Source organism: Rutidosis leptorrhynchoides, chromosome 11 (assembly GCF_046630445.1).
Source record: "Rutidosis leptorrhynchoides isolate AG116_Rl617_1_P2 chromosome 11, CSIRO_AGI_Rlap_v1, whole genome shotgun sequence".
Taxonomy (NCBI): domain Eukaryota; kingdom Viridiplantae; phylum Streptophyta; class Magnoliopsida; order Asterales; family Asteraceae; genus Rutidosis; species Rutidosis leptorrhynchoides.
In genome coordinates, this window is record NC_092343.1 from 9,471,729 (window position 1) to 9,543,817 (window position 72,089).

The 72,089-nt window shown below is 33.6% G+C and overlaps 2 non-coding genes across 2 annotated transcripts; one reads left to right on the forward strand and one right to left on the reverse strand.

Annotated features, from left to right (window-relative positions):
* Positions 1-6,598: 6,598 nt before the first annotated feature.
* Positions 6,599-6,705, forward strand: LOC139879168 (small nucleolar RNA R71). The gene has a single exon (XR_011770019.1). It is a non-coding gene; the product is annotated as a small nucleolar RNA R71 (small nucleolar RNA).
* A 20,214-nt stretch (positions 6,706-26,919) lies between these two features.
* On the reverse strand, positions 26,920-27,026 carry LOC139879181 (small nucleolar RNA R71). Its single transcript, XR_011770034.1, has one exon. It is a non-coding gene; the product is annotated as a small nucleolar RNA R71 (small nucleolar RNA).
* Positions 27,027-72,089: the final 45,063 nt, after the last annotated feature.

A 72,089-nucleotide genomic window follows, 5' to 3' on the forward strand; every position in this document is an offset into this window, starting at 1 on the left:
ATTCCTTGATAGCATCCTTCACAACATGATTTTAGTAAAAAATGTGATGATTTTTGGTGAAAAATTTCGATTTTGTGTGTGTTTTTCGCTGTGTTTTCGCAGTATTTTGGTTTGGGGGTTTGCAAACTGATCTGTTCCAGCGTTTTATTTTTTTTCTGGATTTTAGACCCTCCGCGAGTCACGGTGTTTACTTCTTTCAAACTCCGCGAGTCGCGACTCTCTCTCTTTTTTTTATAATCTTTAACTTATAAAACAAATTTAAAATTTTGCTTCCCTTGTTATTTAGGACGAGGTCGTTTCAGAACGATGTCCTAGTCCGTCCCTCGATAAATTTTAAAATTTGTCAATTTAAAGCGCGGTTTTAAAAGCAAAGATTTTTGGGTTTTTTTTAATGTTTTTGGCATACTTTAATTCAATAAGATTAAAAATAATGATAATAAAAGTTCTCGTCCCTCCCTCGGGTAAGGCAATTTCGGTTCAACGACCTAGTCTTCAACTTACGACGAATTTTAAAAATCATATTTTTAACTTAATGAAATAAAGTAAATTTTTGTTTTTAAATTCACACCAAACTTAAATTTAAAATGCATAAAATTAAAAATTCATATTAAAAATCCACACCAAACTTAAATTTAAAATGCATAAAATTCAAAATTAATATTAAAAATTCACACCAAACTTAATTAAAAATTCATATTATAAATTCACACAAAACTTATATTATTTTTTTGTTTTTATACATACAAACTTATATTAAAAATATTAATTTTCCAAATATTTACAATTTTAAATATATTGATTTAAAAAGTTTACAATATTATTTTAATATTAATTTATTAATTTTAAAAACATGGTAAAAATAAAATTAAAAATCTTTTTGGCTTTTATCCCACTTTAATCAATCAAATATTATCAAAAATATACGCCCCTCTTTCGGTAAAGTAATTTCGGTTCCATGACCTAATTTAACTCATGACAAATTTTTGAAATATTTTGGGTTGATTGATTAAAGATATTTATACCTTAAGAATAAACGTTAAATTTCGCAGTGATGTAATAAATTTTTGTATGGTATCAATAATTTCGGTCTCCAAACCTAATTTTATTGAATACCAATTTAATACTTTATAGCGAACAAATTAGCGTTTATTATCAAAAGGTTAAAAATAAAAATAAAAAATAAAAACTATACAGACTTATCTGTAAAATAGATTTCTTAGTGATATGATCTAGCCCACTCATAAGATACTCGGTTTAATTGGTTTTCCATGGCTATATAGGCGTAACCTCGAGCATTCATTGAATTTTCTTCTAAACATATGAACGGTCCATCTCTGCATAAAGTAACAAATTCGGTATTTGAATAGGTTTGATTATTTGAACATTTACCTCCATGTGACCATTTTCCGCATTTGTGACATCTTTCAAGGTGTCGTGCTCTTCTTTTCGCTGCGGATTTTGATTTTCCTTTACCAAATTGTAACTTATTATCTTCGCATCTGGATTCTTTTCTTACTCCTTCCAATCTTTCTCTGATTACTGATACCAGTTCACTCGGAAGTGTGTCATTATTACATTTAGTGATCAAAGCGTGTAGCATTAGACCATGGTTTAGTTCACAGGAAGTCTTCATTTCGTAAAAACCTAAAAAAAATAAAAATTCAGAATGGGGGGAGAAGACTAGTTCTTTAGGGTCTGCTAGGGAAAGACCATTCGGGTTCCATTTTTGAGAACTACACGAAAACAGGCAATCTAACTCTAACAGAAATACATTTTATCCTTTAAAGACTTGATTCTCCCCACACTTAGTTAGCTGTGGTATCGAAATTGTGATTAACTTCATTGTCGACTTCCATCGGACTATCTATGTAGTGTTTAACTCTGTGACCATTAATCTTAAATTCAATCCCATTTGAATTTATTAATTCTATCGTTCCGTATGGGAAAACTCTTTTGACTATGAATGGTCCAGACCATCTTGATTTCAATTTTCCAGGAAATAGCTTGAATTGTGAATTGAAAAGAAGAACTCTGTCTCCTTCTTTAAATTCTTTTGAACTTCTGATTCTTTTATCATGCCATTTCTTCGTTCTTTCCTTATAGATTAACGAATTTTCGTATGCTTCATGTCTTAATTTTTCTAATTCGTTTAATTGACTTAACCGTAGACGTCCAGCTTCATGTAAATCAAGATTACATGTCTTCAAAGCCCAAAATACTTTGTGTTCAATTTCTACTGGAAGATGACATGTTTTTCCGTAAACGAGTTTAAAAGGTGTGGTTACAATTGGAGTTTTGTAGGCTGTTCTAAAAGCCCAGAGTGCATCCTCCAATTTAATGGACCATTCCTTCGGATTTGATCCTACGGTTTTCTCTAGAATACGTTTTAAAGCTCGGTTGGTATTTTCAACTTGTCCACTTGTTTGTGGATGATAAGCAGTGGAGATTTTATGAGTTACTCCATATCTTTTAAGAACTTTCTCAAGTTGATTATTACAAAAATGAGTTCCCCGATCACTTATTAAAGCTTTCGGGGTTCCAAACCTTGCAAAAAGATGTTTTAAAAAGTTGACTACAACTCGTGCATCGTTAGTTGGGAGAACTTGTGCTTCCGCCCATTTAGATACATAATCAATGGCTACGAGAATGTAGAGATTATTATGAGATTTTGGAAATGGACCCATAAAGTCAATACCCCAAATGTCAAATACTTCACATACTTGAATGATATTTTGTGGCATTTCATCACGTTGACTTATTTTTCCGGCCCTTTGACAAGCATCACAGGATTTGCAAAGAAGGTGTGCGTCTTTGTAAATTGTAGGCCAATAGAATCCAATATCGTAAACTTTTCTTGCTGTTAATTGAGGCCCATAATGGCCTCCTGTTGGTCCTGTGTGACAATGGTTTAAGATTTTACTAGCTTCATCTCCGAATACACATCAGTGTATTATTCCATCGGGACAGCTTTTAAACAAATGTGGATCTTCCCAGAAATAGTGTTTTATATCACTGAAGAATTTCTTTCGTTTTTGGAACGATAATCCTTTTTCAAGGAATCCACATACTAAGTAGTTTGCATAGTCTGCAAACCATGGAATTTCATTATAATCTATCTTCAATAGATATTCATCAGGAAAGTTGTCTTGTATAGCCGATTCATTTAGAACTTCTAATTCGAGATTTTCAAGACGAGAAAGATGATCAGCGGCGAGATTTTCTGCTCCTCTTTTATCTCGAATTTCAATATCAAACTCTTGTAAGAGTAAGATCCAACGGATTAATCTTGGTTTAGCATCTTGTTTCGAAAATAAGTATCTAAGGGCAGAATGGTCGGTATAGACCACCGTTTTAGCTAGAACGAGATATGAACGAAATTTATCAAAAGCAAAGACAATAGCAAGGAGTTCTTTTTCAGTAGTTGTGTAATTTGTTTGTGCTCCTTGTAACATCTTACTAGCATAATATATAGGTTGAAATCGCTTTTCAATCCTTTGTCCTAAAACGGCTCCCATTGCAAAATCACTTGCATCGCACATTAGTTCAAATGGTAAATTCTAATTTGGAGTTATCATGATCGGCGCATTAGTGAGTTTCTCTTTAAGAATATTAAAAGATTTGATGCATTCATCTGAAAAGATGAATGGAGCATCCTTTTCTAGGAGTTTATTCATAGGAGTGGCAATTTTAGAAAAATCTTTAATGAAACGTCGGTAAAAAACCGGCATGCCCTAGAAAACTCCTAACTCCTCTAACATTGGTGGGATGTGGAAGTTTAGCAATTACATCTACTTTAGCTCTATCCACTTCAATTCCTTCCTTTGAAATTTTATGTCCAAGAACGATGCCTTCTTTAACCATGAAATGGCATTTCTCCCAATTAAGCACTAGATTTGATTGTTCGCATCTAATAAGCATTCGTCCAAGATTAGCTAGACATGATTCAAAAGTATCACCGAAGACTGAAAAGTCATCCATGAAAACTTCCATGCATTCTTCTATCATGTCGTGAAAAATCGCCATCATGCACCTTTGAAAGGTTGCATGGGCGTTGCAAAGTCCAAATGGCATGCGTTTGTAGGCAAAAGTACCATAAGGGCACATGAACGTGGTTTTCTCTTGGTCCTCGGGTGCTATTGGAATTTGAAAATATCCGGAAAATCCATCAAGAAAACAATAGTAACTGTTTCCGGCTAATCTTTCCAACATTTGATCAATAAAAGGTAAGGGAAAGTGATCTTTTCTGGTGGCGTCATTTAATTTTCTATAATCAATACATACACGCCATCCTGTTACAGTCCTAGTAGGAATAAGCTCATTTTTCTCATTTGTAATGACAGTCATGCCACCCTTCTTAGGCACTCATTGAACATGGCTTACCCATGGACTATCAGAAATTGGATAAATTAAACCTGCGTCTAGCAGTTTAATAATTTCTTTTTTAACAACATCTTGCATATTAGGATTTAGTCTTTGTTGGCGTTGCACATACGTTTTATGACATTCTTCCATAAGGATTTTATGTGTGCAATACGAAGGACTTATTCCTTTAATATCATGAATCTTCCATGCAATGGCTGGTTTATGAGCTTTCAACACAGAAATGAGTTGTGATTTCTCATTTTCAGTAAGAGAAGACGATATTATTACAGGTAATTCAGATTCACCGTGTAAATAAGCATATTCCAAATGGTTTGGAAGTGGCTTTAACTCTAATGTCGGAGGTTCTTCTATCGATGATTTATATCGATATCTGTCTTCTTCTTTTAGCATTTGAATTTCTTCTGTTGTTGGTTCATATCCATTAGCTATTAGTGTAGCTAACATTTCAGTTTCATCAATTGGTTCAGTACCTTCTCCTAAAGAACATTCTCCTGTTCCTTGTAATTCTGGAAATTCTTCTAACAATTCTGCATGTGATTCTATAGTTTGAATATAATAACATGTATCATCTGTAGATTGCGGTTGTTGCATTACTCTATCAACTGAAAAGGTAACACTCTCATCCTCTATACTTAGGGTCAGTTTTTTACCGAACACGTCTATCATTGCTTTAGCCGTGTTTAAGAATGGTCTTCCTAATATGAGAGGAACTTGAGAATCTTCTTCCATGTCCAGAACAACAAAATCTACTGGAAATACTAAAGTACCAACTTTAACTAGCATGTTCTCCATTATCCCTCTAGGATATTTTATTGATCGATCGGCTAGTTGTATGCTTATTCGTGTTGATTTCAATTCTCCAAGGTCTAGTTTAGTGTATAGTGAATACGGCATTAAATTTATACTAGCACCTAAGTCTGCCAATGCTTCTATTGAACTAAGACTACCCAGAAAACATGGAATTCTGAAACTTCCTGGATCAGATAATTTTTCTGGTATCTTATTCAACAGCACTGCAGAACAATTAGCATTTATAGTAACGGCCGAGAGTTCTTCTATTTTCTTTCTATTTGTTATTAGATCTTTCAAGAATTTAGCATATCTAGGCATTCCTGAAATCACATCAATGAAAGGAAGATTTACATTTATTTGTTTAAACATATCCAAGAATTTGGATTGCTCGGCTTCAAGTCTTTCTTTTTTCATTTTACTCGGGTAAGGAAGTGGTGGTTGGAATGGTTTAACATAAGGTTTAGCCTTAACTGTGTTATCTTCATTAACCTTTTCAACTACCGGTTCTGTTTCCTTATCTTGTTCAGGTTGTAGTTCTTGTGGAGTAGGAATAGCTTCATCAGAATTTACAGGTATTTCAGGTGGTTTAAGTGTTGTACCACTTCTTGTGGTAATGGCTTTAGCTGTTTCATTCCGGGGGTTAGCATTTGTATCACTAGGTAAACTTCCCGATTTTCTTTCACCTATTAACCTTGCTAGGTTACTTACTTCTTGTTCCAAATTTTGAATAGAAGCTTGTTGATTTCTAAATGCTTGAGCATTTTGTTCATTGGTTTGTTTTTGAGATGTGAAAAACTGTGTTTGAGTTTCAACTAGCTTCGTCATCATATCTTCTAAATTTGGCTTTTTATCATCGGTTTGTTGTGGTTTGTTTTGAAAATTAGGTCTTTGCTGGTTGTAAGTATTGTTGGATACTTGTTGATTACTAGGACCTTGTTGGTTGTTGTATAGAACATTTCGATTATAATTCTGGTTTTGATTGTAAATCGGTCTTGGCAGTTGATAATTATTCTGATAATTATTTCTAGGCCTTTGGTTTAGATATGAAACATTCTCTCTTTGTTCCATTGTTAGTTCAATACTGAGACAATCTTTTGTTAAATGTGGTCCTCCACACGGCTCACAACTAATTCGTATTGAGTGTATATCCTTAGTCATCTTTTCCATTCGTCTCTCGACAGCATCTATCTTTGCTGAAATGGAATCTAAGTCATGGCTAGAATCGGCTCTAGCTGCTTTAGATGATCTAACGATATCTTTTTCTTGGTGCCACTCATGTGAGTGGGAAGCAGTGTTATCAATAATTTTATAAGCATCAGTTTCGGTTTTCTTCATAATAGAACCACCAGCTGCTATATCTATCTCTTTCCTTGTAGTGATGTCGCATCCTTGGTAGAATATTTGTACTATTTGACAGGTGTCTAAACCATGTTGCGGACATCCTCTTAATAATTTTCCAAATCTTGTCCACGCTTCATATAGAGTTTCATTTGGTTTCTGTGTGAACGTAATAATTTCTCCTTGAAGTCTTACGGCTTTAGATGCCGGAAAGAATTGTTTAAGAAATTTTTCAACTAAAACATCCCATGTATCAATCGCCCCTTCAGGTAACGATTCCAACCAATCTTTGGTTTCTCCCTTTAAAGTCCAGGGAAATAACATGAGATATATCTGTTCATCCTCAACTTCTCTTATTTTAAATAGTGTGCAGATCCTATTAAAGGTACGAAAATGTTCGTATGGATCTTCCTTCGACGCACCACTAAATTGGCATTGGTTAGTCACCATGTGTAGAATTTGTCCTTTGATTTCATAATCTGGTGCATTAATGTCTGGATGAGTAATTGCGTGACCTTGGCCAGTGCGTTTAGCTCTCATTCGGTCTTCCATACTTAAAGGTTCCAGATTCTCCATAATTGAATTTGTTGAATCTGAATCACTAGAGGATTCTGATTTAATGGTTCGTTCCTCAACAATCTCTGTTCGAATGATTGGTGGTTCTGGAGGAAAAATTAATGGTTCAGGATCTATGAATTGTCCCTGAATATTCTCCGGATTCTCAATTGTGAGATTGGGTTCAAAAAATGGATTATCGGAAATTTGAATTGGAGTACTTGGTTGACTGGATGACGATTCTAAAGAAAAATCAACGGCGACAATATTTGCTAGATGTCTTGATCGAGTTACAGGTGATGAACGTACAAAAGGTGGTGAACGTCTTGCTCGGTGCATTCACTGAATATCCTATTAATTTTTAAAAGGAAAGAAAAATTATATAAGTTATCCAATTAATAGAATTTTCTGATTTTGCCCACGTTTTGAATAGCCAAAAGATGCAGCAGAGGGGCAGGATTCGTTTGGTCTCAATATAATTGAGTACTGTTTGGCTCCAATAACCCGGTCCACGTACAAATCCAACTATTACTACGAACCAGAAAATTTTGATGTCTATCAATTTAACCACTTAAAATAAATTTTCGTAATTTTAAGAAATTTAGATAAGAAGTAGAATAAAAATCTATGTCCTAAAAACTAGAATGACGAGAAATAAGAAAGAAAAAGAGCGCGTCGAAAAAGAAAAGGGTTGAAAAATAAAAGGCGTCGAAAAATTAGAAAGAAAAAAAAAGTGACTTATAAAACTTTAAAACACTCGACTAACCCAACCTTATTACTATCACTAACTTAAAATTAAAGTTACAAATTGAGATTACTAATTGGATTGATAATTGATACATAAGTAAAAGGCGTCGAAAAATGAAAGTAATAAAGTAGCGCGTTGAAACTTAAAAAGGAACTAAAAACTTAAAACTAAAAGTTGCGTCTAAAAATATTAAAACTTAAAAGTAAAACTATATCCCAAATGGCAATAGCTTAAAAAGGTACTAAAACTTAGATAGGCGTCGCAAAATTCTAAAGCAAATAAATCTTAGTCTAAAGAAAAAGCATTTAAGGGATTTTACGGCAAGGCCTAAAAATATAAAAATAAAAATAATTATGGCAAAAACTAAATTTAACACTAACTACGAACAAAAAAAATACAAATATTACGCTAAAACAAATAAAAAGAGACAAAAAATAAAAATATACTAAAAGTTGTAAAAAGCACAATTTTTATAAAAATATTATTTTTATATTATTTATTTTATAAAACTATTAATTTTAAAATTTAATTAAACTAATTAAACTAAATATATAAATTAAATCTAAAAAACTAAACTAAATAATAAATTAATTTACCCTAAATACAAATTAATTAATAATAATAATAAATACTCCGTAATAAATGCAAGATTAGGGCTTCCTGTGGCCTGTCAGAGAGAACTCCGCAAGTCGCGGTTGGCCCGGTTCAATATCTCCGCGAGTCGCGGAGATTGCAGGTTCAACGTATACCAGGTAAAGTTTCGACAGGTCAGTTTTTATTATATATTTTTTTTTTCTGTTTTAATAATTAAATAAAATATTTATATAAAGTAAATAAAAAAAAACTTATGTTTTAAAAACTAAAATAAAAATAGAAATACTTTATAATTTTATAAAAATCTTAAAAATAGATTTATATATATTTTTTTCGGTTTTTAAATTTTTTTTATAAAAACAAAATATTTAAATAAAACTTATATTTTTATAAAATAAAAATAAAGAAACTTTATAAAACTTAAATATTTAACAAACTCTTAAAAATATTTATATTTTTGTTTTCTTTTTATGTTTTCGAATATTTAAAACGTAATTTTACAAAAGCTAAATAAAACTTAATAAAAATCCTTTTTTTTTTTTCGTGTGTGGCGTTTCGCTTCGGCGTTCCCCGGCAGCGGTGCCAAAAATACTTGATGTTATGCGATGTGTATATGAAATAGCTTTATTTTTACTAGGAAAAACTATTAAATATGATACAATTTTACACAAGATATTTATTTATTTATAGAATGGATATACCTAAACCTTGCTACAACACTTATAGGCAGTGTACCTAATCGTACAGTAGTGTAGTTTTTAGTAAGTCCGGTTCGTCCACATGGAATCTTTTAAACAAAGCTTAACGCTATATTAGTTTTATTTTATAAAAATACAAATATATATATATAAGTACTATTATTATTATTATAAATGAGGGTTTTTACCGTTTAATGACAGGTTTGTCGATTTTAAAACTTTTAGTCGCAGTTAAAACCTAATGTAAAATATTAAATAAATAAAAGACTTAATTTAAAGCGTAAAGTAAATAACGATAATGAAATTGCGAATAATAAAAGTGCGATAAAATAAACTTGCGATAATTAAAAAGTACGATAATTAAAAGTGCAATTAAATACAATAACAATAAATAAAAGTGCGATAATTAAAAGTGCAATTAAATATAAAATAAAGGAAATTAAATATGAAATAAAAGAATTATGCTTATATAAACTTCCGTAATCATGATGTTTGATGTGTTGATTTTAGTTTTATACCCATGGGTTAATTGTCCTTTGTCCTGGATTATTTAATATGTCCGTCTAGTTTTTGTCCATAACAGTCCATCAGTCATAAATATAAAGTGCGAGTGTCCTCATCAAATTATCCTTATACCCGAAGTTAAATATTACAACTAATTGGGGACTTAAACTGTAACAAGATTTTAATACTTTGTTTAATAGTTACACCAGGTTATCGACTGCGTGTAACTCAAGGTTTTAATACTTTGTTAACAATTATGCCAAGTGTCCTTGTACATAATTTCACCCATGTTTTAATAATTCTAGTGACTATTAATCCATTCCCGTGTCCGATTAAATGAACGATTATTCGTACATATAAATACCCCGCCCATCGTGTCCGATCGAGTGTATATGGTTATTTATAAGGACGTCCAATTGTAAATCTTTATATTAAAATTAACAAACTATCATTTAGTTAAACAAATATAAAGCCCATTAATAGCCCATAGTCTAATTTCCACAAGTGCCGTTCTTTTGTCCAAACCCCAATTATGGTACAAAGCCCAATTACCCAATTTTAGTAATTAGCCCAACATTATGGTTACTTCATTTTAAATAAGCATAATAATAACTTAGCTACGAGACATTAATGTAAAAAGGTTGAACATAACTTATAATGATTAAAAATAGCGTAGCGTTACACGGACAGAATTTCAACTTACACCCTTACAACATTCGCTAACATACCCTTATTATTAGGATTTAAAATTAAAATTAAAATTAAAATATATATATATATATATATATATATATATATATATATATATATATATATATATATATATATATATACGTTTACATATAGAGAGATAGATAGAATTTTTGGATATTAAAAACAGAAAACTGCGTTGCCTTTTATAGGGATTTTCAGAATTTGGGGCTCCGCGAGTCGCGGCCTTTTTCTTCTTCAAACTCCGCGACTCGCGGAGTTTGTTTTTCTAGCTCACTCCAATTTGGATCTTTGTTTACCGACGGATTTTAATAATATAAATATAATATAAATATATAATTTATATAATTAATTATATATTATATTATATTTATATACATAGTTAACTTGTAATTTTTAGTCCGGATTTTCGAACGTCCTTGCGTACAATTTAATATCTTGTACTTTGCGTTTTGAATCTTGTACTCTTGTAATTTCGAGACGTTTCTTATCCATAATTGGAACCTCTTTGATTGTATTTTGTACTTTTGAGCTTTTTGGTCGTTAGCGTCTTCAATTCGTCGAATTTATCTTTTGTCTTCACCTTTTATTATTTAACCGAATATCACTTGTAAATAGGACAATTGCAACTAAAAGCTTGTCTTTCTTGAGGAATAATGCTATGAAATATATGTTCGTTTTTAGCATTATCAATAGTTTTAATGATAGCAAAAATGATAATTTTTGTAAAAATGATAATAATGATAATACTTTTTAATAATAACAATAGTAATAATCATACTAATAATAATAGTGATAATATTAATAATAGTATTTATGATAATAATAATAATAATCTTAATATTTAGGAAATGATACTAATACTAATATTTATGAAAATAATAATAAGTTATTTTGTTTTCATAATAATAATAATAATAATAATTCTAATCCTAATAATGAAAATAATATTTAAAATGATAATAATGATAACTCCTTTTAATAATAAACATAATACTTAAATACTTGTAATAATAATAATAATAATAATAATAATAATAATAATAATAATAATAATAATATCAATAATAATAATAATAATAATAATAATAATAATAATAATAATAATAATAATAATAATAATAATAATAATAATAATAATAATAATAATAGAAATGGAAACTACCTTAGAAAAGCCTTTTCTAAAAAAAAGTGCCCAAGACGGGACTCGAACCCGAGACCTCACGCTCACACACAAACTCCCTTAACCACTCCTCCCTTTCAGCATTACTATTATAATTCCAGACCCATTTATATTTATCCCATATTTATTTTCTATTTATGTTCATCTTCTTATTCTCAAAAACTCAAACGACCCAATCCATGATTAAAAGACTTCAAAAATCCAAAATAATTAATTCGGGGTTTAATTTAGGACTTGTAAATGACATAGAATTAAAAAAAGATGTTTTTAAATAAATAAAAAATTAAAAAAATGGATACAGCCCCAAGCTGCTGTTCGTAAGTTTTTTTTAAAAAAAAATTCGCTTTTCGATTTTAAGCTTGTTTTAGGACTTGCTTTCTTCACGAAATAGTTTGCAAATCATATATATAAACTATTGGAATCGTCAATTGCACTTGAAACATCAAAACAATTACGAATTTTGCGATGAACAAATTCTTTGACTTTTGGTTTTTAAACTTTGACTCAAAAATTAAGATTCAATTTGAGAATTTGGAAGCTATAATTTTGCAGAAAGATTCACGAGATGAATATCAATGTTTCTGCATTTTTAGCTTTTGAAAACCAAAATCGAAATCGAGCTATTGCTATTCGTGGTCAAGAACAGAGGTGTTTAGTGAGTTTTATGGTATTTTCTGTTTTAATTCCCTCAAATGCAGTAGATAATTTATAATGTGATTGGAGTAGATTAATAATTGATCATAGTTGGTTTGTATTGACTTGAATTCGTGATTTCAAATTGAGCAGGCGAAAAAAAAAAAAAAACAAAAAGCTTTATCATAATCTATAAAAATTTAAAAGCAGATAAATAAAATAAAAAAATATCACGATGGCAAAAAAACAGATTGCAGATCATGATTTGTAATTAATAAATATGTACACTCTTTTTGACTTTTTAATTTATTTTTTAATTTTAATTAATAATTAATAGATATATTAATAATGATAATACTATTAATAACAAAAATACTAATAATAATAGAATTTATAATAATATTAATAATAATAATACTATTAATAATAATTATATTAATAATAATAATAATAATAATTTTAATTATAATGGTAATAATAATTATCAAAATAATAATAATACTAATAATCCTTAAATAACAATACTAATTATAATGATAATAATATAAATTATGTTAATGATATTAATAATCATATTAATCATAATAAATTATAAATAATAATAATAAAAATAATTTTTATAATAATAGTAATGTTAATAATAATATTTTTAATCATAATGACAATAATGATAATGATAATTATAAAAGATAATAATTAATGATAATTTTGTTATATATTATATTATTAATAATAATAATATTAATATAATAAAATTAATACTGGTGCATTATTATTTATAAATAATTGTTCGTGAATTGTCGGAATTTGTCGAAAGATAATTGAATTCATGAAGACAGTTTAAAATTTTGATACGCAGGATAACAGACTATGCTTAATGTGTCGAATTCATATAAAGATTAGGTTTAAATTTAGTCAGAAATTTTCGGGTTGTCATAGTACCTACCCGTTAAAAGAAATTTCGTCCCGAAATTTAGTTGTTGCCATCAGTTGGCATTGTTTGTAAATAGGTGAGGATATTTTCGTTTTATTTGGTTTTCACGTTCCTAGGTATACTCGGGGCCTTGTGTGAATTCCAACGGATAATATATTGTTTTGTTTATAGCGTTTAAATCTTATGATCCATAAATTCTACGAAGTGCATTTTATTATTAATGCGTAGGTTATCTAAAGGATTTGACAAGAGTATCATTGATTAGGTTTTCTCAGAAAGAGATGATGACGCTATACAAGCATTTCAATACACATGAAATATTTTATGAATAATAGTGACCTTATTTAAACCTTAAGCGTTTATGCCACAATATTAGGGTAGTCAAAATAGAGAGGAGTTCGTGTAAATCACGGTCATGAAATTTGATAGAGATCGTCATTGTTTACAATAAGAATGATGAATATTAGTTGAAAAATAGAGTTTTATCAACATTGGGTAATATGGATGAAACGATTCGATTACAAGAAGAGTATAAATGAAGCTATCGTAAAAGATTGAAATGAGGAAATTAAATGTTCGCCTTAACTTTTGATATGGTTAAAGTTGATATCCGGAATTCAAGGGATTTAAAGAAATCTTCGAAATCTTTATAAGATTTGATTCTCCGATAATTAAGGAAATTAGGATTTTATTTGATTAAATGCGGTGAATTGCCTTGATTGTCGTGTCTAGAATTTCGCTATAAATTAGCTTCTTCCGTTTCATTATCTTCACCACTTCTATACTTTCTTCCTCAATTCATACTTCCAAAAGATTTGTTAAAATGCTTCATCCAGTTCTAGTTCTGGATATAGTCCTGACTTTTATATCTATCGTGCTTCTTTTTCATCTGTCGCCGGAAGAGTCAGTTTACTTCTACTATGCTCTTGGATTTATTGTGTTTTAGTTCTCCTGTGTCTTTATATTGCTATACGCATTGATATACACGGTTTGTAATTTCGGTGTCGTTACCGGGCTTTATATTTTCCCTTATATGTCGAAGCTTCATGCTTTTGTAAAGCAAGTAATGGTCCAGAATTTGTAGGTATGAAGTTTCAAAAGAACTTAATGTTCTAAGCAGGAAGGAACGTAATATCATGATTTGATTTGTTAAATTACCAGAATTACTGAGGATGGAACTATCAAGAATATATGTTCTTGATATGTTCAGAGGTTAAGTAGAATGTAAGAGTCATGTAACATGACAAATGATGATTATAAAGTCTATGAATCATCATCTTCCATTAAAAATTTAGCATGACTTACTGTAATATAATCACGTTGGCCTGACGTCATTATATTATACTAACTCATGCTTCAATTCCCAACACTTCTCCAGAAATCATTCATAATTTAAACTTGAATTTTACAGAATATAGAAACTTAAACAGTTTCCTTTATGATGTAATACAGATAGCACGAAGAGATAAGTAATCTCGGAGAAGAATAGTTATGAAGATATATTCAGAAATATCGAAGATATTTATACTTAAAGATACGATGATATCTTAGAATTTTCTAAGATCAGATGATAATGAGGAAAATTCTTCTGTAAGGATTTAAGATAAGTAAGGAGCAGGGTAATTGCTAATGATTTCAGCAGATATTGAATCATCTTGATTATTTGAATACAGGTTTAGTCTTTGTATTTATTCACAGCTTCCTTTATAGTTTGCTCAATCCGTTTTTCAATACCAGATTTTCTTTTGAGCTTTTCCAACACACAATTCTTTATTATCAAGCTTTTGGATATTAAGACCATCTATAGCTTTTGCTGCTTCATCAGCATTCATAAGGTTAACGAATCTGAATCATTGGTTATAGTTCTAAGGTGTATTCAAAAATTTTGATTTTGAGAGTTGAACGCAGGATGTAACCGTCAACGGATCTAACGGTTGTCGAAGATATGTCGTAAATGATAATTTCGGTGGTTTGATGTGATAATTCATCACACAATGCAAATGAATATAATTCAGGAATGTAGTGATCTTTAGGAAGATAACACCTGCTAAAGCTTTACTTGGATTCTGATATGTCAAAATCAGAATATGTAATTGAATTTTGAATGAAAACGGTTGTTCTTCATATATCTGTGGATGTAAGTAGAATAGTTACTGACTATTGAATCAGAATTGAAGAATGTACAATGTAACATATTAATGTGAGATATAAATATTTCTCGGGTATTACCTACTCGTTAAAATATTTTCACTATTAATAGTTTGTACAAAAGAATTTTTAATTATAATCTTCATGAAGATATACGTTCATATATATATTCTTCAGATATAATATAGATTTATTGAGTTAATATAATATTAAACTCATTTGATTTGCGGTTGGAACGAGAATAAATAATCTTTAAAACTTGAGAGATTACATAATCGTCGCGGAATATTTCTCCAATGAAGTTATGAATCAATACTTCATCATTTGTTGTTATTGATATACCTCGGTATATGATGTTGATGCTCGTGAATTTCTTGTAAAATTCACAAGGCACGAATAATGTTTTCTAGAAAGTTTTGAGTACATCGAAAATAGAAGTGTAAAATCAAACATGTATTTGAATAATACACTTGGTTTATTATGAAATGGAGTTTATTGTGTTGAAGTAGTGATTAACGATTGTTAAGTCATTAACGAAGGATGTACATTATAGCATATTAGTGATATGAATGAACCAAGTAGTACATACTAGTTAAGATTCACACGTAATAGCTTAGTACGAAAAGATTTATTATTGTTTCAAATCATATATATATATATATATATATATATATATATATATATATATATATATATATATATATATATATATATATATATATATATATATATATATATATATATATATATATATATATATATATATAAAGTATACATATATAATTCTTCAGGAAGAGTGAGTCAATATATCTTAACTCATTATTACTAATATTCCTTGGTATCTATGGGGCATATGATGTTGATGTTTGAGGTACCGAGTGTGATGTTGAGGCGTGAGATGCGGATGTTGTTGGTGGTACTGGTGCCGTTGGTGGTGATGCTGATGGTGCTTACAGTGCTTGCGGTGTTGGCGATGTTGGCGGTACTGCTGGTACTGGTGGTGCTGTCGGTGTTGGTTATGCTGTTGGTGCTGCTGATGCTCTTAGATTTTGCACCATATTCTCCAGAGCCACTATTCAGGTGCGAAGCTCGTTAATTTCTTCTACTAATCCGGGATGATTGGCGGTTAGGACAATGGGATGAATAAGATCTAGAATTCTAGATATTATATACTCGTGGCGGGATATTCTGGAAATGAGGGTGAAAATGATGTTCCGGATTGGTTCGCCGGTAAGTGCTTCTGGTTCTTCGCCAATAGGGCAATGAGGTGGGTGAAAAGGATCACCTTCTTCACTTCTTCATTGATTAAGTCGACTACGAACCCATCCCCAATTCATCCAGAATAGTTGATGGCTGGTTGGTTCGTTTGTTTCGGTTACACTGCCATTGGAGCTCGAGGAGTTCGAAGAATCCATATTATGTGTTTGGAATAAGGTTTGGTATGAAATAAGTGTTGGACACTGATTGATATATTCGTCTCCTTGAATACGTATATATAGCAAAAAGATTTCCTTAATTTACGGTGAAAATTTAGGAAAAGTGTTAGACAAAGTTTATTGAGATAGATATGATAAAATGTGATAAGATATGATGTGTCTATACTCCATTTATGCAATAATTGCAGTATGACGTGTCGAGATAAAAATGATAAGTATGTAATCAGATAATCATTCGATTAAAGACTTTCAATTCGTAATGGCCTATTCAGGTCTAGGGGCTTGAGCTATAGGATCCTTTAAATCGGTAATCCAAACCCTTCCATTCTTAGAGTTTCGTAGACGCCACTCGTCAAGAAAATTCAATGATCAAAAATAACGAGATAGCAAAGATTTTGAAAGTAATGAATATGAATAGTAGAGATTTCAAGAATCATGGATAACATTTCATGTAATACATATGTAATACACAAAACCATGATAGATGACAAAGGAATGTCGAGAATTTCAGAAATCATGGTGTCGCATTTAAATGTGGTGGCGTAATTGAAGAGTTCTTAGGAGAGTGACCAGAGTTCTTAGATTGGCTCGACATTCTAAGATAAGTAAAGTTTCTAAAGTATAGTGTAGTATTTAACAATTAAAGGCAACAATTAAAGGCACTACGGTCAAGGAAAGTTGTAGTCATACATTGCTAAGGTACCAAATTGTTTAAGGCTAACATAAAATGCAAACCTGGTTCTCTACAACAAACTGCTCTGATACCAATCTATCACAACCCCAAATAGGGCCTGGGATATTTGTGACTAATTATATCAAATCACAGTTTTATAAACAAGAACGACTCTATATGAGACGTTTTATTGAGTTTTGCAGCGGAAGATAAATAGATTACATTGTATTTAGAGCATTAAATGTTTTTAAATGAATTGGTAAGTAATGCATGAAGACTCAAGCATGGCAAGAAATCATCATCAAACCAGCAGATATACAGCGGAAGCAATATTTAAGTACCTGAGAATAAACATGCTTAAAAAGTCAACACGAAGTTGAGTGAGTTCATAGGTTTGTCATAAATAATGATTTCAGTAATAGATATAGACCACAAGATTTTTATTTATAAAAGTAGATCTCGCAGGGATCTAAAAGTAGTGCCAAGTTTGTGATATTTAGACTAAACAGTTTCGAAGTTTACCCCGTGACAAGTTGTACTGTCCTTGTCGGTTTGAATCATTATTAAGTAATACAATGACTTGGTCTAATGTATCTGGGACGTTACTCCCGAGAGGCCTACCCCTAATAATTAAGAATGCATTATGTAAAAGCAATTAAAAATATCACAGTGGAGACTTGCAGGACATAGCCAGGTATAGCACAGTTTAATAGTTGGTACTTGTGTGTAACGTATAAAACAGTTATAAAAGTTGCGCAAGTATTCTCAGCCCAAAAATATATATAAAAAGGGTGCTATGAAAACTCACGATACGATACGATAGTTTGTAGTAAATATGCATAGGATGGCACTGAACAAGTACAGAGTTGACCTCGGATTCATGAACCTATATCAAGTATATATATTAACACATATACTTGTAATTGAATAAGTTTATATATTATATCTTAAATTATATATCTTATATTTTAAATTTGTGTATACAAAATGATTAATATTTATATGGTTATGTTAATATATATATATATATATATATATATATATATATATATATATATATATATATATATATATATATATATATATATATATATATATATATATATATATATATATATATATATATATACATATATATACATATATATATATATTTGATTAGTATTTTATTAAAATATCTAACTTGTTATATTTGAATATTTATAAAAAAATTGTTAATGTGATTATTACATACTTTTATGTAATATTTTATGAATATATATAAAATATTTATTTAGTAAAATAATATTAAAAATAGTAGTTAAAAGTTGTATTTGATTATAATGATAATATTAATAATAACAATACTGATATAATAGTCATAATAAAAATAATAATAATAATAATAATAATAATAATAATAATAATAATAATACTAGTAGTAAAAATAATAATAATAATAATAATAATAATAATAATAATAATAATAATAATAATAATAATAATAATAATAATAATAATAATAATAATAATAATAATAATAATAATAATAATAATAATAATAATATAGTTTTAATGATAGCAAAAATGATAATTTTTGTAAAAATGATAATAATGATAATACTTTTTAATAATAACAATAGTAATAATCATACTGATAATAATAGTGATAATATTAATAATAGTATTTATGATAATAATAATAATAATAATCTTAATATTTAGGAAATGATACTAATACTAATATTTATGAAAATAATAATAAGTTGTTTTGTTTTCATAAAAATAATAATAATAATAATTCTAATCCTAATAATGAAAATAATATTTAAAATGATAATAATGATAACTCCTTTTAATAATAAACATAATACTTAAATACTTGTAATAATAATAATAATAATAATAATAATAATAATAATAATAATAATAATAATAATAATAATAATAATAATAATAATAATAATAATAATAATAATAATAATAATAATAATAGAAGTAGTAGTAGTAGTAGTAGAAATGGAAACTACCTTAGAAAAGCCTTTTTTAAAAAAAGTGCCCAAGACGGGACTCGAACCCGAGACCTCACGCTCACACACAAACTCCCTTAACCACTCCTCCCTTTCTACATTACTATTATAATTCCAGCCCATTTATATTTATCCTATATTTATTTTCTGTGTATGTTCATCTTCTTATTCTCAAAAACTCAAACGACCAAATCTATGATCCGAAGACTTCAAAAATCCAAAATAATTAATTCGGGGTTTAATTTAGGACTTGTAAACAACATAGAATTAAAAGGAGATGTTTTTAAATAAATAAAAAATTTTAAAAAAATGGATACAGCCCCAAGCTGCTGTTCGTAAGTTTTTTTTTTTTTAAAATTCGCTTTTCGATTTTAAGCTTGTTTTAGGACTTGCTTTCTTCACGAAAAAGTTTGCAAATCATATATATAAACTATTGGAATCGTCAATTGCACTTGAAACATCAAAACGATTACGAATTTTACGATGAACAAATTCTTTGACTTTTGGTTTTTAAACTTTGACTCGAAAATTAAGATTCGATTTGAGGAATTGGAAGCTATAATTTTGATGAAAGATTCACGAGATGAATATCAATGTTTCTGCATTTTTAGCTTTTGAAAAACAAAATCGAAATCGAGCTATTACTATTCGTGGTCAAGAACAGAGGTGTTTAGTGGGTTTTATGGTATTTTCTGTTTTAATTCCCTCAAATGCAGTAGATAATTTATAATGTGATTGGAGTAGATTAATAATTGATCACAGTTGGTTTGTATTGACTATTGAATTCGTGATTTCAAATTGAGCAGGTGAAAAAATAAAAAGCTTTATCACAATCTATAAAAATTTAAAAGCAGATAAATAAAATAAAAAAATATCACAATGGCAAAAAAATAGATTGCAAATCATGATTTGTAATTAATAAATATGTACACTCTTTTTGACTTTTTAATTTATTTTTTATTTTTAATTAATAATTAATAGATATATTAATAATGATAATACTATTAATAATAAAAATACTAATAATAATAGAATTTATAATAATATAAATAATAATAAAACTATTAATAATAATTATATTAATAATAATAATAATAATAATAATAATTTTAAATATAATGGTAATAATAATTATCAAAGTAATAATAATACTAATAATCCTTAAATAACAATATTAAATATAATGATAATAATGTAAATTATGTTAATGATATTAATAATCATATTAATCATAATAAATTATAAATAATAATAATAATAATAATAATAATAATTTTGATAATAATAGTAATGTTAATAATAATATTTTTAATCATAATGCCAATACTGATAATGATAATTATAAAAGATAATAATTAATGACAATTTTGTTATATATTATATTATTAATAATAACAATATTAATATAATAAATTAATACTGATGCATTATTATTTACAAATAATTGTTCGTGAATCGTCGGAATTTGTCGAAAGGTAATTGAATTCATGAAGACAGTTTAAAATTTTGATACGCAGGATAACAGACTATGCTTAATGTGTCGAATTCATATAAAGATTAGGTTTAAATTTAGTCAGAAATTTCCGGGTTGTCATAGTCACCATCCAATCCCTCGTAATCACCATAAATTGCATGAATGACGATGGACCATTTAGTATTCTTACATGTCCAAAAGTGCTACACCTATTTGAGAAGAAGAGCGTAGTTAAACGCACGAATACTACCAACATTCAAACCTCCATTATCTTTCGACGCCAACACTTGATCCCATTTTATCCAATGCATTTTTCTTTTGTCTTTCGAACTACCTCAAAAAAATGAAGCTCAAATATTTTCGATCTCGTAAATCACCGTTTTCGGGCGTTTAAACAATGACAAGTAATAAATACCCAATGATCCAAGAACCGATTTTATAACAGTAGCGCGACCACCTATCTAAAGAAGATTTGCTTGCCATCTGTAACACCCTGTTTTTTTTTTAATCGCAGCGGAAGACTGAATTCACATAATTACCCTTAGTTAATTACAAACATGATTATCACAAATTATCTATTTAATTACTTAATTACAAACTACATGTGTTACGTTAAACGACTAACTACATATATTAGAAAAGTTAAGACATCAGAGTTCGTCTTGTCAAATATATCGTCAGCCCGACTCCCGTCCCTACCAGCACTAAGATCCAAAACCTGCAAGGGAGGATGTGAGGGGTTAGCACAATGCTAAGTGAATGGAACTATCAAAAGGTCTAGCATACAGTACCAACTTGTACTCCTACAGCAACAACTATATGCAACCACATACAACACACAACAACTAGCAACTAGCAACTTTGCTCCAACTAGAGGATCGGCGGCTTGTACGGGCACACAACCACTAGCTGATCAGTCTAGCGTCTACCGATAGTCTTTACTACCGAATCCCCAGTATAGTCATCCACACGCAGGCGATGCGTCATTCAACACTATACTCAACAAACAGTAGCCAACTAGACCCAACCACAACTAGGTTGACCTCTCTGAGCTGAACCTAACAGATCAAGGTTCCAACTGCAACAACTTGTGCACATACAACCAGTCAACTACTACTACTACAGGCAACTAATACTACTGAAAGCATGGCAACCTTAAATGCGATCAACTGTACAACATAACTACTAATCATGGCAATTATCAACAATATAAATATAGTAGCGCAACTTGCTACTCTATACTACACCAAGAGATAATCTCACTCATCGAATACCAGCAACTAGCTCAGATAATCTATCATTGAGCTTCTTCCTTATCCTTATCACCTGAACATAAGGCAAATCAAGTTAGTTTCTGTCCATTATCACAAAATAGCACAATACATCAAATTAGTAACAAAAGTGTCACTAAAAGTCCACCTAACACTTATGCATTTTCAGAATTTACATTCTGATTATCATAAGTCACACAGGCAGCATAACGACTAGAAAACAGCCAATTAAACATCATAAGTCTGCACTGATCTGTATCCGTACGGTTGCACATGCTTTCGTACGGTTGCAAGTCCATCCGTACGGTTGCACATGCATCTGTACGGTTTCACACTCACTGCCCGATTGCACCAACACCACGGCATCTGTACAATTGCACATGCATCCGTACGGTTGCACCGTGTACCTGTGAGGTTGCAATCTGCAAACGTACGGTCGTAAGTAGCAGCTGAAACTGACGGTTTTCGAGCCAAAATCACCCAAATCTCGATTTCTAAACGTTTTGACACCAAAATCCGTTAGGAAACACTTATAGCACTAATAGAAACATCAACCCCAACCAATTTCATCAAAACAACACCCAAATCACTTGATTTTGACCAAAAATGCACTTTTAACAAAACCTGATAATGCTAAAAACGAACATATATTTCATAGCAATATTCCTCAAGAAAGACAAGCTTTTAGTTGCAATTGTCCTATTTACAAGTGATATTCGTTTAAATAATAAAAGGTGAAGACAAAAGACAGATTCGACGAATTAAAGACGCAAACGACCAAAAAGCTCAAAAGTACAAAATACAATCAAAGAGGTTCCAATTATTGATAAGAAACGTCTCAAAATTACAAGAGTACAAGATTCAAAACGAAAAGTACAAGATATTAAATTGTACGCAAGGACGTTCGAAAATCCGGAACCGGGACCAGAGTCAACTCTCAACGCTCGACGCAACGGACTAAAAATTACAAGTCAACTATGCACATAAATATAATATAATATATAATTAATTCTTAAAATTAATATATATATTATATTATATTATAAAACCGTCGGCAGAAGAAAACAACCAAATGTGAGCCTCCCCAGTTGGCCATGCGATCGCATGGCCTGGAAGGAATAAATCCATGCGATCGCATGAGCCCCAGTTCCAGCCCACATGCCTATAAAAATCGAGCTTTGGTGCACCACAAAAACACATCTTTTTCTTCTTCACTCAAACGTAGTATATGTATATATAATTTATATTTTAATTTTAATTTTAAATCCTAATAATAAGGGTGTGTTAGCAAATGTTGTAAGGGTGTAAGTCGAAATTCTGTCCGTGTAACGCTACGCTATTTTTAATCATTGTAAGTTATGTTCAACCTTTTTAATTTAATGTCTCATAGCTAAGTTATTATTATGCTTATTTAAAACGAAGTAATCATGATGTTGGGCTAATTACTAAAATTGGGTAATTGGGCTTTGTACCATAATTGGGGTTTGGACAAAAGAACGACACTTGTGGAAATTAGACTATGGGCTATTAATGGGTTTTATATTTGTTTAACTAAATGATAGTTTGTTAATGTTAATATAAAGATTTACAATTGGACGTCCCTATAAATAACCATATATACTCGATCGGACACGATGGGCGGGGTATTTATATGTACGAATAATCGTTCATTTAACCGGACACGGGAATGGATGAATAGCCACTAGAATTATTAAAACAGGGGTGAAATTATGTACAAGGACACTTGGCATAATTGTTAACAAAGTATTAAAACCTTGGGTTACACTCAGTCGACATCCTGGTGTAATTATTAAACAAAGTATTAAAATCTTGTTACAGTTTAAGTCCCCAATTAGTTGGAATATTTGACTTCGGGTATAAGGATAATTTGACGAGGACACTCGCACTTTATATTTATAACTGATGGACTTTTATGGATAAAAACCAGACGGACATATTAAATAATCCAGGACAAAGGACAATTAACCCATGGGTATAAAACTAAAATCAACACGTCAAACATAATGATTACGGAAGTTTAAATAAGCATAATTCTTTTATTTCATATTTAATTTCCTTTATTTTATATTTAATTGCACTTCTAATTATCGCATTTTTATTTATTGTTATTGTATTTAATTGCACTTTTAATTATCGTACTTTTTAATTATCGCAAGTTTATTTTATCGCACTTTTATTATTCGCAATTTCATTATCGTTATTTACTTTACGCTTTAAATTAAGTCTGTTATTTATTTAATATTTTACATTTGGTTTTAACTGCGACTAAAGTTTTAAAATCGACAAACCGGTCATTAAACGGTAAAAACCCCCCTTTATAATAATAATATTACTTATATATATATTTATATTTTTATAAATTTAAACTAATATAGCGTTAAGCTTTGTGAAAAAGATTCTTCGTGGAACGAACCGGACTTACTAAAAACTACACTACTGTACGATTAGGTACACTGCCTATAAGTGTTGTAGCAAGGTTTAAGTATATCCATTCAATAAATAAATAAATATTTTGTGTAAAATTGTATCGTATTTAATAGTATTTCCTTGTAAAATTTAATAGTATTTTATACCCCTTAGCTTTAACTATCAAGTATTTTTGGCGCCGCTGCCGGGGAACATCTAGCTTAAAAGCCGGAAGCGCAACGCTAATATAAAAAAAAATATTTTTATTTTTAGTTTACTTTTATAAAAAAAAATACACTTTTGTAAAAATACGTTTTAAATATTCGAAAATATAAAAAGAAAAAAAATATATATATAAATATTTTTAAGAGTTTGTAAGTTATATAAAAATTTTCTTTATCTTTATTTTATAAAAATATAAGTTTTATTTAATTTATATAAATATATTACATAAATATATAAAACAGAAAATTCAAAAAAAAAATATATATATATAAAAAAAACATACTCTGCCCGATCACTGTTGCAGCCCAGAGCCTGGCCCAATTTCGCAAGCCATGCGATCGCATGGAAAATCAACTAACACCTCATGCGATCGCATGAGGTGATTTGACAGGCCTGGTAACCTCAGCCGCCTGTTTAGGGTTTTAATTAATATATAATTATTATTATAATAACTCTAATTAGGGTTTAATTTTTAATTATTAATTTAGTTTTTATTATTAATTTGTATTATTTAGTTACATTAGTTTAATTAAATTATAAAATTAATAGTTTTATTAAATAAATAATATAAAAATAATATTTTTATAAAAATTGTACTTTTTACAACTTTTAGTATATTTTTATATTTTGTCCCTTTTTAATTGTTTTAGCGTAACTTTTGTATTTTTCGCTCGTATTTAGTTTTAAGACATAGTTTTTGCCATAGTTATTTTTAGATTTTTAGGCTCTACCGTAAAATCCCTTAAGTGCTTTTTCTTTAAACTAAGATATAGGTGCTTTAGAATTTTGCGACGCCTTTTTAAGTTTTAGTACCTTTTTAAGTTATTTCCATTTGGGATATAGTTTTACTTGTAAGCTTTAATATTTTTAGAAGCAACTTTTAATTTTTATTTTTTAGTGCCTTTTTAAGTTTCAACGCGCTACTTTCTTATTTTTATTTTTCGACGCCTTTTACCTATGTATCAATTATCATTCCAATTAGTAATCTCAATTTGCGATTATAATTTTAAGTTAGTGATAGTAATAAGGTTGGGTTAGTCGAGTGTTTTTAAGTTCTATAAGTCATTTCTTTTTATTTCTTATTTTCCGACGCCTTTTATTTTTCAACCCTTTTATTTTTCAACCCTTTTATTTTTCTTTTTCGACGCGCTCTTTTTCTTTCTTATTTCTCGCTATTCTAGTTTTTAGGACATAGATTTTTATTCTACTTCTTATCTAAATTTCTTAAAATTACGAAAATTTATTTTAAGTGGTTAAATTGATAGACATCAAAATTTTCTGGTTCGTAGTAATAGTTGAATTTGTACGTAGACCGGGTTATTGGAGCCAAACAGTCCTCAATTATATTTTGACCAAACGAATCCTACTCCTCTGCTGCATCTTTTGGCTATTCGAAACGTGGGCAAAATCAGAAAAGTCTATTAATTGAATAACTTATATAATTTTTCTTTCCTTTTAAAAATTAATAGGATATTCAGTGAATGCACCGAGCAAGACGTTCACCACCTTTTGTACGTTCACCACCTGTAACTAGATCAAGACATTTAGCAAATATTACCGCCATTGATTTTTCTTTAGAATCGTCATCCAGTCAACCAAGTACTCCAATTCAAATTTCCGATAATCCATTTTTTGAACCCGACCTCACAATTGAGAATCCGGAGAATATTCAGGGACAATTAATAGATCCTGAACCATTAATTTTTTCTCCGGAACCACCAATCATTCAAACAGAGATTGTTGAGGAACGAACCATTAAATCAGAATCCTCTAGTGATTCGGATTCAACAAATTCAATTATGGAGAATCTGGAACCTTTAAGTATGGAAGACCGAATGAGAGCTAAACGTACTGGCCAAGGTCACGCAATTACTCATCCAGGCATAAATGCGCCAGATTATGAAATCAAAGGACAAATTCTACACATGGTGACTAATCAATGCCAATTTAGTGGTGCGCCGAAGGAAGATCCAAATGAACATCTTCGTACCTTTAATAGGATCTGCACACTATTTGAAATCCGAGAAGTGGAGGATGAACAGATATATCTCATGTTATTTCCCTGGACTTTAAAGGGAGAAGCCAAAGATTGGTTGGAATTGTTACCTGAAGGGGCGATTGATACATGGGACGTTTTAGTTGAAAAATTTCTTAAACAATTCTTTCCGGCATCTAAAGCCGTAAGACTTCAAGGAGAAATTGTTACGTTCACACAGAAGCCAAATGAAACTCTATATGAGGCGTGGACAAGATTTGAAAAGTTATTAAGAGGATGTCCGCAACATGGTTTAGATACTTGTCAAATAGTACAAATATTCTACCAAGGATGCGACATCACTACAAGGAAAGACATAGATATAGCAGCTGGTGGTTCCATTATGAAGAAAACTGAAACTGATGCTTATAAAATTATTGATAACACTGCTTCCCACTCACATAAGTGGCACCAAGAAAAAGATATCGTTAGATCACCTAAAGCAGCTGGAGCCGATTCTAGCCATGACTTAGATTCCATTTCCTCAAAGATAGATGCTGTCGAGAGACGAATGGAAAAGATGACTAAAGATATCCACTTAATACGAATTAGTTGTGAGCAGTGTGGAGGACCACATTTGACAAAAGATTGTCTCAGTATTGAATTAACAATGGAACAAAGAGAGAATGTTTCATATCTAAACCAAAGGCCTGGAAATAATTATCAGAATAATTATCAACCGCCAAGACCGATTTGCAATCAAAATCAGAATTATAACCGAAATATTCCATACAACAACGAACAAGGTCCTAGTAATCAACAAGTATCTAACAATACTTACAACCAGCAAAGACCTAATTTTCAAAATAAACCACCACAACCCGATGATAAAAAGCCGAATTTAGAAGATATGATGACGAAGCTAGTTGAAACTCAAACGCAGTTTTTCACATCTCAGAAACAAACTAATGAACAAAATGCTCAAGCATTTAGAAATCAACAAGCTTCTATTCAAAATTTGGAACAAGAAGTAAGTAACCTAGCAAGGTTAATAGGTGAAAGAAAACCGGGAAGTTTACCTAGTGATACAAATGCTAACTCCCGGAATGAAATAGCTAAAGCCATTACCACAAGAAGTGGTACAACACTTAAACCACCTAAAATACCTGTAACTTCTGATGAAGCTATTCCTACTCCACAAGAACCACAACCTGAACAAGATAAGGAAAAAGAACTGGTAGTTGAAAAGGTTAATGAAGATAACACAGTTAAGGATAAACCTTATGTTAAACCATACCAACCACCACTTCCTTACCCGAGTAAAATGAAAAAAGAGAAACTTGAAGCCGAGCAATCCAAATTCTTGGATATGTTTAAACAGATAAATGTAAATCTTCCTTTCATTGATGTGATTTCAGGAATGCCTAGATATGCTAAATTCTTGAAAGATCTAATCTCAAATAGAAAGAAAATGGAAGAACTCTCGGCTGTTACTATGAATGCTAATTGTTCAGCAGTGCTGTTGAATAAGATACTAGAAAAACTATCTGATCCAGGAAGTTTCACAATTCCATGTTTTCTGGGTAGTCTTAGTTCAATAGAAGCATTGGCAGACTTAGGTGCTAGTATAATTTAATGCCGTATTCACTCTACGCTAAACTAGACCTTGGAGAATTGAAACCAACAAGAATAAGCATATAACTAGCCGATCGATCAATAAAATATCCTAGAGGGATAATGGAGAACATGCTAGTTAAAGTTGGTACTTTAGTATTTCCAGTAGATTTTGTTGTTCTGGACATGGAAGAAGATTCTCAAGTTCCTCTCATATTAGGAAGACCATTCTTAAACACGGCTAAAGCAATGATAGACGTGTTCGGTAAGAAATTGACCCTAAGTATAGAGGACGAAAGTGTTACCTTTTCAGTTGATAGAGCAATGCAACAGCCGCAATCTGCAGATGATACATGTTATTATATTCAAACTATAGATTCACATGCAGAATTGTTAGAAGAATTTCCAGAATTACAAGGAACAGGAGAATGTTCTTTAGGAGAAGGTAATGAACCAATTGATGAAAATAATGAACCAATGAACCAATTTTATTAATTATATGTTTTATTTAGTTTAAGGTTTTATATAAAAAAAAAAAAAAAAAAAAGCTGAAACACTGTTCCCGGATACCCATGCGATCGCATGGGTATTGCACTCCAACTCCATGCGATCGCATGGAGCTGGAAAACAGACCTAATACAAAACTCTCAGCGGTTCTGTCTCAACACAAACACACACATACATTCACGAAACTCTCTCAAATCTTCACCAAATTTCGCCAATTTTCCACCGTAATTCGTCATTTTTCTTGCTCTAATCATGCCTAGATTCTCACTCTTCAGCAAAATGGTAAAAATTACACCCCTAAACTCTATAAATTCTTAGTTTTTGTGATAATTACCAATTTTTTACCTAATGCAATTTTGTTAATTTCTAGTGTAATTAGTGTTAAATTGATAGTATTTTGTGCATGTATAACCTAGATTGATGCTATTTAACATGATTTGAAGCCAAAAACTTCAAAAATTTTAGAAATCTAGGGTTTGTGTTCTTGAGCAATTTAGGGCTTTTTGATATAAACAGGTTATGGCCGATTTTTGTCATGAATTATTGCTAAATTGAGTAGTGTAACATGTTTAGATAGTTAAATGATCCAAACATTGATCCTAAACATGATTTTTAGAGATTAAAGTGGACTTTTTAAGTCCAAAATTCATGAACTTGATTAATTTGATATATTTGCCATTTGTGACTTGTTTAATTATTAGTAATGACTATTTTGACATGTTATTTGAGTTAAATGCTTATGAATTTTGTATATATTTTCATATGTGCTTATTTGAAAAATTGTGAAAATGTGTATAAGTTTAATTTTGATTTAACATGTTATAGTGATTGTTTTAAGTTGTTATTTTGCTAACACTAATACATATTTGGATGCACAAATTTTGTGTTTAATGTGTTTTGCAGAAAGCCGATACTGGGGGTTCAGGAGCATCATCATCTAGACGACCAGCACCAGAACCAGAACCAGAAATGCAACACGAACAAGAACCACAACAGGAACAACAACAACAGCCTGATCAGCACGTACCTTATTATGATCCGGTACAGTTTGTTGATGAATTCATAGTATTCCCAATGAGGCTGCCAGTAGAATTCCCAACGATTCCTGAGCACACACTGCATCCTAATCTGAGATTTGATATGAGATGGAGAGATTACGAGACATATCAAAGGAACAAATTCAAATTGGTAACAAAAAATGTAGAGGTTCCAAGGGTAATCGATTGGGCCCCTTTGGAAACGGTCCATCTAGCTGACCGTGTTAGACAGCTTTTAGTTCAAAGGTATGGCAGTTCTTCTTTTACAGATTGGGAACGTCTTTTCACCATTCGTAGACCTGTATATAAGGAATGGTGTGTTGTAAATAATGAGTACTGTATCACTTGATACAAATATAGTTAGAATAGATGATAGAAGATTTCTTAGGTTTATCCTTGGCGGTAGGATGTACAGAATGTCCATGCTGGACATGGTCAGGGCCTTACAGATATATACTCCTGGTAAGTTGCTATTACCCGATTGTACAAATTTGATTCATTATGGTGAAAGGGTAGATAGTAACTTTGACGCTGACGCCATTTGGAGGCGTATGTCACATTTTGATGTTTTTACACGTGCAGGAGGACACTCCTATACACATATTGACAGAGCCGAGCTTCGTATTATTCATAGATTTTTGGCTAACTCGATTACACAGAGAGGTCATAATAAAGAAAAAATTACCTTACATGATTTATTCTACCTAAAGTGTATTTGGGATCCTAGAAGCTTTGTCAATATCCCTTACTGTGTTGCTTTTTATTTATCTAAAATGGTAGAGGAAATGCAGAACGGGAGTATAATAGGAGGAGGTATTTTTGTTACTCTCATTGGAGAGCATTTAGGTGTTGATAGGAATCAAGGGGGTCCATTACAGCTTTGTAGAGAACAGGTTGAGCCCTTAGGATTGAAAGTTTATGTGGGTGCTAAGGTATTGAAAAGTAGATGTAACCAGGCAGTACCCTATGAGGGATCTCATCCTCAGGTAGAGAGAGACTCAGACGAGGAAATGGAGGAGGCGGAAGACATTAGGGATGTCTTTCGAGATGCTATTCTTGACGTCCACGTTCGTATAGATGAGGAAGCAATGACGAACGCGGCCAGACATAGTATGTATGAGCAGTGGAACTCCGAGCGAGTATACGAGGATTATAGGCGACGCCAACACGATAGCTGGTTAGTTCATCAGCACCAAATCATGAGCCAGCTATCATATCAGGTACCAAATAACTATGTACCTACTCGACCTGCTCATTTTCCGCCACACAGCCCCGATATCCGACCACCCTTTAACCAGTATGACTATAACCAAGCCAATCAGAACACCTATAACCAACAATGGAACCCACCTGATGAGATGAACTGGAACCCCTATCCAGACTGATTTGGTTCCATTTGGTTATTTATATGATTTTTATGTTTTTATCTTTTTACATATTCATGTTTAAACTTATGTTATTGAATATACTTATGTAATCTTTATCATTTTTATTATTATTGTGTAATAATATTTCACATTTAGGATTTGAAAATGGGATATTAAGTCCCATTTCAAATTGCCATGCATGTTTATATTTGTATGTATGTATATTGTAAATTGTACAAAACAGGGTAAAACAGCGCATTTTCAAAGACTGGCATTAAGTTCAGCAAAAGCTACTAATTTTGACGACAAGATGACAAATAAATGTGATGTAACAACAGACGAAATGAACAAATGATATGCACCATTTATCATTCAGCAACCAAACGCCAATATGTTTGGAAACTTTGGTAAAATTTAATCATTTTAATGCTAATCACCCTCAATAATTTAAATTGTTACTGATTTCTTGCAAATGAGGGCATTGCAAGATCTTAAGTGTGGGAAGGGGTTAAATTCTTTCGGATTTTTAAAATTTTTATCTTAAACACTTGGTTACCATTAAAAATACAAGTAACGTAGTAGTTGTATTAGAATCTAGTGCTCTCTGATGATAAAGAACAGCCCTAGTCTTATATACTGACTACCCAATTCTAGTAAAATTTTCAATTAAATGAACTCAAAATCATGTTTATACATATTTATGAACGATAAAACTAGGTGTTAACACCGAAATTATTGTTACCTCAGAAAGGACATAAATTGAGAAACAAACCAAAATGTTAAAATTCATTTAAAATGGAATAGAGGACAATAAAAAGGAAAATAAAAGCCAAGTGTGGGAAAAATTACCAAGTTATCTTAAACATATGTCACATATTTCTGTAACAAATAATTGAAGATAATTTTGCTTTGGACTAAACTAAACTGTTTTACCCGATGAAAGAAAATAAGAGATGGATCTACACGATGAATCAATTCCATCGTTAAAAGGAAGTAAAATCTTTCGAAAAAGAAACGCGCTTCTTGATTTAGGTCATGAAGTTGTCGTCCAGACCAGCTGTAGGTTGATGAAAAATCTAGAAAATTCATCTCTAAAATCAGCAGGAAATCCACGGACCTCAGCATCAAACAGGGTCACCAAGTGGTCAGATTTATCCCAACCATGAGAAGGATTTGTCTCGTACAATGGGGGGCACCGTGCAAATTAGCTTGATAAGACTAATAAATCAAATCCCCAGAAAGGATAATCTCCTTAAAAGATCAAAAATCAGCTTTTAAGCCTGATATTACTCAATCCTAGAGATTGACCTTAAAGATTGAGAATTCAAACTCATGAAATTCAATGATATCTAAACTCGAGCTTGAACGAGAAAATATTTTGATCAAATTATAAACCGATTTGTTTTCTGAAAACCCATTTTCAATGCGTTCATTACCATTGAACGTAAAATCCTAGGAATTTACCTGGAACTCATTAGGTCATCTGAACCAAATCGGGTGTCAACCGTAAGAACGGTGGTTGCATAGCATGGTTAAAGACAGGACCTTGTGCCAGACCGACAAATTATAAGGGTGAGCTTTACTATTGCTCCTACAAAGGATAGTAATTGCGTCCGACACGTTATATACCATAATTAAAATCATGTCAGGGGACATTGCCTTAACAGTTGCTTGTTCAACGTTTTCCTTTACAACCGGACGGTAGTTTACCGAAAGGTAATATACGGAGCAAGTATACTGGATGTGTTGCTTTCCTAATACAAGGTTAGCAAGTGGGTGACACAAAACCACAAGTTTTGAGCTAAAATTTTCAAATCTGAAACCCACCAAGCCCACAAAAAATATTTTGCAAACACCGGTGAAGGGTTATTCCGGAAAACTTATCTAGGGTAAAAACTAGATTTAATTTTCAAAAGATCAAATGTTTTCATAAAGATCCAATTTCCTTAATGGATCTAAATTTTATAGTCATGTGGGACTGTAAACCACATCGTTACTATCATTGTTTATACCGCCGTAAAGAAATCACTGATGTACAAAGTGTGAAGAATAAAGAAGTGATTCTAGTATTTCAAAACTATATTGCTTGGGGACAAGCAACGCTCAAGTGTGGGAATATTTGATAATGCTAAAAACGAACATATATTTCATAGCAATATTCCTCAAGAAAGACAAGCTTTTAGTTGCAATTGTCCTATTTACAAGTGATATTCGTTTAAATAATAAAAGGTGAAGACAAAAGACAGATTCGACAAATTGAAGACGCAAACGACCAAAAAGCTCAAAAGTACAAAATACAATCAAAGAGGTTCCAATTATTGATAAGAAACGTCTCAAAATTACAAGAGTACAAGATTCAAAACGAAAAGTACAAGATATTAAATTGTACGCAAGGACGTTCGAAAATCCGGAACCGGGACCAGAGTCAACTCTCAACGCTCGATGCAACGGACTAAAAATTACAAGTCAACTATGCACATAAATATAATATAATATATAATTAATTCTTAAAATTAATATATATATTATATTATATTATAAAACCGTCGGCAGAAGAAAACAACCAAATGTGAGCCTCCCCAGCTGGCCATACGATCGCATGGCCTGGAAGGCATAAATCCATGCGATCGCATGAGCCCCAGTTCCAGCCCACATGCCTATAAAAATCGAGCTTTGGTGCACCACAAAAACACATCTTTTTCTTCTTCACTCAAACGTAGTATATGTATATATAATTTATATTTTAATTTAAATTTAAATTTTAAATCCTAATAATAAGGGTGTGTTAGCGAATGTTGTAAGGGTGTAAGTCGAAATTCTGTCCGTGTAACGCTACGCTATTTTTAATCATTGTAAGTTATGTTCAACCTTTTTAATTTAATGTCTCATAGCTAAGTTATTATTATGCTTATTTAAAACGAAGTAATCATGATGTTGGGCTAATTACTAAAATTGGGTAATTGGGCTTTGTACCATAATTGGGGTTTGGACAAAAGAACGACACTTGTGGAAATTAGACTATGGGCTATTAATGGGCTTTATATTTGTTTAACTAAATGATAGTTTGTTAATGTTAATATAAAGATTTACAATTGGACGTCCCTATAAATAATCATATACACTCGATCGGACACGATGGGCGGGGTATTTATATGTACGAATAATCGTTCATTTAACCGGACACGGGAATGGATTAATAGCCACTAGAATTATTAAAACAGGGGTGAAATTATGTACAAGGACACTTGGCATAATTGTTAACAAAGTATTAAACCTTGGGTTACACTCAGTCGACATCCTGGTGTAATTATTAAACAAAGTATTAAAATCTTGTTACAGTTTATGTCCCCAATTAGTTGGAATATTTAACTTCGGGTATAAGGATAATTAGACGAGGACACTCGCACTTTATATTTATGACTGATGGACTGTTATGGACAAAAACCAGACGGATATATTAAATAATCCAGGACAAAGGACAATTAACCCATGGGTATAAAACTAAAATCAACACGTCAAACATCATGATTACGGAAGTTTAAATAAGCATAATTCTTTTATTTCATATTTAATTTCCTTTATTTTATATTTAATTGCACTTCTAATTATCGCATTTTTATTTATTGTTATTGTATTTAATTGCACTTTTAATTATCGTACTTTTTAATTATCGTACTTTTTAATTATCGCAAGTTTATTTTATCGCACTTTTATTATTCGCAATTTCATTATCGTTATTTACTTTACGCTTTAAATTAAGTCTGTTATTTATTTAATATTTTACATTTGGTTTTAACTGCGACTAAAGCTTTAAAATCGACAAACCGGTCATTAAACGGTAAAAACTCCCCTTTATAATAATAATATTACTTATATATATATTTGTATTTTTATAAATTTAAACTAATATAGCGTTAAGCTTTGTGAAAAAGATTCCCTGTGGAACGAACCGGACTTACTAAAAACTACACTACTGTACGATTAGGTACACTGCCTATAAGTGTTGTAGCAAGGTTTAAGTATATCCATTCAATAAATAAATAAATATCTTGTGTAAAATTGTATCGTATTTAATAGTATTTCCTTGTAAAATTTAATAGTATTTTATACCCCTTAGCTTTAACTATCAAAACCTAACCAAAAACTCCATTTAAACTCAGATTACAACACGAAAATGAATGATTCTTACCTTGTTATAACCACAAAATCAGTAGCAACTGATTACATAACACAATTTAGACTCAAAATCGAGATTCAAGAGATTAGGGTTTGTAAGAGAGAAAGAGTTAGGTACGGGGTATTATTTTGGAAGCTTCAAGAAAATGAGAGAAAGAAGCTGGTACTTGCTTATATACTTAGGTTAAATACAATAACCCATCACACAAGGGTATTTACCAGTTATCTAATATCTTTCGTACTTAATTTGACTACCCTAACGGAGTCCAAATTAAACAAACAAACATGTTATGTGACCCTTGTCACGAACTGGTCTCAACTAAACAACTAAATAATTATAAACATATAATTATTATAATAACATACAAACACACCCAAGGTCAAAAAGGTTATTTCAGCTAGGCCCGGTAACAGGATGTTACAAATCTACCCCCTTAAAGAGATTCCGTCCTCGAAATCGGGTCAACTACGGTCAACAAACCGTAAACTCAACTAAGTCTTTCACAATAATCAACCCAAAATAGAAAATCTTCCTTCCAATACCCACCGTCTTTCTTCAAACAAGTGCACGCATATGGAATTTCTAACTTTTGCTCACATCCGATACAATACAATTTACCACCATGTCCACTGGTCAACAACTTGAATTCACAAATCTCTACTGTCAATCCAATTATCCAAATCAAATTTCACGTTTATAAGTAATTTGTATCGAAAATTTCACAATCTGTCATCAAATTCAACTCTTAACATAGTCAACATTTCGCAATTATTCCAAGTTAAGGCAACATCATTAGTCATCAGTCTAAGTCATGAGTTTATGTCCATAAAATTGTCCTTAAGTCAAGATAATATCCCATATAACTCGTCTTATTTCCAATCATATATAAAAGTCCCAATGTTCAACTCACAGTCCACGAATAGCACAGGCCACCTACTTTTTCCTTCTGCTTCCCAGAAACTCTGTATGACTCACCATAATACACTTCTGTTGGCCAGACACAAGTATATTATCCTGAATCACACCTTTATTCTGAGTCGCTCGAAACGGAAAAATACTGCTGGTTCCATCCACTAACTTAAGTCCAACGAGTCTCCTCAAACGCTTTGGCAATAACTAAGCTACTTTATAATTAATCATTCACACCATCTGTCCAAACATAGTTACTTAAACATTGTCCATCAAATGTTCAAATATAATCTACCTACATTACCACACATCCAACAAGCATAGGAAAATATATGGTCAATAAATTCCACTTCTGACATATCACTCATACTCATGTCACTATCTAACAACTTCCTGTCGTACAAAAGTCCACTGCATAAAGATACCCAACACATCTCTATCCAAGTCAAGGTCTTTAATCCCAAAAATAAACCTAAGGTTCAGCTTTACCCCACAAGGCACACAAGGGTCGCAACCAAACATACAACAACATAACTCATCAAAGTAAATCTTACACTACAAGCAAGATCTACCAATCTACACACTTAAATAGTACAAGGATTTTAAAGCATACCTGTTTTCGCATCATAATCATTATTTGTATCAGCAACCATCTGATAAGCTCTTGCTATTTTCGTAGGTGGATTCTTTCTTTTCTGCCCTACTGGAGAACTAGAAGATCCACCTACCGATCCCGACTGCGCTCCTGGCCCCGCCCAGAACCTGATCCTCTTACATACTGACACTGAGCTGACCTATGCCCCACTTGATGACATTTCCAACATACATCCTCTTAAAACGAACACATCCGAATCTCGTGCCCCACAATTCCACATCTTAAACATCTTTTGGTCGAATCTGAACAAGGACCACTATGAGATGATCTGCAACTATAACACCAAGAATTCTGACTTGATGATGACCCACTCTGTTCTGACCTACTTTTCTATTTCAACTTAACAGACTTCTTTGACCTAGAATCCGACTGACTAATCACCTGATCTTGTTATGGCATCACATAACCTTCCATTCTATTTCTTGCTGCTCTAACATCATCTTCTACCATCTTAGCCATAACAAACACTTGAGATAACGTCGTCGCCATCCTGACCATTGTTATGTACTCTAATAAAATTATATTAATAAAATGCTAAATTCTGGACTGTTCATCTGGAACTCACTGCTGCACGAACCTTAATTTATCCATATACTGCTCAATCACCTCATCTATCATCATCTGAGGTGTCATATTCATTGCCAGAAATTCTGTCTTAATTCGATTGAGGTCATAAGACGAACAATACTGCTCACAAACTTTACTATAAAATTGTTCCCAAGTAATCATGCTCACTTGCTCTTTTGGTATATTAGAAATAACAGTATCCCACCAAACCATTGCCCTATTCTTCAGCATACGACTAGCATAAATAACTTGTAATTCCGGTTCGTACTGATAGGCCTCAAAAACATTTTCTATCTCTCTTAACCAGTTAAGGGTTACCGTTGGGTTAGAACTTCCTGAATACTCTGGCGGATTACAATTCAAAAACTGTTTGAAAGTACATTTCTTCGGTTGTTGAAACATCGGCATCTGATACTGACCCCACATCTGATTTGGGAACTTTTGATTAAACTGAGGTGGTATCTGATACTGTTGAGGTAACTGATACTGAGGTGGTAACCATTGCTGTTGTTGGAAAGCACTTCCAGTTTGCTGATACATATTTGACTGCACCAGATATCCACTAAACATCTGATTCGGTACACTACCACTTGGATTCATTGTTATCTGACATTGTTCTAATTCTCTTATTCGCTCACGTGCTTCCTTTAACTTACTTTCTAAATCTAGAATGTGCTCATGCGGATCCTCTTCTGACACATACCCGTCGTCATCTGGTGCTCTAAATGTTTCGGGGACTGACGGACCAGTTGCGTTTCTTGTATTATCTGCCATATCTGTACTACCACAACAACTCACACAAACTCTTAGTGGAAAACATGTTAGTGCCTATCGACTAACACACAACAACCCTATATTCACTTAACCCGTCCCCTCTGATATGTTTGACACAATACAAGGTTTGGGAACATCACATTCAACACAATGTACATGCGGCCAAACCTATGCTCTGATACCACATTTGTAAAACAAGTTAAGGACGCATCTCACTTAGCGTCGTTCCTGCACACAGGGTGACCACTGAGTGTACCTCAAAGCCTAGTTTTACAGCCCGCGTCTCCGCACAGTTGGCCAACCCTTTACACATAAAGGGATCGCAAAGGGTAAGAGCCAATGCTTCGTCACAGGTCGCCACTGTGAGAACCCCCTATATGATTAACCTGCCAGTCAGGTTAAACCAGCTCTGATACCACATTTGTAACACCCTGTTTTTTTTTAATCACAGCGGAAGACTGAATTCACATAATTACCCTTAGTTAATTACAAACATGATTATCACAAATCATCTATTTAATTACTTAATTACAAACCACAGGTGTTATGTTAAATGACTAACTACATATATTAGAAAAGTTAAGACATCAAAGTTTCATCTTGTCAAACATATCGTCAGCCCGACTCCCATCCCTACCAACACTAAGATCCAAAACCTGCAAGGGAGGATGTGAGGGTTTAGCACAAGGCTAAGTGAATTAAAACTATCAAAAGGTCTAGCATACAGTACTAACTTGTACTCTTACAGCAACAACTATATCCAACCACATACAACACACAACAACTAGCAACTAGCAACTTTGCTCCAACTAGAGGATCGGCGGCTTGTACGGGAACACGACCACTAGATGATCAGTCTAGCGTCTACCGATAGTCTTTACTACTGAATCCCCAGTATAGTCATCCACACGCAGGCGATGCTTCGTTCAGCACTATACTCAACAAACAGTAGCCAACTAGACCCAACCACAACTAGGTTAACCTCTCTGAGCTGAACCTAACAGATCAAGGTTCCAACAGCAATAACTTGTGCACATACAACCAGTCAACTACTACTACTACTACATGCAACTAATACTACTGAAAGCATGGCAACCTTAAATGTGATCAACTGTACAACATAACTACTAATCATGGCAATTATCAATAATATAAACATAGTAGCGCAACTTGCTACTCTACACTACACCAAGAGATAATCTCACTCTCCGAATACCAGCAACTAGCTCAGATAATCTATCACTGAGTTTCTTCCTTATTCTTATCACCTGAACATAAGGCAAATCAAGTTATTTTCTGTCCATTATCACAAAACAGCACAATACAGCAAATTAGTAACAAAAGTGTCACTAAAAGTCCACCTAACACTTATGCATTTTCAGAATTTACATCCTGATTATCATAAGTCACACAGGTAGCATAACGACTATAAAACAGCCAATTAAACAACATAAGTCTGCACTGATCTGTATCCGTACGGTTGCACATGCATCCGTACGGTTGCAAGTCCATCCGTACGGTTGCACATGCATCCGTACAGTTTCACACTCACTGCCCGGTTGTACCAACACCACTGCATCCGTAAGGTTGCACATGCATCCGTACGGTTGCACCGTGTACCCGTGCAGTTGCAATCTGTAACCGTACGGATGTATTCATCGAGCAGTAGTAGCAGAAACTGACGGTTTTAAGCCAAAATCACCCAAATATCGATTTCTAAACGTTTGGACACCAAAATCCGTTTAGGAAACACTTATAGCACTAATAGAAACATTAATCCCAACCAATTTCATCAAAACAACACCCAAATCACTTGATTTTGACCAAAAATGCACTTTTAACAAAACCTAACCAAAAACTCCATTTAAACTCAGATTACAACACGAAAATGAATGATTCTTACCTTGTTATAACCACGAAATCGGTAGCAACTGATTACACAACACAATTTAGACTTAAAATCGAGATTCAAGATATTAGGGTTTGTAAGAGAGAAAGAGTTAGGTACGGGGTATTATTTTGGAAGCTTCAAGAAAATAAGAGAAAGAAGTTGGTACTTGCTTATATACTTAGGTTAAATACAATACCCCATCACACACGGGTATTTACCAGTTATCTAATATCTTTCGTACTTAATTTGACTACCCTAACGGAGTCCAAATTAAACAAACGGACATGATCTGTGACCCTTGTCATGAACTGGTCTCAACTAAAAAACTAAATAATTATAAACATATAATTATTATAATAACATACAAACACACCCAAGGTCAAAAAGGTCATTTCAGCTAGGCCCGGTAACAGGATGTTACACCATCCGGCTAACCTTTTCTTAAATCGATCAATGAATGTGTTCCAATTAGATAACCGACCCGTAGCAACACCCATTGGGAGACCCAAATAAGTGAATGGTAATATGCCTTTTACGCATCCAACCGAGGCAACCATTTCATCAATTTCCATATCACACACACCTATGCCGAATAATGATGACTTGGAAATATTTATGGTAAGACCCAAACAAGCGTAAAAGGATTGAAGAATATGAAACATAACATCAAGATAATTTTTGTTCCATGGCACTGTAAAAACCGCATCATCCGCATAAAATAAATGAGAAATAGAGGTACCCGAATTTCCAACTCTCGCACCATTTAACGAACCATCAATTAACTTATCTTTTATGCACAAGTAAAGTCCTTCCATAACTATTAGGAAAATGAACGGGCTAAGTGGGTTGCCTTGTCGAAGACCCCTACGAATCACGAATTCATTAGTGGGACTACCGTTGAAGAGAATGGAGGTACGATCCGAATAAAGAATCATACTAATCCAAGCGCGCCATTGAGAACCGAATCCTAGAAACCGCAACATCCAAACTAAGAATTTTCCCAATTCACCGTATCATATGCTTTTTCGAAATCAATCTTTAAAATCATCAATCTTTCTTTACTTTTTTGTACTATTCAATTGTCTCATTCAAAATAAGCGGACCATCCAATATTTGTCTCCCGGATATGAACGCCGATTGCAGTTGACAAATAATCTTGTCCATAACTCGCATTAATCGAGAAGCCAAAAGTTTAGTGACAATCTTATAAATTACACCAATTAACGCTATCGGTCTATAATCCTTAATAAGCGATGGATTTTTCACCTTCGGAATCAAGGTTATAAAAGCCGACCTGGCTCCTTGTTGCATTCTTTTTTCGTTGAATGCTTTGACATTAGTAGACACCACTTCGGTATTGAGAATATCTCAATACCGTTTAATGAAGGCGAAATTAAACCGCCATACGCACTTTCTCAAGATTCAATGAATCTTCACTAGATAATACACGATCAGGGGTAAGAACCGGTCTCCTGTTACCTCCAGGTTGAGCCGAGAACTTTTCTGCATAAAATCCAAAAAAATATTTTTTTTATTAGTAACGGACTAACGGGTCCGTAATCCATTCGCCATTAATTGTTATCCCCTTAACCACTTGTTCATTCCTTCGTTGTTTCAATAAACAATGGAAGTATTTGAAATTTTCATCTTCTTCCGAGTCCCATTTTACTCTGCATCTTTGAATAATGTCAAGCTCTTCCACCTGTTTCAAACCCTCTAATTCCTGAATTAAGTCTTTTCTTTCGGTGCACTCCTCTTCTGTAACCAGACCATTTTCTATCCCCACTTCAATCTCATTAATACGATCAGCAACTTGCTTCTTTCATGAACCTTCATTATATTTTAGGCGCATTTAACATTACTTGTCAATTTTTCACCGTGTATTGTATCTAGATGTCTCAACATTTGTATGTTAACAGATTGTTCTCGAGTTCAACCTAAGGGATGAAAATGAACTAAACCTTTAAATAGGAGCAATAGAATTGAAAGAAGATATATTATTTTGTTACGTGTTTATACTCGAAAGGAAAAGGAATTATGTTTAATACCGAGTACATGAGCATTAATTTTAAATTCAGAAATTAATTATATTGGGACAACATTACAATTGAGAAGTCATTCTCACATACAATTTTTTTAATATATCTACACCTAATTTACTATTATACCCATAATTATACTTAGAATAATAATATAAGTTCAACTCCTTAGACCATGAGTAACAGAGCGTTATACACTCATCGGTGCCGGAGAAACGCCACTAACACGCCGGTAACAAGGCGTGTTAGTGGGTGAAGATGTTGGCGTGCAGTGTGCCTGCACGGGAAAGTAATGAGGCGTGTAGGGGTATTCGTCGACGTGGAGCAAGCTGAAGCCACCAAATTGCATTTGTTTTTCAATTTTGTACATGAATAAATATTTGCAACTTATATATTTTAACACAACTCAACAATATATATATATATATATATATATATATATATATATATATATATATATATATATATATATATATATATATATATATATATATATATACACACACACACACACACAACTCACCAATTCAATATTTACTCAATCAATTTTTAAAACAAAAGATAAAAAAAAGAATGATTATTTAGCTATTGCCGCTGATTCTTCGGACGACGACGATTTGTTATTAAAAGCTTTGGGTGCGTACGCCCTAGCTAGATCGAGAAGCTGATGAAGGCCCAAGTGAAAGACCCCCACGAGCACCCGTATGTATCTTTATAGGGATCGTGAAGGAGCTGGAAGGAATCTATGGAGAGACTATTTTTGTGAAACTCATACGTTTTCTCCTCACAAAATTAAGAGACGTTTTCGAATGCGCACGTAATTATTCCTACGTAGCATACAAGGTATATCCGAATTCTCACTTAATCCTTTGCCCACGCACTTTATTTTTTTAAACAAAGACCCAACGCTACTTGTCGCCAAGGTTTTAATATATATCAAAAGTGCACATCTGCGTTACGCCAATTAGCATACATTACAGCAGGGGATATGTTTATTGAATATTTGCATATGAGTGAGGAAACTTCATTAATGTGTTTAGACAACTTTTGTTTGTGCGTTACAGGTTTGTACCAATAAGAATATCTACAAAAACTAACTTCTCATGATATTTAACGATTATATGAACATCACGAAGAAAAACATGGCTTTAGAGGAATGCTTGAAAGCATCGATTGCATGCACTGGGAATGGAAATATTGTCATGTCGCATGGAAAGGACAATTCACGAGTGGTCATTAAAAAAAGCATCTATTATACACGAAGGTGTAGCTTCGTATGATATGTGAAAATGTTACGCCTATTTTTGTATTGCAGGTTCCAACAACGATATCAGTGTATTAACCGATCACCATTGTTTGATTATATTAAGAACGGTAGAACTCCACATACACCATTTACCATAAATGGTCATCAGTACATACACGGCTATTGATCAAACCAAAATCGTAATTGTTAAATTAATTTCGAGTTTGAGTGCTTGATTTGAGAAAAAGAGTGAATCGAATGTTTTAACTCCAATAATTGTGCGAACCCCGATTTGAAATTTGGATTTCAAAATAATCGATAAGATTAACCTTACTCAATCGGAATTGAGTAAGTTAATATCTTAGGATGAAGATGAGCTCCGATAACGACCAGAGTATTGATCGGAATTGTATTATCGACTGGAGAGATGTTACTGTAATTAATTTGGGCAGAGTAACGTTAATGCATCCAGTGTTGGTCAATGAATGATCTTGTTTGTGTATCTATAGATGTTATGAGGGAATGGTGACGTGGCACATGTCCCTTTCATGGTTGTAACAAACTTTTCCAATCCCGAGGGTTGACGTGGAACATGTCCTTTTCATGGGAATAATCGAGCAGATCCTAACAAACTTTCCTAGATTCATGGACTGACGTGGCGTGCAGCTTATTTGTGTGTTTGTTCCAGGATCAAGTACTCGTTATGAGACAGTGCACTCATTCCGGGATGAAGCGTCTGCTCCGGGACAATGCACTTGCTCCGGGACAGCGCGCTTGTCCCGGGACGGTATCTCTGTCCGGAGTGATCCTTCCCGGGTTCGTACGTAAATAATCTTCTGATCGGGTTACTGAGGTGATGCCGGGAGGATGTTCTTTTCCGGGATGGGCTACGCTGGGTGAACCTAAGCCGAAATGCTGCCAGATAGTGTCTTTTTGAGACGGATCATTATGCGTATCATCAAGTTCCCCCAGTTTGGTGAGGTCAGCTGGTACAGCTGCGTTGCCAAACTCAAAGGAACATACCCCACGCGCGTGATTCAACATGCAACTAATGCGTGTTTCATCTCGTCTTAATCATAGTAAAGTCTTTTGTGTGTTTCGATGCGCTTATTTAAGTTTTGTGGGACCATCGTGAAATATTTGTCCATATAAGCGACCATTGTTCTTCACTTGAATTTTTCCAGCTTCTATATTCTTCATCTTCCATAAAAAGAAATACTTTTTCTTATCTTGTTTGATTGAGCTCTTCGTTATCTTTTAGTTTATTAACCATGCCTCCCAGACATGTCAATCCTCTTCATGACGTGTTACGTGCATCTAGCAACGTCGATCAGGATCATCTTGATAGAGTTTACTATATATGCCCTCGATTACGAATCTTGGGACTGGTGATACCTCGGTCCAATTAACGTGCTTGTGGGCCACCCCCAATTATTGTGCTATCTATTTGAGGCCTTTCGAAGTTTTAAATCTTAGGTATCCTTTCACCCCCTTTTTTGTGAAGGTGCTTAATTTCTTCGTCCTCAATGTTGCTCGCTTGCATCCAAACGCCATTGGGTCTATCGTGCTATTTGAGATGTATTTCAACACCTTGGGGAAGGTTTTGAGTTTGAATATATTCAGGAGCATATTTCGTCTGATGGTGTACCGTAGGGGATGCTACACGTTTACTGATGAGATCGAGTTTCTTGGTGAGCCATTAGTGATTGCAGATGACTGGGTGCAATCATTTGTCTTTGCAAAGTGTTCTGATTTTCCATTAAGGGATGCGGAATCTTATGTTTTCAGGATCATGGATGTGCATCGTCCGCGACAGCTATCGGAGTTAGGTGTAGATTTGATTAACCAAGTGAGAGGTTTAAAGATTCCACAAAGGACGTATAACGAACGCATGTTAGTGATGGCTAACGTTAGTAACAATTGGGAACATTCTAACAGGGTTCCTGTTGTTCGAAGAGGTGGAAGAGGTATTTGTTTGTATTACCTTTTCTTTTTATGTTTGTGAGTTGTATGATAATACTTATTATTTGTGCAGAGTTGACTGTGTCAGAGGTCCTTCGGTCAACGAGCCTGGACGGGATGGTTTTCACAGACAAGGTGGTAGAGGGGGCGGCTCCGGCATCTACCAGTCATCATCGAGCACCGAGAGCAGCCCCGACAACTACCAGTCGTTGCCGGGTGCCATCTCCTGATGACTTGGAGTCTTCCAATGGCGGATCCTCAGATGGCGGACTGATTCGTCGTATGTGACAACTCGGAAATTTTTGACCAAATTTAAAACTTAATCTTTATATGATTCCGACACGATAAGCAAAATCTGTCAGGTTAAATCTCAAACATTTTGAACTATGTTCATGTATTCTTTTAACCTCGACCAGATTTCGATGATTCACGAACTGGATATGAATATATATGTATATATATATGTATATATATGTATATATATATATATATATATTATAACTTGAAAACGTTAACAATGTATTAAATGTATAATATTTTACATTAAACGTATTTGTCTCAATATATGCTTAATATATTCATCTACGGAATAAGAACATAATACCAATGATTGGATAAGTAGATATTTCAACGTTTATAAATCCTGTAAGTATTGTAAGTTTCTGTTGAGAGATCCACCTTGATTTGGAAAATTTTTCCCTTTTTGACTGTATTTGAATTAAATATATTGACAACGTGTATTTAAAAAGTGTTTATATATATTATATTTATATATATATATATATAAGAGTTTGAAATTATTTTTGTAAACGATAGTAACACCCGTTTATTGTTCCGTTTGATAATTAGATATAAAACGTTTCGATATTATTAAATATACTTTGATATATAACGAGAAAATGATTTAAAGAAGCAAATGACCAAAACACTCGAAAGTTCAAGATACACTTTAGGTACTATAGTTTATTGATAATTTAAGACTATATTTTGACAAAGGTACGAATCACGAAACGTAAAGTACAAGTTTTCTAAACGTACGAAAGGACGTTCGAAACAACAGGAAACGGGACATAAGTCGAACGTCAACGTACAAGTTATCGGACCTATAATTACAAGTTAACTATGCACATGAATATAATATATATATATATATATATATATATATATATATATATATATATATATATATATATATATATATATATATATATATATTATAAATATATAATAATATGTCGACAAGCAAGAAAACAAACGAAAATGAGCTGTCCAGGCAGGCCATGCGATCGCATGGCATTTGCACTGGAAGCCCATGCGATCGCATGGGCATCAGATTCAGGAAATGTCTATAAAACGCGATCGAATTCTGTTTGGTTCTCACACACATATCAATATCTATATTACTCCGTATTATATTTTATATTTATTATTTATATTATTATTTATATTATTATTATTATTAAGATTAATGTTATTATTAATCTTATAGTTAGGAGTATTATTATTAATATTATTATACATAAAATACTACGACAAGGTCATGAGCGAATTATTTTCAAACGAGCTTTTCGAGCGGGATAGAGCTAAGGAAACTATGGGTTATAGCTATGGAGGTTATGGGTAATGTTCATGGGTATTATTCGCAAGTCAAACCTAGTGTTTATCATCTCCGTTGCGTCTACGTACTTTCATGCAATATTGAATCACAATATTGATAAGTGAGCATTCATATCTTATCTTTTATATATTAATAGTATATCCATGTCTAGTGCTCGAGTATATATGTTTATGCATGCTAGTATGCTTTAATTTTGTCGATAGATATTGTATGATGAATCACGAATTTGATACATATGCTACTGATATAAAGTATATGATATGCATGTCGTTGGAAAGCTATCGAAAAATTAATAACTTTTCATTTAGAAATCGCGTGATTTCGATAAACGGATTAAAAGATATGGTCAACTGAATTATGGTTAACGTTAATTGAATTTGTGTTTGAAACTATAAATTAATATTTAAACAACTTGTCTATAAAATTGATAAATTGGATTTTTAGATATTACTAATCGAGTAAATGAATTTCTATATAAAGCACGTTTTGTTTTGTTGATCAATTGTCAAAATTGACTGTCTTATCATGTTTTAAAGATTTATAAACACTATAATCTGATTTTACAAGTATTGGGAAACTATCTGAAATGTAAAAATATATTCAATTGCCATGATCATCCAAATATAATATAATTCTTGAAATAAATAATGTTTTGAGTTTGATAAACTATAAATTCGTTCAACTATCAAGACTTATACTATGTTAATATAATAAATATGTATAGATTTAAAGATCATATTGTGTCAGGTTGACTTTTTGAGATGACTTTTGTTAACTTTTGCATGTCGGTCTCGAGCATTAGGATTGTGATACACTATGACCAGACCTAGCTTGTTAGACATGTATTGACCAACATATGTTCACTAGGCCCAGATCTACGGTTATTTTGCATTCCGAGTTTCGGTCACATTTCGGTGAATGACCTTATGTGCTGCTAAGGTGAGTTTCGTATGCTCCCTTTTTAATTGTTTTTGCAATCTATATTTTTGGGCTGAGAATACATGCACTTTATTTTAAATGCAATGGATACAAGTACATACTAAATTCTACACTGAGTTTGAATCAAAAATCCCTTAGCTTTGGTAACTAGTAAGTGCCGGTTATAAGAACTGGTGGGCGCGAATAGTGGTATATGGATCCATAGGGCTTAACATCCCCGTCTGTTCCAGGTATAGAAACACTAGCCTGAAATATAAAACAGACGTATGCTAATTGAGTTTAATACACGTTGGATTGCGTGTATTGTACATGTTGGTTGCATGTATGTTAAAACAGGGGTACTTATTATATATACGTTAAAGTTTAGTTACCAGGGTGCTCAATCTTGTAGAATATTTTGATAAATGTTTCCGAATGAAACAACTAAAATCTTGTGATCCACCCACCTTTATATACAGATTATACGCAACATTAAAAGTATGAACTCACCAACCTTTGTGTTGACACTTTTAAGCATGTTTATTCTCAGGTTCCTAGAAGTCTTCCGCTGTTTGCTTATATGTGATACAAGCTATGTGCATAGAGTCATAAATTCTTTATTCGAGAAAACGTTGCATTCACAAAATCATCACCATGTATCTTATTTTGACTGCATTATCAACGGATGTAGTATTGTAAACTATTAATTACGGTGATTGTCTATATGTAGAAATCATCAAAGGTCAAAAACCTTGGAATTTGATATTCAATTATGGTGTGCCTTTTCAAAAGAATGCAATGTTTACAAAATGTATCATGTAGAGGTCAGTACCTCACTTTGAAATCGATGAATGATGTATTTGTCCAAATGGATTTGGACGGATCGTCACATCGTACGAGGCATCGGGTTGAACCGACTACTGCAAATGAGGGTATGTATTTGACGTATTGTTGTTACCTTCTTTTTACTCAAACATTGTGTACTGACTATGCCTTTCGTGTAGGTCGTGCTGCTGTGGTTTTAGTAGAGGCACATGCGTCTGCTCCCGTGATACCGCTGCTAGAGGGGGCTGTTTCTCGAGAGGCGGTTGAACCTGTTATCGAGAGGTTTGAGCCGGTTGTTGAAAAGGATTGAGCCGGTTGTTGAAGAGGAGCGGGCGACCGGAGGAGAAGCGGTTGTTGAGAGGGAGACGGTGTAAGGAGCCTGCCGGGGAAGCTTCAGACTCTTGCCCCCGGCTAACGACAAATACCAAGGAGAATGTGTATGTATTGCCCGACTGCAATGTGGAACCATTTCGCGATCTCCTTCATAGTGACTGGTTAGACTATCCAATTTTTAAGAAGTATTTGGATTTTATCACTTTTTCGGCTTTGATAACAGCACTGGCCTCTCTTTCCGTGACACAGGCATGTCATCCGCGTTCCCAATTTTCCGTTTTTGCGCAACAACTTGCGGCGGATGTGCTAAATAGAAGTGAGGCTGATGCTCAATGCATAAATGAGCACAACGTGACGTTTGAGGGTGTCAACCGATGTTTGGCAGAGGTTTCGGGCTATAATGCCCGTCTTGAGAGGGAGCTTGCATTCGCAAGGAAGGCCTTGGCCTCATCCCGGGATAAGTTACGGGCTTCCCGGTATGCTTTGGAGGCTTCGAAGGCAGCACTTGCTCGGGAGCAGGAAGTGGTCGCTCTTCTCTTGGATGATAATAAGAAACTATCAGAGAAGGTGTCGGTGACATTGAGTGAGCTTACCCGTCTGCAACACGGTATACCTGCACTTTTTGTCGCCTACTAAAGTCCTTCATTTTTCATCAGCCGTTTAATGCCTTTATCGAGGCCATCAAAAAGTTAACCAATTTTGAGGTGCTAAGCCGAGTGCAATGTTTCTTGCCGCTTGGCAATGCAGCCTAAAAGATGAAGAACGACTTGAGTTCCACTTGTGTTCAAGAATGTCGGCAAGCGCATGAGGCTCTTGGCCATATTAGTTTCGAAGAATTGGATAAGATCTGTCGGGATGAGAATTCATCCGTGGAGGATATTGTAAACTACCAACCATATAGATATGCACTCGGTTGTGTTTTTTTTATGAATGTAATGTTTTTACATTTTGTTATGTCTTGTGTGTAAACTAGTTTATTTTCATTTGAGTTGTTTGCTGTGTCATGACAATAACGTAGATATCTAGACTATGCGTGATTATGGTCGAGATGTTTATACGGTAAAACCGGACCATCAATGATATGGTCGGACACCCTCATCATCCAAGAAGGTTCTTTGAGAGGTGTCATCCTACCAACGAAATCTAGAAAGCATTTCTTCTGGTGGTATGTCTGAAATATGCCAAAGGACTATTGATTGTGTTTGTCATATTCAGAGTTGCTACAGAGTGCGAGAATATAAAATGCAATTTTATTGAGAACTCATACTTAGAAATAATTTTGATACATAAGTGTATGATACGTCTGTTGTCCAGGTGGGTGATCAGTCCTCCCGGGTACAGGTAGATTACACATGATATCTCTTTAAATGAAAAGCGTGCCAAGGGCATTGTAATGGGATTTTGTCTGGTGTTTCCAGGTGGTATGCTCCATAGCCGGTTATGCCGACAACCCTGTATGGTCCGTCCCATCTCGAGCCTAGTTTCCCAACATCTTGCTGTCGGCTGGCTTCGTTGCTTCGTAGTACTAAGTCATGTAACTAAAATTCCAGTGGTGTGACTTTTTTGTCATAATGGTTTGCGATTTTTTGTTTCATTTCGGCTTGTCGGATATGTGCTATTGTCCGCCGGTCTTCAAGAGCATCTAAGTTTTCTAGTAATGCTTCATCATTTTGTTGCTCATCGAACGTTATTATTCATTTGGTTGGGACAATCACTTCAGTTGGGATAACCGCTTCATTTCCGTATACCAGACTGAAAGGTGTTTCATTTGTACTATCTTTTGGTGTAGTCCGGTGTGCCCATAATACATGTTGGAGTTCGTCCACTCATCCTTGTCGGTGTTTACCTAGTCTGGCCTTTATTCCGGCAACGATTGTGACGACTCGGAAATTTTTGACCAAATTTAAACTTTATCTTTAAATGATTTAATATTTTCGACACGATAAGCAAAGTCTGTAATGTTGAGTCTCAATGTTTTGGAACTATATTCATGTAATCAATTATTCTTTGACTGTTCTCGAAGATTCACGAACAATATATATATATATATATATATATATATATATATATATATATATATATATATATATATATATATGATTTCAAATTATTTAGTAAACGATAGTAACATTCGATTATTGATTCGATTAATATTTAGATAAGTTAACTAAAACGTTTAAGATGAACCAGTAAAACACTAATTTGCTACGGTATTTTCGAATTGCTACAGTACCCGAAAAGCTACAGTATTTTCAGAAATCACTATTTGCTACAGTAACTTTGCTACATTAAAGCGCTATTTCAAAATGAAAATGTATATATTATATATATATATATATATATTAACAAATAGCGAGATGATGATTTATAGAAGTAAATGACCAAAACACTCAAATGTATAAGTTATATCTCGATTGGTATAGTTTATGGATAATTTAAGACTATATTTTGACAAAGGTACGATTCATGAAACGTAAAGTACAAGTTTTCTCAGTATACGAAAGGACGTTCGAAAAACCGGAACCGGGACATAAGTCGAGTGATGACGTACGACTTATCGGAACAAAAGTTACGAGTTAACTATGCACGTAAATATAATATAATATATAAATAATTATATAAATTAAATATATTATATAAAATTATGTCAACAAACAAAAAGTTAAAAAATTGTGAGCTGTCCCAGGGTGCCATGCGATCGCATGGCCATGAAGCACAAATCCCATGCGATCGCATGAGGTCTGAAATCTGGCCACATCTATAAATTCGAACGTTTTCAGATTTCTGATGCATTCTTCATTCCTCCGTATTATTATTATTATTATTATTATTATTATTATTATTATTATTATTATTATTATTATTATTATTATTATTATTATTATTATTATTATTATTAAGATTAATATTATTATTAATCTTATTATTATTAATATTATTAATTAGTATTATACATAAAATACTACGACGAGGTTATGAGCGTGTCACTTTCAAAATGGTTTTCAATCGGGATAGAGCTAAGGAAATTATGGGTTATTGCCAAGGAGGTTATGGGTAATGTTCGGGGGTATATTTGTGAATCAAACCTAGTGTTTATTATCTCCGTTATATCTACGTACTTTCCTACAATATTGAATCTCAATATTGATACGTTGAGATCTACGGTTATTTAGTAATCCGAGTTTCAGTCACATTTTGGTGAACGACTTTATATGCTGCTAATGTGAGTTTCATTTGCTCCCTTTTTAATTGTTTTTGCAATCTATATTTTTGGGCTGAGAATACATGCACTTTATTTTAAACACAATGGATACAAGTACATACTAAATTCTACACTGAGTTTGAACCGAAAATCCCTTAGCTTTGGTAACTAGTAACTACCGGTTATAAGAACTGGTGGGCGCGAGTAGTAGTATATGGATCCATAGGGCTTGATATCCCCATCCGAGCTAGAGCACTAGCCTTTTAATGGACGTATGCTATTTGAGAAGCGTACACGTTGGTTTGCGTGTATTATTAAGATGATTATACAAAGGGTATAAATTATATATACGTTAAGTTTAGTTACCAGGGTGCTCAATTTTGTAGAATATTTTTATAAACGTTTTTGGATGAAACAACTGAAATCTTGTGATCCACCTTTATATACAGATTATGCGAAACACTAAAACTATGAACTCACCAACCTTTGTGTTGACACTTGTTAGCATGTTTATTCTCAGGTTCCCTAGAAGTCTTCCGCTGTTTGCTTATATGTTAGACAAGCTATGTGCATGGAGTCTTACATGGCATATTTATCAAGGAAACGTTGCATTCACCAAATCATCACCATGTATCTTATTTTGACTGCGTTATCAACGGAAGTACTATTGTAAACTATTATTTACGGTGATTGTCTATATGTAGAAATCATCAGATGTCTAAAACCTTTGATTTAAATATTCATTTATGGTGTGCCTTTTCAAAAGAATGCAATATTTACAAAACGTATCATATAGAGGTCAAATACCTTGCAATGAAATCGATGAATGACGTGTTCGTCCATATAGATTTGGAGCGATCGTCAAAACGATGTTCCTGTTAGTGACTTCAACTTGTCTGTTAGCCTGTGGATATGCCACGGAAGTAAACGACTGTTGAATGTCCATGTCTATGCACCAGTCTTTAAAAGGATTATGTGCAAATTGTGTGCCATTGTCGCTGACTATCTCGCGCGGTAAGCCGAAACGACAAACGATGTCTTCCCATACGAAGGTTAGGATTTTCCTTTCGGTAATCGTGCTTAGTGGTCTTGCTTCAACCCACTTTGTAAAGTAGTCGATTGCGACGACTAAGAACTTGACATTTTCGACACCTCTTGGGAATGGACCGACGATGTCGATTTCCCATTTACAGAATGGCCAAGCGGTGTGTATTGGGACCATGTTACGGCGAGGGGATCGGTTGACAAGAGCATGAATTTGACATGACTCACAGTTACGATTAGATCTTATGTGTCCCGGTATATGTGTGGCCAGAAATAACCCATTCTTTTGATCCTGATGACTATTGTTCTGTAGCCGGAGTGTGTTGAGCAGGCTCCTTCGTGCATTTCTTATATGATCTCTTTGGCCTGCATTGGCCCAACGCATCTTAAATAAGGCTATGTGAATGACTTTCTATACAGGATGCCATCATTAAAGTGATACATCGGGGCTCGCATTCGTATCCTACGGGCTTGTAGCTTGTCTTCTGGGAGGGTACCATCGTCAAGGTATTGTATGAAAAGTGTCATCCAACATTCTTCTTCGTTTGTGATTTTTGCTATGAGAGTATCCTCATACGTTGACTTTCTTTCTAGCACTTCCACCTTGACCATTTTGGTGAAGTGATCGTAAAGCAAAGAGGCAAGCTTTCTTAAAGCATCTGCTTTCTTGTTACAGTTACGGGTTATTTGCTTTATTTCAAATGCCACGAAGGTTTTGGTTAACGTCTTTGTAAGCTCTAGGTATTTTTGCATCGATGTGTCTCTTGCTTCGAAACTGCCTTTTAGCTGGCTTGCTACCAGTTGCGAGTCAACATAAGCCATGAGCTGTTGTACATCGATGCTTTTTGCCAAGCGTAATCGGGCTAGCAGAGCTTCGTACTCGGCTTCATTATTTAAGGTGGCGAACTTTAGCCGGATAGCGTAGGTTATTTCTTCTCCGTTTGGGGAAACGAGGAGAAGACCTATGTCGGCCTCATCCTCGCTGGATGCCCCGTCTGTATATAGTTCTCAAAATTCATCTGTTTTCCTTCTCGTTGATGTTAAAGCTAAGGGGTATAAAATACTATTAAATTTTAGCAGGAAATACTATTAAATACGATACAATTTTACACAAGATATTTATTTATTTATAGGATGGATATACTTAAACCTTGCTACAACACGTATAGGCAGTGTACCTAATCGTACAGTAGTGTAGTTTTTAGTAAGTCCGGTTCGTTCCACAGAGAAAATCTTTAAACAAAGCTTAACGCTATATTAGTTTACTTTTATAAAAATACAAATATATATATATAAGTAATATTATTATTATAAATGGGGGTTTTTACCGTTTAATGACCGGTTTGTCGATTTTAAAAACTTTAGTTGCAGTTAAAACAAAATGTAAAATATTAAATAAATAAAAGACTTAATTTAAAGCGTAAAGTAAATAACGATAATGAAATTGCGAATAATAAAAGTGCGATAAAATAAACTTGAGATAATTAAAAAGTACGATAATTAAAAGTGCAATTAAATACAATAACAATAAATAAAAATGCGATAATTAGAAGTGCAATTAAATATAAAATAAAGGAAATTAAATATGAAATAAAAGAATTATGCTTATTTAAACTTCCGTAATCATGATGTTTGACGTGTTGATTTTAGTTTTATGCCCATGGGTTAATTGTCCTTTGTCCTGGATTATTTAATATGTCCGTCTGGTTTTTGTCCATAACAGTCCATCAGTCATAAATATAAAGTGCGAGTGTCCTCGTCAAATTATCCTTATACCCGAAGTTTAAATATTCCAACTAATTAGGGACTTAAACTGTAACAAGATTTTAATACATTGTTTAATAATTACACCAGGATGTCGCCTGAGTGTAACCCAAGGTTTTAATACTTTGTTATCAATTATGCCAAGTGTCCTTGTACATAATTTCACCCCTGTTTTAATAATTCTAGTGGCTATTAATCCATTCCCGTGTCCGGTTAAATGAACGATTATTCGTACATATAAATATCCCGCCCTATCGTGTCCGATTGAGTGTATATGGTTATTTATAGGGACGTCCAATTGTAAATCTTTATATTAACATTAACAAACTATCATTTAGTTAAACAAATATAAAGCCCATTAATAGCCCATAGTCTAATTTCCACAAGTGTCGTTCTTTTGTCCAAACCCCAATTATGGTACAAAGCCCAATTACCCAATTTTAGTAATTAGCCCAACATCATGATTACTTCGGATTAAATAAGCATAATAATAACTTAGCTACGAGACATTAAATTAAAAAGGTTGAACATAACTTACAATGATTAAAAATAGCGTAGTGTTACACGGACAGAATTTCGACTTACACCCTTACAACATTCGCTAACATACCCTTATTATTTGAATTAAAATTAAAATTAAAATTATAATATATATATATATATATATATATATATATATATATATATATATATATATATATATATATATATATATATATTACGTTTGTAGGATAGAGAGATAGGTGGATATATTTGGGCCAAAACGCGTGAATTTATAGGACCTGGGCTGGATTTCAGAGCCATGCGATCGCATGGCTTTTGTGCCTCCAGGCCATGCGATCGCATGGCCAGCTGGGAGAAGTCACATATCTTTGTTTTCTTTCTTGCCGACGTTTATAAATAATAATATAATATATAAATAATTATAAGAATTATTTAAATATTATATTTTATTTATGTGCATAGTTACCTTGTAATTTTTAGTCCGTTGCGTCGAGCGTTGAGAGTTGACTCTGGTCCGGTTCCGGATTTTCGAACGTCCTTGCGTACAATTTAATATCTTGTACTTTGCGTTTTGAATCTTGTACTCTTGTAATTTTGAGACGTTTCTTATCAATAATTGGAACCTCATTGATTGTATTTTGTACTTTTGAGCTTTTTGGTCGTTTGCGTCTTCAATTCGTCGAATCTGTCTTTTGTCTTCACCTTTTATTATTTAAACGAATATCACTTGTAAATAGAACAGTTGCAACTAAAAGCTTGTCTTTCTTGAGGAAAAATGCTATGAAATATATGTTCGTTTTTAGCATTATCAAATATTCCCACACTTGAGCGTTGCTTGTCCTCAAGCAATATAGTCTTGAAATACAAGAATCACTTCTTTATTGTTCACACTTTGTACATCAGTGATTTCTTTAAGGCGGTATAAACAATGGTAGTAACGATGTGGTTTACAGTCCCACATGACTATAAAATTTAGATCCATTAAGGAAATTGGATCTTTATGAAAACATTTGATCTTTTAAAAATTAAATCTAGTTTTTACCCTAGATAAGTTTTTCGAAATAACCCTTCACCGGTGTTTGCAAAATATTTTTGTGGGCTTGGTGGGTTTCAGATTTGAAAATTTTAGCTCAAAACTTGCGGTTTTGTGTCACCCACTTGCTAACCTTGTATTAGGAAAGCAACACGTCCAGTTTACTTGTCCCGTATATTACCTTTCAGTAAACTACCGTCCGGTTGTAAAGGAAAGCGTTGAACAAGCAACTGTTAAGGCAATGTCCCCTGACATGCTTTTAATTATGGTCTATAACGTGTCGAACGCAATTACTATCCTTTGTAGGAGCAATAGTAAAGCTCACCCTTATAATTTGTCGGTCTGGCACAAGGTCCTGTCTTTGACCATGCTATGCAACCACCGTTCTTACGGTTGACACCCGATTTGGTTCAGATGACCTAATGAATTCCCGGTGAATTCCTAGGATTTTACGTTCAATGGTAATGAACGCATTGAAAATGGGTTTTCAGAAAACAAATCGGTTTATAATTTGATCAAAATATTTTCTCGTTCAAGCTCGAGTTTAGATATCATTGAATTCCATGAGTTTGAATTCTCAATCTTTAAGGTCAATCTCTAGGATTGAGTAATATCAGGCTTAAAAGCTGATTTTTAATCTTTAAGGAGATTATCCTTTCTGGGGATCTGATTCATTAGTCTTATCAAGCTAATTTGCACGGTGCCCTCCCCATTTTACAAGACAGATCCTCTCATGATTAGAATAAGTCTGACCACTTGGCGACCCTGTTTGATGCTGAGGTCCATGGATTTCCTGCTGATTTTAGTGATGACTTTTCTAGGTTTTTCGTCAACCTACAGCTGGTCTGGACGACAACTTCATGACCTAAATCAAGAAGCACGTTTCTTTTTCGGAAGACTTTACTTCCTTTTAATGATGGAATTGATTCATCGTGTAGATCCATTTCTTCTTTTCTTTCATCGGGTAAAATAGTTTAGTTTAGTCCAAAGCAAAAGTATTTTCAGTTATTTGTTACAGAAATATGTGACATATGTTTAAGATAACTTGGTAATTTTTCCCACACTTGGCTTTTATTTTCCTTTTTATTGTCCTCTATTCCATTTTAAATGAATTTTAACATTTTGGTTTGTTTCTCAATTTATGTCCTTTCTGAGGTAACAATAATTTCGGTGTTAACACCTAGTTTTATCGTTCATAAATATGTATAAACATGATTTTGAGTTCATTTAATTGAAAATTTTGAAAATGGGTTTTACTAGAATTGGGTAGTCAGTATATAAGACTAGGGCTGTTCTTTATCATCAGAGAGCACTAGATTCTAATACAACTACTACGTTACTAGTATTTTTAATGGTAACCAAGTGTTTAAGATAAAAATTTTAAAAAATCCAAAAGAATTTAACCCCTTCCCACACTTAAGATCTTGCAATGCCCTCATTTGCAAGAAATCAGTAACAATTTAAATTATTGAGGGTGATTAGCGTAAAAATGATTAAATTTTACCAAAGGTTCCAAACATATTGGCGTTTGGTTGCTGAATGATAAATGTGCATATCATTTGTTCATTTCGTCTGTTGTTACATCACATTTATTTGTCATCTTGTCGTCAAAATTAGTAGTTTTTGCTGAACTTAATGCCAGTCTTTGAAAATGCGCTGTTTTATCCTGTTTTGTACAATTTACAATATACATACATACAAATATAAACATGCATGGCAATTTGAAATGGGACTTAATATCCCACTTTCAAATCCTAAATGTGAAATATTAGTACATAATAATAATAAAAATGATAAAGATTAAATAAGTATATTCAATAACATAAGTTTAAACATGAATAAACAAAAAGATTAAAACATAAAAATCATATAAATAACCAAATGGAACTAAATCAGTGATATGGGTTCCAGTTCATCTCGTCAGGTGGGTTCCATTGTTGGTTATAGGTGTTCTGATAGGCTTGGTTATAGTCATACCGGTTAAAGGGTGGTCGGATATCGGGGCTATGTGGCGGAAAATGAGCAGGTCGAGTAGGTACATAGTTATTTGGTACCTGATATGATAGCTGGCTCATGATTTGGTGCTGATGAACTAACCAGCTATCATATTGGTGTCGCCTATAATCCTCGTATACTCGCTCGGAGTTCCACTGCTCATACATACTATGTCTGGCCGCGTTCGTCATTGCTTCCTCATCTATACGAACGTGGACATCAAGAATAGCATCTCGAAAGACATCCCTAATGTCTTCCGCCTCCTCTATTTCCTCGTCTGAGCCTCTCTCTACCTGAGGATGAGATCCCTCATAGGGTACTGCCTGGTTACGTCTACTTTTCAATACCTTAGCACCCACATAAACTTTCAATCCTAAGGGCTCAACCTGTTCTCTACAAAGCTGTAATGGACCCCCTTGGTTCCTATCAACACCTAAATACTCTCCAATGAGAGTAACAAAAATACCTCCTCCTATTATACTCTCGTCCTGCATTCCCTCTACCATTTTAGATAAATAAAAAGCAACACAGTAAGGGATATTGACAAAGCTTCTAGGATCCCGAATACACTTTAGGTAGAATAAATCATGTAAGGTAATTTTTTCTTTATTATGACCTCTCTGTGTAATCGAGTTAGATAAAAATCTATGAATAATACGAAGCTCGGCTCTGTCAATATGTGTATAGGAGTGTCCTCCTGCTCGTGTAAAAACATCAAAATGTGACATACGCCTCCAAATGGCGTCAACGTCAAAGTTACTATCTACCCGTTCACCATAATGAATCAAGTTTGTACAATCGGGTAATAGCAACTCACCAGGAGTATATATCTGTAAGGCCCTGGCCATGTCCTACATGGACATTCTGTACATCCTACTGCCAAGGATAAACCTAAGAAATCTTCTATCATCTATTCTAACTATATTTGTATCAAGTGATACAGTACTCATCAACTCAACACACCATTCCTTATATACAGGTCTACGAATGGTGAAAAGACGTTCCCAATCTGTAAAAGAAGAACTGCCATACCTTTGAACTAAAAGCTGTCTAACACGGTCAGCTAGATGGACCGTTTCCAAAGGGGCCCAATCGATTACCCTTGGCACCTCTACATTTTTTGTTACCAATTTGAATTTGTTCCTTTGATATGTCTCGTAATCTCTCCATCTTCTATCAAATCTCAGATTAGGATGTAGAGTGTGCTCAGGAATCGTTGAGAATTCTACTGGCGGCCTCATTGGGAATACTATGAATTCATCAACAAACTGTACCGGATCATAATAAGGTATGTGCTAATCAGGCTGTTGTTGTTGTTCCTGTTGTGGTTCTCGTTCGTGTTGCATTTCTGGTTCTGGTGCTGGTCGTCTAGATGATGATGCTCCTGAACCTCCAGTATCGGCTTTCTGCAAAACACATTAAACACACAATTTGTGCATCCAAATATGCATTAGTGTTAGCAAAATAACAACTTAAAACAATCACTATAACATGTTAAATCAAAATTAAACTTATACACATTTTCACAATTTTTCACAATTCTACACTTTTCAAATAAGCACATATGAAAATGTATACAAAGTTCATAAGCATTTAACTTAAATAACATGTCAAAATATTCATTACTAATAATTAAACAAGTCTCAAATGGCAAATATATCAAATTAATCAAGTTCATGAATTTTGGACTTAAAAAGTCCACTTTAATCTCCAAAAATCATGTTTAGGATCATTGTTTGGATCATTTAACTATCTAAACATGTTACACTACTCAATTTAGCAATAATTCATGACAAAAATCGGCCATAACCTGTTTATATCAAAAAGCCCCAAATTGCTCAAGAACACAAACCCTAAATTTCTAAAATTTTTGAAGTTTTTGGCTTCAAATCATGTTAAATAGCATCAATCTAGGTTATACATGCATAAAATACTAACAATTTAACACTAATTACACTAGAAATTAACAAAATTGCATTAGGTAAAAAATTGATAATTATCACAAAAACTAGGAATTTATAGAGTTTAGGGGTGTAATTTTTACCATTTTGCTGAAGAATGAGAATCTAGGCATGATTAGAGCAAGAAAAATGACGAATTACGGTGGAAAATTGATGAAATTTGGTGAAGATTTGAGGTATTTTCGTGAATGTATGTGTGTTGTGGTGAGGAAGACAGCTCGCTGGCTGTTTTGTATCAGGCCTGCATTTGGTCCCCATGCGATCGCATGGGTTCCAAGTGCAAACCCCATGCGATCGCATGGGGTGCCGGCTACAGTGATTTCAGGTTTTTTTTTTTTTTTTTAAAACCTTATACTTTATAAAACTTATAATTAATTAAATTTTAAAAATTTTGTTTTCCTTTAGGAGCGAGGGCGTTTCGGATCGTTGTCCTAGTCTGTCCCTCGACAAAATTTTAAAATTTGTCAAATCAAAGTGCGGTTTTTTAAAAGTAAAGATTTTTGGGTTTTTTTAATATTTTTGGCATACTTTAATTCAATAAGATTAAAAATAATGATAATAAAAGTTCTCGTCCCTCACTCGGGTAAAGCAATTTCGGTTCAATGACCTAGTCTTCAACTTACGACGAATTTTAAAAATCATTTTTTTAACTTAATGAGATAAAGTAAATTTTTGTTTTTAAATTCACACCAAACTTAAAAAAATACATAAAATTCAAAATTAATATTAAAAATTTACACCAAACTTAAAATTTGAAATGCATAAGATTAAAAATTCATATTTTAAAAATTAAAAATTCACATCAAACTTAATTTAAAAAATTCATATTATAAAATCACACCAAACTTATATTATATTTTTCAAATATTTACAATTTTAAATATATTGTTTTTACAAAGTTTACAATATTAATTTAAGATTTATATATTAATTTTAAAAACATGGTAAAAATAAAATTAAAAATCTTTTTGGCTTTTTATCCCACTTTAATCAATCAAATATTATCAAAAATATGCGCCCCTCTTTTCGGTAAAGTAATTTCAGTTCCAAGACCTAATTTAACTCATGACGAATTTTTGAAATATTTTGGGTTGATTGATTAAAGATATTTATACCTTAAGAATAAACGTTAAATTTCGCAGTGATGTAATAAATTTTTATATGATATCAATAATTTCGGTCGCCAAACCTAATTTTATTCAATACCAATTTAATACTTTATAGCGAACAAATTAGCGTTTATTATCAAAAGGTTAAAAATAAAAATAAATAAAAAATAAAAACTGTACAGACTTACCTGTGAGATAGTATTCTTAGATATATGATCTATCCCATTCATAAGATAGTCGGTTTAATTGGTTTTCCATGGCTACATAGGCGTAACCTTGAGCATTCAGTGTTTTTTCTTCTAAACATATGAACGGTCCGTCTCTGCATAAAGTAACAAATTTGGTATTTGAATAGGTTTGATTATTTGAACATTTACCTCCATGTGACCATTTTCTGCATTTGTGACATCTTTCTAGGTGTCGTGCTCTTCTTTTCGCTGCGGATTTTGATTTTCCTTTACCAAATTGTAACTTATTATCTTCGCATCTGGATTCTTTTCTTACTCCATCCAATCTTTCTCTGATTATTGATACTATTTCACTCGGTAGTGTGTCATTATTACGTTTAGTGATCAAAGCGTGTAGCATTAGACCATGGTTTAGTTCACAGGTAGTCTTCATTTCCTAAAAAAATAAAAATTCAGAATGGGGGGAGAAGACTAGTTCTTTAGGGTCTGCTAGGGAAAGACCATTCGGGTTCCATTTTCGGGAACTACACGAAAACAGACAATCTAACTCTAACAGAAATACATATTATCCTTTAAATACTTGATTTTCCCCACACTTAGTTAGCTGTGGTATCGAAATCGTGATTAACTTCATTGTCGAATTCCATCGGACTATCTATGTAGTTTTTAACTCTGTGACCATTAACTTTAAATTCAATCCCATTTGAATTTATTAATTCTATCGTTCCGTATGGGAAAACTCTTTTGACTATGAATGGTCCAGACCATCTTGATTTCAATTTTCCAGGAAATAGCTTGAATCGTGAATTGAAAAGAAGAACTCTGTCTCCTTCTTTAAATTCTTTTAAACTTCTGATTCTTTTATCATGCCATTTCTTCGTTCTTTCTTTATAGATTAACGAATTTTCGTATGCTTCATGTCTTAATTCTTCTAATTCATTTAGTTGACTTAATCGTAGACGTCCAGCTTCATGTATATCAAGATTACATGTCTTCAAAGCCCAAAATGCTTTGTGTTCAATTTCTACTGGAAGATGACATGCTTTTCTATAAACAAGTCTAAAAGGTGTGGTTTCAATTGGAGTTTTGTAGGCTGTTCTAAAAGCCCAGAGTGCATCCTCCAATTTAATGGACCATTCCTTTGGATTTGATCCTACGGTTTTCTCTAGAATACGTTTTAAAGCTCGGTTGGTATTTTCAACTTGTCCACTTGTTTGTGGATGATATGCGGTGGAGATTTTATGAGTTACTCCATATCTTTTAAGAACTTTCTCAAGTTGATTATTACAAAAATGAGTACCCCGATCACTTATTAAAGCTTTCGGTGTTCCAAACCTTGCAAAAAGACGTTTTAAAAAGTTGACTACAACTCGTGCATCGTTAGTTGGGTGAGCTTGTGCTTCCTCCCATTTAGATACATAATCAATGGCTACGAGAATATAGAGATTATTATGAGATTTTGGAAATGGACCCATAAAGTCAATACCCCAAATGTCAAATACTTCGCATACTTAAATGACATTTTGTGGCATTTCATCATGTTGACTTATTTTTCTGGCCCTTTGACAAGCATCACAGGATTTGCAAAGAAGGTGTGCGTCTTTGTAAATTGTGGGCCAATAGAATCCAGCTTCATAAACTTTTCTTGCTGTTAGTTGAGGCCCATAATGCCCTCTGTTGGTCCTGTGTGACAATGGTTTAATATTTTACTGGCTTCATCTCCGAATACACATCGGCGTATTATTCCATCTGGACAACTTTTAAACAAATGTGGATCTTCCCAGAAATAGTATTTTATATCACTGAAGAATTTCTTTCATTTTTGGTACGATAATCCTTTTTCAAGGAATCCACATACTAAGTAGTTTGCATAGTCTGCAAACCATGGTATTTCATTATAATCTATCTTCAATAGATATTCATCAGGAAAGTTGTCTTGTATGGCCGATTCATTTAGAACTTCTAACTCAGGATTTTCAAGACGAGAAAGATGATCAGCGGCGAGATTTTCTGCTCCTTTTTTATCTCGGATTTCAATATCGAACTCTTGTAAGAGTAAGATCCAACGGATTAATCGTGGTTTAGCATCTTGTTTCGAAAATAGGAATCTAAGAGTAGAATGGTCGGGATAGACCACCGTTTTTGCTAGAACGAGATATGATCGAAATTTGTCAAAAGCAAAGACAATAGCAAGGAGTTCTTTTTCAGTAGCTGTATAGTTCGTTTGTGCTCCTTGTAACGTCTTACTAGCATAATATATAGGTTGAAATTGTTTTTCAATCCTTTGTCCTAAAACGGCTCCCATTGCAAAATCACTTGCATCGCACATTAGTTCAAATGGTAGATTCCAATTTGGTGTTATCATGATCGGCGCATTAGTGAGTTTCTCTTTAAGAATATTAAAAGATTTGATACATTCATCTGAAAAGATGAATGGAGCATCCTTTTCTAGGAGTTTATTCATAGGAGTGGCAATTTTAGAAAAATATTTTATGAAACGTCGGTAAAAACCGGCATGCCCTAGAAAACTTCTAACTCCTCTAACATTGGTTGGATGTGGAAGTTTAGCAATTACATCTACTTTAGCTCTATCCACTTCAATTCCTTCCTTTGAAATTTTATGTCCAAGAACAATGCCTTCTTTAACCATGAAATGGCATTTCTCCCAATTAAGTACTAGATTTGACTGTTCGCATCTAATCAGCATTCGTTCAAGATTAACTAGACATGATTCAAATGTATCACCGAAGACTGAAAAGTCATCCATGAAAACTTCCATGCATTCTTCTATCATGTCGTGAAAAATCGCCATCATGCACCTTTGAAAGGTTGCAGGGGCGTTGCAAAGTCCAAATGGCATGCGTTTGTAAGCAAAAGTACCATAAGGGCACGTGAATGTGGTTTTCTCTTGATCTTCGAGTGCTATTGGAATTTGAAAATATCCGGAAAATCCATCTAGAAAACAATAGTAACTATTTCCGGCTAATCTTTCCAACATTTGATCAATGAAAGGTAAGGGAAAGTGATCTTTTCTGGTGGCGTCATTTAATTTTCGATAATCAATACATACACGCCATCCTGTTACAGTCCTTGTAGGAATAAGCTCATTTTTTTCATTTGTAATGACAGTCATGCCACCCTTCTTAGGTACGCATTGAACTGGGCTTACCCATGGACTATCAGAAATTGGATATATTAAACCTACATCTAGCAGTTTAATAATCTCTTTCTTAACTACATCTTGCATATTAGGATTTAGTCTTCGTTGGCGTTGCACATACGTTTTATGACCTTCTTCCATAAGGATTTTATGTGTGCAATACGAAGGACTTATTCCTTTAATATCATGAATCTTCCATGCAATGGCTGGTTTATGAGCTTTCAACACAGAAATGAGTTGTGATTTCTCATTTTCAGTAAGAGAAGACGATATTATTACAGGTAATTCAGATTCACCGTGTAAATAAGCGTATTCCAAATGGTTTGGAAGTGGCTTTAACTCTAATTTCGGAGGTTCTTCTATCAATGATTTATATCGATATCTGTCTTCTTCTTTTAGCATTTGAATTTCTTATATTGTTGGTTCATATCCATTAGCTATTAGTGTAGCTAACATTTCAGCTTCATTAATTGGTTCATTACCTTCTCCTAAAGAACATTCTCCTGTTCCTTGTAATTCTGGAAATTCTTCTAACAATTCTGCATGTGAATCTATAGTTTGAATATAACAACATGTATCATCTGCAAATTGTGGTTGTTGCATTGCTCTATCAACTGAAAAGGTAACACTCTCGTCCTCTATACTTAGGGTCAATTTCTTACCGAACACGTCTATCATTGCTTTAGCCGTGTTTAAGAATGGTCTTCCTAATATGAGAGGAACTTGAGAATCTTCTTCCATGTCCAGAACAACAAAATCTACTGGAAATACTAAAGTACCAACTTTAACTAGCATGTTCTCCATTATTCCTCTAGGATATTTTATTGATCGATCGGCTAGTTGTATACTTATTCTAGTTGGTTTCAATTCTCCAAGGTCTAGTTTAGCGTATAGTGAATACGGCATTAAATTTATACTAGCACCTAAATCTGCTAATGCTTCAATTGAACTAAGACTACCCAGAAAACATGGAATTGTGAAACTTTCTGGATCAAATAGTTTTTCTGGTATCTTATTCAACAGCACTGCTGAACAATTAGCATTCATAGTAACAGCCGAGAGTTCTTCCATTTTCTTTCTATTCGTGATCAGATCTTTCAAGAATTTAGCATATCTAGGCATTCCTGAAATCACATCAATGAAAGGAATATTTACATTTATCTGTTTAAACATATCCAAGAATTTAGATTGCTCGGCTTCAAGTTTCTCTTTCTTCATTTTACTCGGGTAAGGAAGTGGTGGTTGGTATGGTTTAACATAAGGTTTATCCTTAACTGTGTTATCTTCATTAACCTTTTCAACTACCGGTTCTGTTTCCTTATCTTGTTCAGGTTGTGGTTCTTGTGGAGTAGGAATAGTTTCATCAGAAGTTACAGGTATTTCAGGTGGTTTAAGTGTTGTACCACTTCTGTGGTAATAGCTTTAGCTGTTTCATTTCGGGGATTAGCATTTGTATCACTAGGTAAACTTTCCGGTTTTCTTTCACCTATTAACCTTGCTAGGTTACTTACTTCTTGTTCCAGATTTTGAATAGAAGCTTGTTGATTTCTAAATGCTTGAGCATTTTGTTCATTGGTTTGTTTTTGAGATGTGAAAAACTGCGTTTGAGTTTCAACTAGCTTCGTCATCATATCTTCTAAATTCGGCTTTTTATCATCGATTTGTTGTGGTGGTTTATTTTGAAAATTAGGTCTTTGCTGATTGTAAGTATTATTGGATACTTGTTGATTGCTAGGACCTTGTTGGTTGTTGTATGGAATATTTTGGTTATAATTCTGGTTTTGATTGTAAATCGGTCTTGGCGGTTGATAATTAAATAGATAATTATTTCCAGGCCTTTGGTTTATATATGAAATATTCTCTCTTTGTTCCATTGTTAATTCAATACTGAGACAATCTTTTGTCAAATGTGGTCCTCCACACTGCTCATAACTAATTCGTATTGAGTGAATATCTTTAGTCATCTTTTCCATTCGTCTCTCGACATCATCTATCTTTGTGGAAATGGAATCTAAGTCATGGCTAGAATCGGCTCTAGCTGCATTAGATGATCTAACGATATCTTTTTCTTGGTGCCACTCATGTGAGTGGGAAGCAGTGTTATCAATAATTTTATAAGCATCAGTTTCTGTTTTCTTCATAATAGAACCACCAGCTGCTATATCTATGTCTTTCCTTGTAGTGATGTCGCATCCTTGGTAGAATATTTGTACTATTTGACAGGTGTCTAAACCATGTTGCGGACATTGATATCGCGTATTTCATATGCGTTTTCCTTAGCGATATCGGGTACATTTTGGTCCTTTTGGATACGATTTGGAGTTATTTCGGTTAAAGTTGTGGAAGTTTGAGTTCCAAGACCAAAGAGGTTAAATTTGAGGTTATTTGATGGTTTTGGATGTTTTTCGATGTTAACGAGTGAAAAGGTTTGATTCGATTCGAGTTTTGGTGTTAATATTGAGTTTTTCAGCTAGTTTCAGCATTTTCAGCATGGAGCGCCGCTCCAAAACATGGCGCGCCGCGCAAATCAACAGGAAATAAAGGTCGAGCATTTCAGAAGTTCAAGGATCAGATCCCAGTAATTCGGCGCGCCGCGCGGGGGTATTGGCGCGCCGCGCGACCTTCAGCCCGGGTTCAGATTTTTCCACTTATAAAAGCCCGAAAAATACCCTAATGTTTCATCATCGTATCCAGACGAATTCCAGCCACTTTTTGACGAACTTAGGTGATTTTTGGAGATCTTCAAGGTCATTCTAAGGTACCAATCATTCCGGGAACAAGTCTCGATTCGTTTATCTTTCAGGATTCAATTATTGATTAGTTTTATCTCTTTGTTATCAACAATGAATTTCTCTATTTCTTTGATTGTTATTTTGGTTTTAGCCATGATTGTAGGCTAAACTCTTAATGTTTGTCTAGATTGAATATTTGCAAGTGTTTGGATGTTACTTTGATGTTTTATTAATTGATGCATAATAATTATGAGTTTTGATTAAGAACCATTCTTGTGGGTGTTGATTATTGTTACTAGGTTGATTAGTGAATCTTGTTTGAACAAAGGGAATCCTGTTTCAATTTAGTGATCTAATTCCCAATTGATTTGTCTTAACCGATTGGGTGCTTACTGGACCAAGGGGGTAAACCGGGTAACGTAATTGAACAAAATAGGGGTGAATTGTGTGGAGCGAACGCGTAACCAATTGAATCTTAATCTTATAATTAGCTAGTTACTAAGTCACAAACGAAAGATGGTATTTGGTGAAAGGGAACCCTAAGCCAATTAATCCTAGTTTGATGTGTTTGCTAAAAGAGAACTCTGGGTAAACCGACTCTGTAATTGCGTGCATTGATTAATAGAACTAGTGCTTAATAACAAATCATCCAACACTGCGAATAGGATATCTAGGCGAACATTCTTTTATCCATTGAATTCAAATATCTTTATTTTTCCGTTGAGTCTGCATTTCTTTTATCTAAACTTAAAAACCAAAAATATTGTCTTTTACTTTTAAAGCTATCTTGATTTGGCTAATCGTTAAATAGCCGCAAAACAAACTATCTCGTACTTTCAAATTTCATAGTTTAACTTAGTTACTTTTATTTACAAACTTAATTCTCACGTTAATACTGTCCTTGGAACGATACTTGGAATTACCATTTTTATACTATTGCACGATCGGGTACACTGCCCATAAGTGTGTAGTAATCTTTAACCAGGCATATTTCCAGAGATAATTTATATACTAGATTTCACACATCAAGTTTTTGGCGCCGCTGCCGGGGACAGTTGTGTTGAAAATTAAGTTTGAAAATTAAGTTTGTTTTTAGTTAATTTTAACTGTTTATTTTATTTTAATTCTAATTGAGTCGGTGCGTTTAATCGGTTTGTTAGCTGTGTTCTTGCAGTTACAGGTAGTGCATGCCACACACGCGTTCTTCAAGTTCTCCGATTTTAACACCATTTGACGAGCCTGAAAGAGAGTTGTTCAAAGCCTTAAGTCAAGAGCAAAAGTCTAAAGTGGATTCTTCACCGTCTTCGAGTGAAGTTGTAGTCAATTTGTTCAGTAACAACGATATTGTGGTGCCCGAGACACCACCAGAAGTTAACTCAGAAGAATATTCTTACGTTTCGTCTGACACTTCAGATACTGAAGAAATGGCCGAAGAACCACCTCGTCCTCAGACTATGGCAGAAAAGTTGAAGGCCACCCGAGGAGGCCAAGGCAATTCGATTACTCAGCCGAATATTACTCAGCCTTTTCAAATTACAGGGCCGATCCTGAATTTGATTTCTTCTGATTGCCGATTCTATGGCAAAGATACCGAGGATGCTAACGAGCATCTTCGTAATTTTAATGATGTTTGTAACTTGTTTAAGCTACATGAGGTTGCCGACACTTCAATTAAGACAAGACTTTTCCCTTGGACTCTTAAGGGAGAAGCTAAGAGATGGTTAGATAAGCAACCAGAGGGTACTATTACATCTTGGGAGACTTTGGAAGATAAGTTTTTGTCAAAGTTTTTCCCTGCATCTCGAGCTGCTCGACTTCAAGCAGATATTTCTCAATTTAGACAAAAGAGCAGTGAGACATTGTTTGATGCTTGGGACCGTTTTGCTACTTTGTTACGCTCGTGTCCGCAACACGGGTTGAATGATTTACAGAAGGTTCAGATTTTCTACAAAGGTTGTGATATTCCTACGCGTCAGAGTATTGATCAAGCTGCAGGTGGTACGTTAATGGATAAGACTGAAGAAGAGGCGTTAGCGATCATTGAAAAGCAAGCTGCTTATTCTCATGAGTGGCATCAGGATCATGAATCTTACCCTTCAGCTTCAGTTAAGAGAACAGAGACTACAGGTACAGGTGCTTATGATGATTTTGGGTCTTTCAGTGCTAAGTTGGATTCGTTTGGTAGGAATTTGGAGAAGATGAACAAGGATATTCATGGTATGAAGGTTGGTTGTGAATACTGTGGAGGTTTGCATCTGGGCAAAGATTGTGATGCGGGTTTGACTATGAATCAGAAAGAAGAGATCAACTATATTAGTCAGCAGAATAACAATCAGTTTCAGGGACGTGCTCAGTTTGCTAGGAATTTCAATAATCCTTATAATCTGCAAGGTAATCAGGGTTCGAGGTTCCAACCGGGTTCTAGTGGAGGTTTTCAGCAGCAAGCTCCCGGTTATTTTCAGAAACCACAGGTCGAAGAGAAAAAGTCCAACCTTGAGGCTATGATCGAGAAGTTAGTGATATCTCAGACTCAACTTGTCACTACCGTTACTCAGAATAATGAAAAGAATGACCAAATGTTTCGAAATCAACAAGCAGCTATTCATAATCTTGAACAGCAGATTGGTCAACTTGCTAATAAGAGTAATGAGAGGAAACCGGGAGAGTTACCGAGCAAGACGGATACTAACCCGAAAAACGGGCATGTTAATGCTATCACCACCCGAAGTGGTTTAGCATATTATCCACCGAGGAAGCCCGGCGAGTATGATTTGAGGGTACCGTTAGTTAATGATAGTGAGCCGGTTGTTGAAAGTGAACCGGAAAGGGAAAAGGAGCCGGAACAGGTGGCTGAAAAAGTTGTTAAGGAACCGGTTACTGTTGCTGCTAAATCGGTAGTTAGAGAGTATCAACCACCGCTCCCATTCCCGAGGAAACAGCGATTGGAGAAGCTAGAGGCCGAAAAGTCCAAGTTCATGGACTTGATTAAAAAAGTTAACATAAATATGCCTTTTATTGATGTTATTGCAGGTATGCCTAAGTATGCGAGGTTTCTCAAATGTTTGGTGACTAACAGGCAGAAGCTGAAGAACGTGTTTTCAGTCAGGTTGAATGCCGCATGCTCAGCGGTTGTTGCAAACAAGCTTCCCGAGAAGCTTGAAGATCCTGGAAGTTTTACCATTCCTTGTTTACTTGGTAATTTGGACTGTATGAGGGCTTTGGCGGATTTGGGGGCTAGCATTAATTTAATGCCTTATTCTATTTACTTAAAGCAAGACCCCGGGGAGTTAAAACCCACGCGCATGGCTGTTCAGCTAGCTGACCGCTCTATTAAATTCCCTCGTGGAATCATAGAGAATATGCTAGTTAAGACCGGGTCGTTAGTTTTTCCGGCGGATTTTGTGGTTTTGGATATGGAAGTAGATGAAAGGATTCCACTTATTTTGGGTCGGCCATTCTTAAATACTGCTAGGTGTATGATTGATGTGTATGGCCAAAAGTTGACCCTTAGGATAGATGATTTGAGTGCAACATTCTCAATCGACCATGCTTTAAAATACCCTGGCTACACTGATGATACATGTTATTTTCTTAACACTGTGAATGTCCAGTCTGAATTTTTGCAGGAATTCCCAGAGTTACAGGGTTCAGGAGAATGCTCATTGGTTGAGATTGATGAGGATGTGCAGGTTGAGGAGGTGGATATTTTAACCACCTTGATGGAAAACGGCTATGAGCCGACTGAAGAGGAGTTCAAAGAACTCGAACGTGATTCAAATTACCGGAGCAAGTCTTCAATTGAAGAACCTCCCGAGCTTGAATTGAAGCCACTTCCAGATCATTTGGAATACGCTTACTTGCATGAGGAATCTAAGCTTCCGGTAATTATTTCTTCTTCCCTTTCAGCAGGTCAGAAAACTGAGCTTGTAACCATGCTAAAGGCCCATAAACCGGCCATTGCATGGAAGATTCACGACATTAAGGGTATTAGTCCCTCCTATTGCACCCACAAAATCCTAATGGAGGATAACTCCAAACCTGTGGTGCAACGCCAAAGGAGGTTGAACCCGCACATGCAAGATGTCGTGAAGAAAGAGATCATAAAGCTCCTTGATGCAGGTCTGATTTACCGGATTTCTGACAGTCCATGGATTAGCCCGGTACACTGTGTACCTAGGAAAGGTGGTATGACTGTTACCACCAATGATAAAAATGAGTTAATTTCCACTCGGACTGTCACGGGGTGG